Below are 59,741 nucleotides of genomic sequence, written 5' to 3'. Positions count from 1 at the left end.
TAACACAGATTATTATTATAAAGATCAGACGATTACCCACCGTCAGCAGAGGGAAAATATGACTGCTAACAACTTCATATTTTTCCCGCCTGCTGACTGCCCGTAATATTTCAATGTGATTCTGATCTTTTAAAATGTTGTTTTTGTATAATGTAGTATTACAAAAGGAAATAACAATAATAGAAAATAAAAATGCCCCCAAAATTAACTAATACACATATTGCAAGTTTGAATCACCAACGGGAACGAGCTGCCGTTTACTATAATAAACAATAAAATGGATACATAACATGTCATAAAAGACAATAACATATTTTTATGTTAAAAATGCCCACACTCAAACCATCATCTGTAATGTGACCCAATTTAGCCAAGCAGTCAATCAGCTGACTCACAGATGTATGGCTGTTGCTCTGTGCTGTGTGTATGCCATGATGTCACATCGGGAGGGAGTGCAGCCACACAGTTATATAGCACGGCCTCCACACACATCCACACCTACGCTCTTCATTTTTCTTATTTTATAGTTTTATATTATAGTATTTTCTTTATTTGTAAGCCACAGTAAAGTACTGTATTGTATTGTAATAATTTTTCCACAACTTTTATAGTTTCATTATGAGTAAAAATATATGAGGCTATCGAGTTGGCCAATGGCCATGTAGTTAGCCAAGGCCTTGTCTATAAATGCCTCCACACATATACACACTCATGCTCTGCATTTTTCTTGTTTTATATTATATTTTCTTTATTTCTATGCCATATTAAAGTCGTGTAATGATTTTTACTCAACTTTTATAGTTCCATTACTTTTTTTTTTGCGGGGATTAGCCCACCCGGGCACAGGTCACTGACCCACCTCGGGGCCTGGGGGGCGAAAATGTATAATAATAATAATATTTAATAATAATAATTAGTTCATAGTAAATAAATTTTACACTAAAAAATAAAATAATAGTAACAACAACAACACTATTAATAATAATAATAATAATAATAATAATAATAAAGAACTATCGTATAAAGAAATACAAAAATGAAAAAAAAATCAAGTGAGAAACGATATATGAATGTTGTGTTGTCAGTGGTAAGAAAAACAATTGAGGCCCTGCAAATGTGTAAATGAGGCATAAAGTCAGATCAGCAACCTGGGACTTGGTCACAATTTTCGTGATGCCATATGGCAGCAGGGTCTACCATTAGACAACACATTATGCTTCCAATATCTTCCCAGGTGGTAGTACAGGTTGTACCCCTCTAGTCCGGCATTCTGTGGTCCGGAACGATTTTAGTTTGCCCATGGAGAAAAATAATTTGAGTCTGGTACTTTTGATGTTTGGCTAAATTTTACCTTATTTACCCTACCATTTTGGCGAATTACTACCTGTAATAAAGCAACATCCTAATAAACCAACGAAAATAACACAAATAAAGTTAAATAAAACTAAAACAACACAGAAAAAGTTTTTATGTTCTACAGCTTCAGCTAGAGTTGAACCTGATGACTTGGCAACTTCGTCATCCTAGTGAAAACACACACAACAACATTGGCTGTCCTTATTTTTTCAACTTTACCAACACTGGTGGGTAGAATTTTTTTTTTAATTTCAGAAACATTAATTACAATATATATGAACAGTAAGTAAGTGTTGCTTTCATATTCTTATGTAGAGTAATGACGACATAGTCACATGTGCGCACTTACATACTACCAGTCTCACTTTTTTCTTTACCATTAATGGTTAGCTACTTATATTGTTCCATTTATTAACTTTAAATAAGATTACTTAAAACGACCATATTAATTTTTTACATTAATTTTACTACAGCTACAACCAGGGTCTTATTTTCTTCAGTTTTATATGTAGAACCAGTCAGTCACTGGTTTTAAACATTAACGAAACAATTCTCCTCGTGTTTAATATTCTACGATATTAATGAATTGTATTGTTCATTTTGCACACATACATTAATTCAATCAAAAGACATTCAGTAATAAACAATAATGAATCTTTTTGTACATAAGAGAAATGACGCTTGTTATTAACGACAGTAATCGCCTGAACGCTATTGGATTCAAACCCATTTAAATTGAAGCCATTGGCCGAATTTTAAATTGTGTAGTTTTTTTTTTTTTCCAAATAAAAACGTCAAATTAAAAACTCGCAAAATTTGAGAACCTACTGTACATCATTTAACCCTTCAATATGTCTTCAAAGAGACCACAAAGCAGTGAAAGTGGTGCTAGTGCTTCCAAGCCTAAGCACAAGTCACTATCTATCCAGGAAAAGGGTGAATTTCCATGGTCCGGCACCGGTCAGGTCCCGAGGTTGCTGGACTAGAGGTACAACCTGTACCTCCATTTGATAGGTGCCTACTACCTACCAGTAGAGGCATATCCTGATAAACGATGCATATAAGGACTGAAAAGTCATTGGTTAGTGAATCAATGGTTATCGAAGCAATTAATTCCATAAGAATATAGCAGATTCAGGGTTTGGGGCTTCTCCCCCAAAATAATCAATCCCATCTACCCTTGGTATATATCTTTAGTGCAAACTGTTAAGCAAGAAAATAAAGCAGACATATAAAGCAAGCATAATAAGCATTAAATAAAGATAAATTAAGACTTGTTATATACTTGTGTTGAGGATGGTAGTGATGGTGTAGAGTGGCAAGTTCAAGTCTCTACCAATCTTTGCTGGTCCATCAATACCCTTATTATGCCTTATCACAGCACATCAAGCTGTCCATAAGAGAACAACAAGTCAAGCACATGGTAAGTGTAAACAAATGCTGAGAGTTAGGAATGGTTCAGAGGCAGTGCACAGAGCCCTCTTGTGGCAAGGATTTGTACCATTCTGCCACCCGCCAAATTCAAAATGGCTTTCCCACTCTTCATCTGATCATTGGATCTCTAGGTATCAACAAAACTTGCAGGTATTTCCCCCCTATGTAATCGTTGGTTATCTTGATTGGCGTTATTGGGACGTCGGTTTGCGGGCTACTCTGGTAACAATATACATGGCGGCTGGAGTGGCAAGTCGACAACATCCAAAGCCCACCGTCTACACACATCGTTCAGTTCCTAATACATACCTGTGTTCATTTTTCTTAATTGATAATTTTATATTATATTTTCTTTATTTATAAGCCACATTAGAATACTGTAATTTACCAGTGTGTCCATTACACTTTTGGAATATCATTATTATCTGGCATATCAACTTACCTCGCATTGTACAGCATTACATTTATTTATTATTGTATTATGCACTTTATTATTACTCTTTGTGCATTTATAAAAACACTTGTTTGCACAGTAATTACAAATAGATTATTTTATGTGGCAGCCAAGGCATGGTAACTGAGTATGTTTTTTGGGTTGGAATATTAAGGAATAATATAAACAAACGGAACAAAATGAACTAATAATTAAACACAAAAATTCTGAAATTGTCGAATAATATCAAAATACCTCAGTGACTGTATAGCAGAAATTATATATATAAACATTTATTTAAAAAAAAAAACATGATAATGGCAATGCCTATAGCCTTACATGTGTCACTACACTACCTTATGCAACCAACTCTCCCCCCCTTCCACCCCTTCCTCCACTTGGGCACCCAGGACAGTTGTCATTAATCCCATTTTCACTTATTTAGGCTCATTTGTCACTAGTGAGTGCAGAAGATTTGTAAATATTGTACAATAGCATTTTAAAGTGGCGGTGACACTAAGAAATGAAAGCTACTAAAAAAAAAAAAATACTAAATGTATCTTTTGAAGGGTGACCTTAAGAAGTCTGAACTCTCATATGGTTTTGCTTATAAAGGTAAAAAAAGGATATATTTTTTCAATTTTTGCAGATGAGGATGATTGTGATGAGTAGCAATATTCCATCTGATGGTGAGGCTGAGAATGTCTCTGCAGAGGATGCTATGGATTTGGAAGGGGCAAAGGATGTGCTCTCTCCTGAGGTAAGATTTATTTTCATCTTTTATGTCTTTTACTTCTGTGTAGTAAATGTTATTGAATTTTGGAACAAGCTTTAGTAAGTAAGGCTATAATATACAGTATGTAGTAGCTGAGTAGAACCATTTCAATGTTCCATGATTAATTCAAATTTCTGCATACACTTAAAGACCCTAGTTGTTGAAATGCAGTAATAACATAATTAAACTGGTTATCTTTGTACACTTCATATAAGCAGTGTTATCTCCATCCCTCCTTCGTTTCGCTTTTTTTGGACTTTTGCATTTTTTGGACTGGGGTCTGCCCCAATTAGTCCAATTTATCAAGGATCTACTGCTGTGCTTTTCATCAAGAGTTGCTTGATTTGAGTAGCATTGACATAGTATCTGGTGATGCAGACAGTGATGGGGAGGAAATGAATAATGTCAAGTTTGTTGAGGTGGCCAGCTTTAGGACATTGATACAGAAAATGTTGCTCACTCCCCCTCCTCACCCCGTCCGTTACCCCCTCCACGAGGTCGGGGTTGCTGTGGTGGCTGTGGACAGAGAGGTCCATGTGCATGACAGCCACAACAGTACGCGATGGGTGACTGCACAAATTTTATGCCTAAAATATCAGTTTTCAACTGTAAATAGAAAATAAAAAAATAAAAAATTTTGCAAATAATATGCCTGTGGAGGGTCAGGCTGGTCTTAAATCACCTGGGGCACAAGGGTTAATAATATTTGAAAAACTTAGTGACTTTCATTTTTACTTGGCAAAATCTTTGATTTCTGCAAATCCGTTGCTTGGTTTAGATTATAGGTGTGTGTTTTTGTAACCCCTACATACCACAAAATGTGAACCTATCTTTGCCAAATCTTCTCAGCTCTGGATAGGTGATAACGGGTTTAGTAGGTTTTGGGCAAAATTAGTCAAAGTCAAGGTCATTAAAAATCAGGATTTCACCATATAAAGGGCCGAGGTTATATATTTTCCCCCTTGCCATTTAATGCAATTTCAGACCAGTTCTTCAGTTAGCTCAGAGATAACAAATCATTTGGTGAATTACACTTAATCCCTTCACTACAGGGATGCCATTTTTTATATTTTATTTGACAGAGGTCAGATTTTATTCACCTCAGAGGGTAACCCATACACAAAGGGTTATCAGACTATCTTTATTAACCCCTTCACTGTGGGAATGCCACTTTTGATATACAGTATTTTATTTGGCTAACAAAAGACAATTTATTCAGCTCAGAGGGGAACTCGTACAAAGGAGGCTAATTATGTTTATACAACCCCTTCCAGTATGGTGTAAGCAAAGGCAAAACCCTCACATGAAGGAACTGTGTGGATCAATCAGAACTTTTTTCTTTGTGCCCCCAGATGTGGGAGATCCTCCTATGGGGAGCTAACCTGATAGTGTGTTTAGACTGGGACTGAGAAGTATGAAAGTCTTGACAACCCAATTTTGGTTGCACCAAAAGCTGGGAGAGTCATGCATTCTGCTGACATGGCACTCATAATTTATTGTCTCCAACTTTAAATGGTTAACTGTTACGTCTTAAGATCCTTTTTAGAATTAAGATGAAATTAACCAAACCAATGCCTGAATTACAGAGTATCCATGATGCCCAAGAGATAGCTTGGGGCTTACAGCTCAGGGCTTATGGCAATGAATTTTACCACCTAGTGAAAGGTGTTAGCCATAATTACTAGGACCCAGATTCACTAACACTGCTGAGATACGAGTTCATAACTGCTGGGAGATCTGAAGTCCATGTGAATTAGAAGGGTGATTCACAAATGGTTCGAAACTTAGCTTTGATCCTCGTACGAACTCTAGCATTTTTTCATATATTGCAGACTGGTGGAAGTGGTGTGTATGTTTAAATTTTCTCCGCCAATCACTGTAACTGATATGGGTCTCCGGGTTAGAACGAGTTCCGGCTCCTGAGGACGCTAAGTCGGAACACATACCCTATAGTAGTACAGGGTGTCGATAAATGAGTACCCTGATTAAAACATGAGAGCAAACTGTTTTAGGATAATCATGGAACACCCTGTATATCATAGCCTAAGTCCTTTTATACATCTCGAATCATTTAATTTAAGAGAAAGGAAGAAATTTAATGACAAAATACGGGAAACTAAAAATTAAAGGTTAACGCTTACATTGAAACAGGCTGGCTTGCATGGTATGGGCATTTGTAGGAGTGACAGAGGCTTATTGGGATGAAACTGTTGATGGTGTAGATGTTAATAGGATTGGTTCTAAAAAAATCTAGTGAGGTAGAGGGAACTGGTTCTGTAGATGTTGCGGAGGTTGATGGGACTGGTTCTGTGGGTGTTGCAGAGGTTGACAGGACTGGTTCAGAGATGTTGCAGAGGTTGATGGGACTGGTTCTGTAGATGTTGCAGAGGTTGATGGGACTGGTTTTGGCTGCCTTTCGACTTTCTTTGAAAACTTTTCAAGGGATGGTTGAACTGAAACTTTCTTATTTTCATCATAAATCTCTCTGTAGTATCATAGACATTCAGTAATACCTTTATGAATCTTGCTGTGTTGGGATCTTGCTGTTCAAATTTAAACGATCCTTCTTCAATAAGCCTGAAACCTTCTGCCATTTCTTTTGTAATGAATCGCTTTGGTTCTGGAGTTTCAGCTTCCTCTACATCCCCTGACAAAATTTACTTCTCCAGTTTAATCAGGTCCTCATTGGTTAATTCTTCAGCATGACACTCAAAGAACTCTGTAACATCACCCTCATGAAGATTAAGCTGGAGTTGGTTCCCAAAGTCTACCACTGTCTGTGTTACTTCCCCAACATCGTCTTCAAAGCCCCTGAAATCAGGGACAAACTGTGGGCAGAGGTTTTCCAATCATCATTCATGTTGGTTTGTTTTACCTGCATCAAACTGCAATGTTTTTTTCACAGCATCATAAATGTTGTAGGACTTCCAAAATTCTTTTAAAGTCCTGCCCTCTTTTTGTTCTGTTGCCCTGATAGCTTGAGCAAATGTCCTTCTCAGGTAATATGCTTTAAATGAAGCAAAAACTCCCTGGTCCATCGGTTGTAAAATAGATGTTGTGTTTGAAGGTAGGAACACAACCTTAATGTTTGGATGAACATCGTCTATAAATGCTGGATGGCCAGGTGCATTGTTAAGTAATAAATCTTGAAGGGTATTGACTTTGAAGCACAATACCGCTCCATTTCAGGCACAAAATGATATAGGTACAGTGACCCCTCGGTTAACGAACCAACCGTTCCAGAAGGTCGCTGTTAACTGAAACCATTGTTTCAATGGGTTTTTGGGTAATTGGTTCCAGCCAAAAAATTTTAAATTCAACAAAAATGGTAGAAAGTTCACTTACTTTGAGAGTATGTAGAAGGCCCTGGATGTGATGATGATGATGGAAATTAGAATGGGGATGGAGAGAAGGAAGAAGAGAAGGCATTGGGGTGAAGAGAAGTCACTCCCATGGCACCATTTCACCCATAAAATTTTAGTTCTCTTGGTGTATTTCAAGATTATTTTCTTTAAATCAACACTGCACTGCATTATATATTGTCAATATGTAAACTATATTTCAAAATGACCAATAATTTGCTTAAACACAGAAAAAACGCTTTTAGTTGAAGAGAGTCTCAAGCAAGATGTTACCTCCAGTGAAAACAGAGAGAGACTAACAACGCCTGTCTGTGTGTGTTAAGAGGCTGATGGCACGCATTAAACTAGTCACTTTACCTTCAATTATGTTCAATAGTTAAAATGACTAAAAATTTAATATTAAACTTTTAAAATTATTGAATAGTATAAACTTCTTGATATTTACTAAAATAGTAAGGAATTTAAGCCCCAGAACCGATTAATGTATTGGCGGACGATACTAAAGCTGGTTGTTCCAGTCGAAAGTAAAACATGTTGAGGTCGGTTCAGAAGAAATTCGTTAACCGAATTGAAGATCCTTATGGAAGGCAGTTCATTAACCGAAATTTCGTTAACCGAGGCGTCAGTTAAACGAGGGGTCACTGTACCGGTCTTCAAAAAGGGCCAATGTCACCCAAGCCTTCTTATTAGATTTCCAGATAACTGGAAGTAATGCCTTGAAAACATCCTTCAAAGCTGTAGGATTTTCTGACTAGTAGACAAGCAAAGGTTTTAGTTTGTAGCTCCCAGTACTAAGGTCGACGTCTCCTTGGCAGCTTTATGCCATTGAGCATCTGTATATAATATAATCCCCTCTTACTACCACTACGATATCAAACCATGACAAACCAATTGATGCATCATCTCCTCACCACTTACCACAATCTCCCCCTACACCACCAGCTCCATGATCCACCACTACCTCTTATTATCACCACCTCAATCATAACTTTAGTAATGCTTTAGTCAGAGCAGATCAGCACAACATCCACCTGCCTCTCTCACTCATTCTATGACTGTCCTTCATGATACAATATTGTACAATAAAAAATACTGTATTGCCAAACAAGTAAATAAAGGCCAAATGAATGTTTAACACAGTCACCCTTTGAATACACTCCCTGCTTCACCCTAGTAACAGAGACCAGCTGGCAGGTACCTCCACCGACACCCTAGCAACGCTCCCCCACCTCTGCTACACTCTGCCCTCCTCCTCCCTCACTGAGCCAGCTAACTCGTATGCAAAGAAATGTATATTCCCTTTATGTGTTTGCCCTTAGGACAATTCTTTCTTTTACTTTTCTCACAATATGTATGTAGGACGGTGTGTGCATGTAACTAGGTAAAATTAATGAAGAAATTTACATATATCTACCTGAAAATATGAATTTAAAAACAACCATAACACCTCACAGCTTGGCCTAGTGGTTACAGTGATGAGTCTAACCTAACTACACTGCCATGATTAATCACTATTAAGCATTATTCTATCAGTAAGCGCTAATAGTAACAGTAAATCCAATGAAATATGGCAAGGGACGAGGAGAGTTACAACTGCAGGCGTACGTTGCCAGGCGTATGTTTGGGAGAAGTACATATCTTGTATTTTAGTCTAATTTGAAAACAGTGACGAGCTCAGTGATAAACAAATTATATAAACCAGGCATTTTCCTTTAATAACATAACAAGAAACACTGTATCATTACTAGAGTGAATGAAATAATATTCCCACACACACAACAATTGACAGCTCTGTGTGTGCACCTTTATGCTTGATATGTTTTATCCTCAGTATTTTGATTTGTTGCAATTATTTTGTCACAGAGCTTAGTACAGTATATTATTCTATCACCAAGCTTAGTACAGTATATTATTGTCACCAAGCTTAAAACATGATATATTATTCTATCACCAAGTTTATTTCAGTATATTATTCTATCACCAAGCTTAGTACAGTATATTATTCTATCACCAAGCTTAGTACAGTATATTATTCTATCACCAAGCTTAATACAGTATATTATTCTATCACCAAGCTTAGTACAGTATATTATTCTATCACCAAACTTAATACAGTATATTATTCTATCACCAAGCTTAGTACTGTATATTATTCTATCACCAATCTTAGTACAGTATATTATTCTATCACCAATCTTAGTACAGTATATTATTCTATCACCAAGAATGCAGTTTATTATTGTCACCAAGCTTAGTACAGTATATTCTATCACCAAGCTTAGTACAGTATATTATTGTCACCAAGCTTAGTACAGTATATTATTCTATCACCAAGCTTAGTACAGTCTATTATTGTCACCAAGCTTAGTACAGTATATTATTCTATCACCAAGCTTAGTACAGTATATTATTGTCACCAAGCTTAGTACAGTATATTATTCTATCACCAAGCTTAGTACAGTCTATTATTGTCACCAAGCTTAGTACAGTATATTATTGTCACCAAGCTTAGTACAGTATATTATTCTATGCCCAAACTTAATACAGTACAGTATATTATTCTGTCACCAAGCTTAGTACAGTATATTATTCTGTCCCAAGCTTAGTACAGTATATTATTGTCACCAAGCTTAGTACAGTATATTATTCTATCACCAAGCTTAGTACAGTATATTATTCCAATCGCTTAGTACAGTATATTATTCTATCACCAAGCTGTATACAGTATATTATTCTATCACCAAGCTTAGTACAGTATATTATTGTCACTAAGCTTAGTACAGTATATATTCTATCAAAGCTTAGTACAGTATTATTGTCACCAAGCTTAGTACAGTATATTATTGTCACTAAGCTTAGTACAGTATATTATTCTATCACCAAACTTAATACAGTACAGTATATTATTCTGTCACCAAGCTTAGTACAGTATATTATTCTGTCACCAAGCTTAGTACAGTATATTATTCTGTCACCAAGCTTAGTACAGTATATTATTGTCACCAAGCTTAGTACAGTATATTATTCTAGCATCACCGCTTAGTACAGTATATTATTCTATGAATAAGCTTATAAAGATATTATTCTTACCAGCTTAGTACAGTATATTATTCTATCACCGCTTAGTACAGTATATTATTCTGTCACCAAGCTTAGTACAGTATATTATTCTATCACCAAGCTTGTTACAGTATATTATTTTATCACCAAGCTTATTACAGTATATTATTCTATCACCAAGCTTATTACAGTACAGAATATTATTCTATCACTAAGCTTATTACAGTACAGTATATTATTCTATCACCAAGCTTATTACAGTACAGTATATTATTCTATCACCAAGCTTATTACAGTACAGAATATTATTCTATCACTAAGCTTATTACAGTACAGTATATTATTCTATCACCGCTTAGTACAGTATATTATTCTATGACCGCTTAGTACAGTCTATTATTGTCACCGCTTAGTACAGTATATTATTCTATCACCAAGCTTAGCAGTATATTATTGTCACAGCTTAGTACAGTATATTATTCATCAAGCTTAGTACAGTCTATTATTGTCACCGTTTAGTATACAGTATATTATTGTCACCAAGCTTAGTACAGTATATTATTCTATCACTAAGCTTAGTACAGTATATTATTGTCACTAAGCTTAGTACAGTATATTATTCTATCACAAACTTAATACAGTACAGTATATTATTCTGTCACCAAGCTTAGAACAGTATATTATTCTGCCACCAAGCTTAGTACATATATTATTGTCACCAAGCTTAGTACAGTATATTATTCTATCACCAAGCTTAGTACAGTATATTATTCAATCACCAAGCTTAGTACAGTATATTATTGTCACCAAGCTTAGTACAGTATATTATTCTATCACCAAGCTTGTTACAGTATATTATTTTATCACCAAGCTTATTACAGTATATTATTCTATCACGCTTATTACAGTACAGAATATTATTCTATCACTGCTTATTACAGTACAGTATATTATTCTATCACAGCTTATTACATAACAGTATATTATTCTATCACCAAGCTTATTACAGTACAGTATATTATCTATCACCAAGCTTTATTCCAGTAATATATATTATCTCATCAAGTTTATTACAGTATATTATTCTATCACCAAGCTTATTGCAGTATATTATTCTATCACCAAGCTTATTACGGTACAGAATATTATTCTATCACTAAGCTTATTACAGTACAGTATATTATTCTATCACCAAGCTTATTACAGTACAGTATATTATTCTATCACCAAGCTTATTACAGTACAGTATATTATTCTATCACCAAGCTTATTACAGTATATTATTCTATCACCAAGCTTAGTACAGTATATTATTCTATCACCAAGCTTAGTACAGTATATTATTCTCTCAACGAGCTTAGTACAGGAACACATCCCCCCTTTATAATATTAATTTATATGGGAAAAATGGTTTTGATGAATGTAATTCACCTAACAAAAGCAATTTAGTGGAACCTAGCCTGTAGTGTCATCAACTGCATACTGGACACTACCACTAAGGAAAACTCAACGCTATTAACACAGACGATGCATTGGGAGTCGTGGGACCACATGAGATGACCTTTTCACTCGACCAATATCTAGCCAGAGTATATCCCTACATGGGAATCTGCAGCACCATAACAGTAGGTGGTCATCAATTTGTAGAGGGTCTAAAGGATCCCTGAACATCCTACTGATGCTTGAAGTATGTCTGGCAGCTCTGTCTCTTTTGATATAGATTCTATAGAATTTTTTTTTTTTTTTTGTCCCGTGAGGGGGCTAGTTTATTGAGCACCTCACATCCTGTGCAAGGTGAAGCGCAAAAGCGTTTACAGCACCCAGCTGAGAAGCATGCGTAGTTTATGCTTGCCTTCATGCATTATAGGCAAAAGCCTGAGGGGCCATGGGTTTTGTCAGCAAGTTACATAAAGTGACAGAATGATGATGGTTCCCGTTACAATTCATCTGTTTATGGCAAAACGTGGCAGGTCCCTAATAATGTCAAGTGACAGGCCTGTCTCGAGGAGGGATATCTGGTTAGGGAGGGAAGAGGTGTTGGTAATGGATTGTATAGTAGAGAAAAATTTGGGTTACGTGACCTTATTTCCACCTTACGAGACCTTCGGAGCCACCATTAGTTAGAAGAAAAAGTCAGCCGTTTTAAATCGAGTAGCGGACTTTACAACTCTTTAGTGCATAACCACCACAGGAGATATTTCCTCCTTAAGCACTAATGAAGTTCATAACCCTTTAGTAAATCTTGGCCCAGTACAGTATTATCAAGTTTATTCTGTGATCATCTAATAAGATGAATTCACTTAACACTATAAAAATTGTAGGCACAGAACCTTTTCAAAAGGATTATCTATGTATTTTACCTATTAACAGTTTCTAAGTGCAATACGTTTTAATAAAGGTAGAGTTTCAGTATAATTTGGACATGTATAATTTTTTATTTTACTAATTTTGTGGTATTGTTACATTTTCATCTTAATCAGGTGGAATGATGACATGACATAAACATGTTTGCCATTGGTGCACCAATTGTCAGTTTTTTCTAAAACTACTAATCTGATCAATAATATTTAGTAACTTTTGTTGACAAAGTCCAAATGGACCATGTAATGTTGGCATGGACTGACATAAACACACTGCACTAATTTTGCTATGAATTGGACTTTACGAATTCTATAGTTTTCTCTCAATGACTAACCACAGACCAGGCAGGTTCAAGATTGTCCAGATTATTGAGGGTTTGTTGTACATAATTGGACATATTCTTTGGGGATCCACAAATAAAAATCACAATTATATTAACCAGTTCAATTTACAATGTCATTACTATATAGTTTCTTTATCATTCATGATTATTTGCAGTGGCACTTGATATAATTAGTTATTTCCTTTCAGGTCCATGAAGGCATCACTCATTTCAAATTATTCCAGAAAGCTCTAAATAAGGTCCAGTATCCTGAGGAAAATGTTATTCAGTTTCTTCAGCCTTTGAATTATGGCCCATCTTTAGTGAACAAGTAAGATTTGTATGACAACTTTTGTAATCTTGTACAGTATTTGTACAAATGAAAAATTATTCAGGTGGATAATGTTTTCTGTAAATAATGAATGCATTGTAGCAGAGACAGCAGAATTTTCCTGAAAGTTGGAGGGCCAGAATTTAATCTATTCCATTGGCAGTGGTCAATGCCATTACTGTGAGCAAGCTTAGTACAGGGTGATCCAGGAATATCAAAGGGGGGAGTCAAGAAGAACCTTCTGGGTGGGGAATATGGCGAGCATAGCAAGCCTACCCAGCCTACCCCATAATTTTTTTTTTTTTTTTTTTTTTTTTTGTGTGTGTGTGTGTGTGTGACTAATATCATGGACATTTTGAGGCCATTTTAAAGCCATGTGCACATGATATTAGGAGATATTCTGGGGTCAATAGTACAGTAATTACTTTTTACTCTAAAAAAAATGAGTATAATTCTGCATTAAAAAAACAGATTATAATTTTCTGTTGAAAGTTCAGACCCCCCCTTGGATCTGCCCCTGTAGTGGTCTGTGATACCTTGAAAATATATGAATCCACCCACACACAATACATCCATATGTTACTACTGTACTAATCACCAACCTTATCCCACTAAAAAATTTAAAATGGAAATATATGCTTTTAAAATAAAGGTAAACATTGATATTAATAGTAATTTATCTACACTTTGAAGTAAATTCAGTTTGTAAGGACTTTGGAGATAGTGAAGGATGGTGGTGATGGCCAGGATGAGGTGCAGGTAAATGAATGAAGGTTAAAATGACATCATTGTATAAGGGAAGAGTTTATATGAAGAATGTTTGACTATAGAAGGATTAATAAGCTTTAGGAAGTCAATATTGAATTCCACATTTTATACATATATTTCTCTTACAGATTCTCTGCTTTACGGATACGAGGTTTACTCTGTGTTCAAAACATGGCCAGTTTATTGGAACTTAGTGACATAGGAGGTACAGAACTCATGTATTCCACATGGTGGGACCTTGGCAGCATGGTGTTCCAGAATGCTTGTACAGGTGACCAACATAGATTATTATATATTTTTATTTTTTTAATTTTAATAACTTTTCAGTGACAGAAAATTTATTTGGGTAATTAAGTTGTTCTCTTTTGGATGAACCTGTGATATAATACAGTATTTTCTCGACTTAACGATCTAATTCGAGTCAACTCTGTTCGTTAAATTGAAATTGCCTCTAAATCAATCTTTCCATTATATTTGCTTTAGATACCGAACTATTTCACTAAATTGAGCGTGATTCCACTGTTGTTCACTGCTACCTCTCGGCCAACTAACTACACTGGAGCACCTTAGCTTACGCCTTATTCAAGACATCTTCAGAGGCAACTAAATTTACAGGGACAGAGAGCCTTATATACATTGGGTGACCTTACATAACACCAGGTCAGGTCAATAACATGGAATCCACTAATCCTCCACTGCAAACAAAAGAAGAGCTTATAAAAGAATGGGCCCCACCAACTTTATTTACATCCACCTCAAATGCTTTCAAAGCATTTGAGGTGGATGTAACCTTAGGCCAGAGTTATTATTCTTTATTTAATACCTCAACACTACAACATCACACACACAACATCTAGAGTTTAAATTCTTTTGTGTGAGACACTGAGTTGGAGGGAGGCAGGCTGGCACTTCGCTTTTCACCAATGATTTTATTTGCCTATATTCATTATCATATTCTTGTGATGTTTTATCATTAGGAATGACAGAGGCAGGGGTGGGATTGGGAGACGAACATTTTTCAGGGGTCGCGGTCAGTTTTCCCCCCCCCAAGGGTCTCCATCCTTCCTCCACCACCAGTCTCCTCCTCACTCCATCACACAGTTGCAAATATGTTACAATATTCTCTATGTACAGAACTAAACAAACAATTTATTTGAAATACTCTGTAACATTCAATCCCATAATATCCTGACCACTGGGATTAGTTATACAGGCTTTTACTTGTGAAAAAGCCATAATTTTTAGCAAAACATGACTGTGCTGTAATATATAAATTATACTCAAATGTAAGAAGTTAATTACTAACAATTTTATGATGAGTGCAAGCTATGGGATATTTATACTCAAAATAATCACTACAGGTATCTTGCAAGGATTCCAGCAATGTAAATTATATTCTGCAATGTAAATTATATTCTGCTAAGTTAAGTTTGTGACAGTTTATAAGAGAAAGACTTTAAGCCTAAAAAAGTTCATCCTGTAAAATCCTTATCACCGCCATCTCGCTTCCCCTGCTGACTGGGAGGAGAGGGAAGGAGAGGAGGGTGTTCACACCCAGCAAGGGAGATTAGGTGTCAGTGGAGGGGGGGGTCAGGGACTCAGGATTATACAAGACAGGAGTTTTGTTTTTCACTTATATAATGTCACTGACTTGACTTAGCAGAATATAACTTGCATTGGTGGAATTTTTGTAAGCGGTTGGTGGTAGCAAGTTAAATATCAACTCTTGAGGAGCACTTGGCATCACTCATTTTCACTCCTTCTCTCTAATCACCCACACCTTTCTGCTTTCTCACTCCAAATTTTAAAATGTTATGTAATGTAATGTTGAAGGGATACAACTTTGCTCATTTACACTTATCACGATCTCCCTAAAAATACTTTAGGTTTCGTGTTTATTCAAGACATCTTCAGGTCATGAGACCCACTAATCCCCAACCCAAGAAAGGGTGACCTGACATTCCATCAGGTCAGTAATATGAGACCACTATTCCCCCACCCTACCTCCACCTGACATTGCATCAGGTCAGGTCAGTTACATGTGACCCACTAATCTCCCACAGCTCCATGGGAGTGGAAAATACCAGTCTTTGCTGTAACACTCAGCTTCATTCACATCTGTATCATATAGATTGTTAGTGTTTAAATATATTTATTTAACCAAACTTTTAGATAAACTATTCCCAGCACCCAGAAACGTTCTGGGGAAGTGGGCTAGTGTCCATCTGTGCAAGATGCCTAGTTTAGACACTCGGAAACTTTTCCCAGTAACTGGAAAAGATTCCGGGGATAAGGAATTTTTCCGAGTTTGAGAACATCGTCTGGTTGTTCTTAAATCTCTCATCCTTGGAAGTGTTCTGCACCAATTGTTCCAGCTAATGGGGATATCACTATATATATCCCACGAATAGCTTACAACTAATCACTGATATTGATTTTATTCTACCGTTTAAGATATTGTGAGTGTATGGTTGTTTTTACACATACAAACTGATGTAAGATTTTTTTATTATTTTTCAAACAGCAGCAAGTTGACTATCCCATTCATTTTTAGTAGGTTGTTAGTGAATAATTTGGATGTTCCACCATTGGCAAGTGTATCCAGTAGTGTATAGTGAATCCTTGTTATCTTTGGGATTTCATTTCAGAAGAATGATGTGGATACAAATAACTCTGGAAATATATGATTTTGGCCCATTGATTTTGAGAGTTGAGAGTCTTAGCTAACTCATTGAGTTTAGAATTTTGTGCTTCTGGACTATGTGCCAGGGGCATAGCTACATAAAGGCAGGGGTGAGACCTAAGGGGGCAGAAAAAACTTTTCAAGTGCATCAATTAACTACAAACCATTAAATTTTATAGGGTGGTAACATTGCTTCATTTTTGCCTTACTCATTCATGTAAACATTTGTTACTGATGGTTTTATGGTGTTACTACAGATAATGGACTTCTAGAGGCTGCAGCAGGTGCAATGAGAGCAATCATGGATCGGTTGAGCCAAGACAAGTGTGAAAAATTAGCTGCCATTACTCAGGCTGATTTGAAGGTTTGTAACCAACAGAGTTGGGCAGTAATGGATTTGAATATGTATTTAAGTAATTATTTAAATATGTATTGAAATACTGCATATAAATTATTTTTGGGGGGATATATTTTGTATATTATATTTATATTTTTTAATTACGTACAGTATACTGTATTGTACATATTTTGTAATACAGTAAAACAATGCTAAGGCAGACTAAGTGGGGGGGAAGGGGTGTCTGGGATAAGAGGTTGTCCACCTTAGAGCAAATGTTTCCCAAAAGACAGCCATTTTATACAAAAAATGAGTACAACACCAATGGATCCCATTTTTATGAAAGAAATACATATTTTTTTAATCAAAATTGATTTTAAAAAGTGATGCACATAAAGTAGTGTACACTTACAATTTTAGTTCAAGGATACCAAAAACTTTCTTAGGGGCCGGGTTTTTTTTTGCAATAATAATGCAAAAAATATAAATGGTACTTCAACCTACGGCGAATGTACTAAGTGTATGAAAACGATACAGATATAAAAATTACGGTACAGGAGCCCCCAAATTCACGGGGTTGGGTTCTCAAAATAACCGCAAATCGCCAAGTCTGCGAATAACATTTGTATACAAAGAAATGTATATTCCCTTTTATCTGTTTGCCCTCAGGACAATTATTTTTTTTTACTTCTTTTTACAATATGTATGTAGGATGATGTGCGCATGTAACTGCGTAAATATAAATGTAGGAAGCACGTATATCTACCCGAAGATACGAGATGAAAAACAACCATAACACCTCACAACTTGGCCCAGTAGCCTGGTGGTTACACTGACGAGTCTTACCTGGCTACAATGCCATGATTAATCACTATTAAGCACTGTTACATCATTAAACACTAATATAACAGTAAATCCAGTGAAATATGGCAGAGAAAGGGGGGAGTTACAACTGCAGACGACGGCAGAACTAGCGGTCACTCTCTCACTCCCAGTTGCCAGGTGTACGTATAGGAGAAATGCATATCTTGTAATCTAATTTGAGAAAGGTGATGGGCACAGTGATAAACAAATTATATAAACCAGGCATTTACCTATGATAACATAGTAAGAAACTTTGTATAATTACTAGAGTGAATGAAATAATATTCCCCAAAACAACAATTGATAACTCGGCACCTGTGTCCCGCGTGCTGACGCTTGTCCCTTGAAAGTTTGGCTCTGGCGGACGTATCCGAGGACAAATTTTGTAGGTATATATATTTTCAAGTACTATTGCAAAACAAAAATTTACATGAGAATTTAATTTTGTTTTCCTGTAACTGTTCTAAACTGTACTGTGTTATGCTCATTATGATTCATGTAATTATGGTGCCTTTCATTGGATTGACTTTGTTGCAGATAGGAAACCTCAAATGACATTAACAATAATAAACTCTGAAAATAGAATGTACAGTTCCGGAAATGTATTCCTACTCACCTTGTAGTAACCCGTGTCTCCAAACGGCCAACCAATATGACATTTAGCAAACCTCTCCACCAAGGAGGTATTTGTATACTATACATACACCTCTACACTAGCTTGCAGAGGCACTGTCCACACTGCTATGTAAAGTAATTTCATATTTACTGAAAGTACAGTACATAAATGTAACTGTAATCACTATTTATGTTTTAACACTGTGTTCGTGGCTGATTGTGTCCCAGTACAATAATGTACAGTACTGTACTGCACAACACAAATTGTATGTAAAAAACAGCTGGAAGCAAGGAAACAACCTTATACAATGGCAGCAGAATGTGAACTAAGCAAACGGGCTGGCCAAAAGTTACCCAAGCAGCGAGATCACCCACACGCCCGGCATGATGGAATCTCTCGGAACTCCGGGAAAATTTGTTCCTTTGCCTGGAATGGTGAGTGGATACAAAATTTTTCTGGAAAATGCAGATAATATCCTCGGAAACTCGTTTCCCTGCCTGGAATGGAGAGAGTTTTCCCGGAAGGCTCAAAATTCATTCCGGCTATTGGAGAGTTCCGGCACTGGAGATTCCGGCCAACGGGGAGATTACTATACCTGTCCATGTACAGTATATACAATTTGCACCAGCTGAAAAAAAAATAGCTAGTACATATCTAATGACATTAAACAAAAGCAATTAATGTTCACCAACCCACTAGTACTTTGTTATATTCCCCTTCCTCTTCATACACTCGTTAAGTCTTTTGGGACACTGTCTGCGAGGTTCTGGAGCATTTCTTGTTGCAAATTCCCCCACATTTGCCTAATAGAAGCTTAGAGTTTTGAACTGAAGTAGTGTCCACGTCACAGAGTCAGCACTACAATGGACTACAGTCTTTGAAATAGGGTACCTGACAGTCCTGTATCCACTCTTTCACAAGATGAGCATTATGTCAGGGAGATCCATCCTGCATGAGTAAGGCCCCATTCTTTTCAAATGGGTCAGGTAGCATGGTACACAAAGGTTCTAGATAATCAAATCTCATCATTACATTTTAGGTAACACAACCAACTCCCTCACCATACCATTAAAGATGATGGATGTTTAACAGTCTTTACTGAGTACTTTAGGAGGTGTGTTACTGCATGATACACACCCCCTCCACTGTCCCAATCACTGAGAAAGTTGCCTCAACGCTCCACAATACTGTTCACCAGGTCTGCTCATCCCACTCACTGTACTTTTTGTAGAAATCCATGTGTGCAGATGCGTGGTATGAAAATGTTGAAAGCCACTTTAGCCAGCATCTCTCTCTCTCTCTCTCTCTCTGAATTTTTTCTTGATTGTATATATGTACAGTATTGTATTGTACACCCCTATGTGTGTGTGTGTGTGTGTACACACAAAAACAAATGCAACCACTGTAAATAATACAGTAGGGTCGGGATATATAGCAATTTAAAGATTTTTTTTTATATCGCAACTCCCAAAATTATCTGCATTTTCTCAAACATAGAAATTCTAAAATACGGTACAGTAAAAGTAATAAATAATGCAAAATTAATAAAGTTACTGTGCACTTACCTTTAATGTAGGCAGCTGAGTGCACGCAGGGCCTCAATAATTTTTTAATTAAGCATGTAGACTACTATTGTACATTAATTGGATGAAGCAGAGGAGGAGACAGGGCTGGGTGGGTCATCAAGTTCACTTTCTTCAGACAGGCTAACATACTTGCTTGTTGAAGGTATTGGATCATCTTTAGGGAGTGCAGAGGCAGCAGTGGGGGACTTCTTAAAATGTATGTCCAATTTAGACTGCACAGTTTGCCTTTTCTTTTCATTGTAAATCTCCCTGTAGCAAGTCTCAACATTTTGATCCATTTCTTCAAACATTTGCATCCCCTTATTAATAGTAGCAAATGCCTCTGCCTTGTCCTTAAAAATTTTTGATATCGTCGAAAGAGAGAAGCCAAAGTCGCGTGAAATGGTTGCTACCGTTTTCCATTTTCATATTGTATTATTATTTTCATTTTCATCTTAAAAGTAATTGACTGTCTCCTTTTCTTATCAGCACCACGAGAACTCTCACTTTTACTCTTGCCAGTCATTTTAAAGGGAATTAGAAACAAAAATTTTGTCAGTACACAGCGCGATCATTAACAACAACGACGGCCAAACACCAACTGAGCTAGCTACAACATGGATGCTGTACACCACGAGGCGGCCCAGCCCATGCTGTCGTACAGGATGGAAACATTTCGGAACTAGAAAATACGTATTTTTAAAAATATTTTATATGACTACGGCGGTCGTATGTCCGGGTTGTCGTAAGTCAAGGAGTACCTGTATAGTGTATAGCGATAAATTTACTTATTTCGCAATGGAAATCGGGCAGTAAATATTTCAAATTTAACACCATGGCAAACAAATGCGTTATTTGCTCACCAGAGGCGCCACGCGGGCTGCTCACCCACGCATTCACACTCGCCCCGGTCACCAGCACAGTCTTTCTGAGTGAATGACGAGTTAGCAGCCGACTGCTGCAGCTTACAACGTCTAAGGTGAGTGTAAATGGGTTGCTAGTGACGTGAAAAGTGAAGTGAAGAGAATGGAAAGCTTAATAGAAAAGATTTAATACTGTAACTAATACTTTTGGTTTGTTTGTTTATGTAGGTGTGGGATTGTCAAGTGAGGGTGGCAGTGTGTCATCTGCAGTGAGGGTGGCAATGTGTCGCCTGCTGCCTATTCTAGTGTTCCCGGGATGGTGTGTCGGCTGTTGAGTCTGGTATTCATTGATATTGATAATGAAACAGCCTGTGTTTCCCAAATCTAGTGTTCATTGGTGCTTTAGTTAGTCAGAAAATGAACTCATTAAGTCAAGTTTAGTCATTTTTATTGGCCTCCAGAACCTAACCCTATTTTCCCCACTGATTACATGTAATTATATATCGCTATTCAGTATACAGTATAGCGAACATCATTGGACCTTATCTCGCAATATATCCCGACCTTGTTAGGGAAAAATCCTCTCACAAAAATATGTTGAGTCTACCCTAAAATCTTCTCCATGCTTTGTTATTAATAAAGTACAGAGTGGACTTGAGGGTAGACTCAACATTTTTAATAAATTTTCTTCTGATAACTGTATTTGTGAGAGGATTTTCCCATTATTATTTATTTGTATATGTTTTGTGTCTGTGTTCACACAGACACACATATATACAATACAGGTAAAAGAAATAATTGTCCTAAGGGCAAACACTTAAAGGGAATATACATTTCTTTGTACAAAAGTAAAAATGTACCCCGCTGGTCAGCAAATGTTATTCGTGGATTTGGCGAAGGCCATTTTGAAAACCTGACCCACGTGAATTTGAAGGGCATGTTGTACTATAAGTGTCACGTGTTTCGGTCACGGTCAGTTCATGTTGGTCAGTCGTGAAGTGTACAATGGTCTACTGTGCAAGCTTTTTCTCACATATTTTTCCATCATTGCCTGGGCCAAGCACCTACATGTGGTACTGTACTGTACTTAGAAATATTTTAATTTTGATTGGGGCAGATAATGTAAACATACAGTACCGTTGTTTATTTGTTCTTTTCCCTATTATTTTGAATTATAGAGTTTAGCTGTACTGTACAGTACACAAAACACCTGTGGTCCAAACTATTAGAAAAAAAAGCTTTTGTGATCAAATCGTGGTTTAGTTGACAGTGTTCTGTTGGAACTCTTTCCTCATGATTTTTTTTTTTTTTTTTTTTTCTTTTAAGAAGCTGGTATTCTTACTGAATTGCTTCCTTGAGGGTTGTTCTTTATTGGGGGGTCTACTCTTGTTTTCACAAACAAACCTTTAATCAAACTCACCCTGTCGAGTTTTATATTTCTTGCTCCAAAAGTAACAAATATGGAGTTGTATTATGAACACATTTCTTTAACTCTGTAAAAAAACAAAAACATATTCTTTAATTTTTCAGTTAATCTTTGAAGCTGGCATAACATGCACGATAGACAGTGTCAGAGCCAACCTCGCACGCATGGTAGGGACGCTGGGATGTCTTATTGTTACACAAAATACAGAAGAGTCCCTGAATTCTGGTGCAGTCTTTGATGTCCTAAATACTGCTACTGAGTATTTACTCAAGGTAGGTTTACAATACTTTTAGTAACTTTTCTGATTTAATAGTATTCGCTTTGTATAATTCATTCAGGACCAGCCAGTCTTAGGTGTAGCAGACTGGATTGCTGTGAAGGGCCTCAATCTTTCTCATGGGTCTGAAAACTTAAGCCCCGGAAGGATAAATTGCAAGTAATTTTAGTCTGATTAAGATTGATGTCAATTGAATCCTTTCCAATATACATTACATTTAAAGTTGGATGGCGGATTAGGCGGAAGAGGTGACTAACACAGGAACCCAACAACTACACCGGCGGATGAAGGCAATGCAAGATGGATAGACTACAAAGGTGAAATCAACACTGGCCATTACAACTCCTTCCCCAGTTGTTGCAGCTACCTTCACCACTGGATTAGGAAAGGCTGGAGAGCCAAGATGTGGTTGCAGCCTGCGCTTGTGCCTCACCACATAAATCAACTCACGTACAGCCATCATCCAGCTTATCATAATTTTTATCATCATCAGAACACCTAATCCCCCAAAAGTCCTATGGCATTAGACAAGGGGTGATGGTTTAAAGGCAAAGATGACTGCCAGGAGTCTCGAATCACAACTCTGCATGTGGGCAGCTTAGATAAGATGGTCGTTTATGCACTGGGATCTAAGCAGCAGTACAATCCATTCCTGTCTGTACGACTGAGCAACCCTTACCAGGAGCCACTGCTCGCCCCACATGGGAAGGGGCCTAGAAAGGGTACCCTAAACATAGCCTTCCTAAAAACACAACCTGACTGGGCAATTGCTCCCAGTAAGGTCATCCTAATGCTATCAAAAACATATCACAGATCAAAGCAAAAAAAACTATGTAACTTCTTGTGGTCGCTGCATGGAATGTCAGGACCCTTCTAAATACTGGCACAATTGAGCATCCTGAAAGAAGAACCGACCTTGTGGCAAAGGAGTTATGTATAACATCGACATAGCAGCCATTAGTGAGTCCTGGCTCTCAGACAAGGGTCGACTTACAGAGTGGGGATCTGGCAATACCATCTTTTGGAAAGGTAAGCCTGCTGTGGAGAGAAACCATGTTTATGGAGTTGGCTTTGCCATTTGCCAATCCATCCTACATAGGATAACTGTAATGCTTGTTAGGGTCAACTAATGCCTCATGGAGCTCCAAGTTCCACTCACATCATGCCTTCTTCATCAATGCATATGCCCCATCATTGGATGCAGAAGATGACATCAATGAGGCCTTTTATGCCAACCTTGACCAAGTGTTAGCCTCTATTCCCAGAGAAGATAAGGTTGTGCTCCTAGGTGACTTCAATGCCAGAGTTGGGAGATGCTGACTTATGGCATGGAACATAGGGAGAAACAGAGTGGGCAAGTGTGATTTCCAACAGCCTACTCCTCAATAAGTGTGCTGAACACAACCTCACTCTCACCAACACTGTTTAGGCAGGAGGACAAGTTCAAGGGTTTTTGGCAACATCCATGATCCAAACGATCGCAGGATGTCCTCATTACCCGAGCCATGCGTGGCTCAGACCCCTGTGACACAGATAATCAGAACCTGTGGGGGAGAAGGGGAATGACCGTGCTGATGCTGTGTCAAAACCAGCTGCTTCATGTCCTGTGGCACATCATTTTCCTTTACCTGCCTCTGATATAAAGCCAGCAATAAAAGCTGCCATCTGCTCAAGTTGGTAACGCAGGTGGGATACTGTTGGAGTAAACAAGCTCTGAGTATCCACCCTGCATTGGGTGCTTGGAGATATCAGGGAGTGTCACGCTGCCGGGACACTGCTTTGGCCTGCCTCCATATTGGCCACACATGACTGCTTTCTGGGTTTTTAATGGAGAAGGCGCCCCCTCCCCATTGTGATAACTGCATGGTTCCGTTGACTGATCAACACCTCATGGTGGAATGCTCCAGTCTCAGAGATCATTGTAGTAAGCACCTCTCCCAGTGTCGGGGAGGGGTGGATGGGTCTTACCTTCTCACTTTGATGCTGGGAGGGGGAGTGAGTAGTGTGGAGGATGTCCTCTCCTTTGTGGAAGAACCTATCCTACACAAGCTTTGAGGTTTGTCTATTAATTTTATTTATTTATTTTTTTAACTCAAATTCTATGTTTTTACATTGTTATTTATGTTTTTATCTTGTATTATTTGATTTTAGTCTTATAAGCCTTTATTTTAATTCATATACATGTGACCTTAGCTTTTGTGACGTCAGGGCTGTAATTACCACAATCACTCAATCAATCCTGGAGGAGAATATGTAGGAGAAGGAGGAAAATCCAAGATCTTAGAAACGCTTCCATCGTCAATATTTATAAGAACAAGGGAGACCGGTCAGACTGTGCCAACTATCGCGGGATCTCGCTGCTGTCCATAGATGGCAAGATTATCGCCCTAGTCCTCCTGAACAGACTTCTTCCGGAAGAAAATCCCAGAATCTCAATGTGCCTTTAGACATCATGTGGCACCGCTTACATTATCTTTGCTGCCCGCCAAATGCAAGAAAAGTGCAAAGAACAGTATCGGGACCTGTACATGGCCTTCATCGATCTTACCAAGGCCTTCGACTCAGTCAACAGGGAAGCACTCTGGCAGACCCTCAGTCATTTTGGTTGCCCACTAAAATTCATCGCCATTGTGAAGCAACTCCATGATGACATGAATGGCAGTGTCCTGCACAGTGGCACCCAGTCTGAGCTCTTCCTCATCCAAACTGGGGTAAAACAAGGATGTGTACTGGCACCAACTCTCTTTTTCCATTTTCTTGGCTGCCTTCCTTACTCGTTACAGTGCCAATTTAGCCGGCAGGTGGACATCCACTACCGGATGAAGGGACTTTTCAACATAAGACGACTCCAGACAGGAACAAAGGAGCCAGCCTCTTCCATCACTGAATTTCAGTATGCAGATGACCTCACCCTTGTCTCTCACACTGAACACGACCTACAGGAGATCCTGAACATCTACGCAGATATGCACACTTTGACCTTGAGATGAATGTACATAAGACTCAGATTCTCTTTCAGCCTGTCCCTGGTTCAGCCACACCTCCACAATCCATCCAGCTTAATGTTCCTACCCTCTCTAATGTTAGCCGCAAACATTCAGTATCTTTGGCTCCCAGTTGTCCACCACTGCAAACATTTATGAAGAGATTCAACATTGGATCAGTTGTGCCCAACCCCAGACTCCATACCTGTCTCTTCAGCAGTAGGGAGCTAAAATTATCTACAAAGCTATAATTATATTGATCAGTGGACCTTCCCAACCTGCTGTTTGGCAGCAAGACATGGGTCACATACAGGAGTCTATGTTTCCATCCTCCTAGTTCGCTGAAGATGAGAATAATTGCCAGTATTCTCGGTGACACCAACTGTAGGAGTATTGAGGCTACCATTATCCAAGAACAACTACGTTGGACTGGCCATTTTACCTGCATGGACAACAGTAGATTTCCAAAACAGCTACTTTACAGTCGCCTAACGAATAGTAAACGTAACGCCGGGCGGCAACAAAAAAGGTCTAAGGATAGTCTTAAGATAAGCCTAAAAAAGTGCCAAATCAACCCCCTCACTTGGGAAACGATCACTCCACACCATCACGCTTGGAGGAGCACCACACGAGGTGTCAATACTGTACTTTCAAGTGAGTCCGACTGCAAACTAAGGCTGCCGCCATCCTTCCTGCACTAGATGTAGCCCTCCACACGTACATCATCTGTGGATGGCCCTGCCGGTCCTATATCGGCTTCAGCAATCACCAAGCTCACCAATGAAGGTGCCATCTTTAATAAGTTGTATCATTGCATAATAGTTGGATGATTCCGAGTGACAGCAAAATAACAGTAGTAGTGTGTGTGTGAAGTAAAAACTTTTCTTCCAATGATTGCCATAAATATATCATTACAGGTAATAGTATATAGGATGATACCTGTAGTGATTATGATATTGCTGATTGCTCCTATAGCTATAGTGTTGCACAGTTGTTGTTGTTTTTAATAGCTCTGCAGTGTTGCCCCCCAGGATGGGCCTCAGTCTGTCTGTTTGAAAATGGTCACTATAAGCAAGGGTTGAATTAATCAAATTCACAGAGACATCAGTGATCCTTTCATTCTACCTCTGAAAATAGTTTGATGTTTGCAGTTGATAATGTAATTAATTACAATACTCAAATCTGTAATTATTTACTACTCCAATAACTAAATATGCCACACCTGGACAGTGGTAGTTTTACACTTTATAGAAGAAAATTCAAAATTTTTTCATAATAAAATATATTTACAACTAAAACTTTTTCATGTATCTGGCAATGTGGATCTCAGTCACATTAAAGTATCAATGATAATAGTCTCCAGGGGAGCTCCTACTTTTCCCATGTACATCCTAGTTTTCCAACATCCAAGTACCTTTTCAAAGGCTTGAGCAAATCATGAAGACTATGCAAGAACAAGCAATGATATTCAAGGTAAAACAGGAAAAAACACAATCACAACAAATTGTTCAGGAAGATTACCCACATTATGTCAAGGCCCTCTTCCTGCAGAAAATGGGCAGAAGGTTCTCTTTGAAATTAAGAAAATAAGGAGTATCCTTCATGCTACAGTGATAACTTGTGGCAGACAAATAATGTAAAGGGTAGCATCACAACCTTCTCAAATGGATTATCAATAGCTTTAATCTTTGAGAATTCTAACTTGGCACCACTATCAATAATGAATTCTTTCTGTACACTTTGCTTACAAAGGTAGTGTATCATAGACTCTTGTTCTTTTTTAGCTACCTCCTAATTTTATGATTGAGTCATCACAGTAAAATGATTGACAACATTGACAAATTTCATGATACAATACTTTACAATTATTTTCAGACATATTGCAGTGATTGAACCACTCAAATCCATGTGGCTTCACTTGAAAAGTCAGATCCAATGGAGGTAATGATGTGAGTAGGAATATGCAGCATTAATTTGGAATACAGGTAGATGCAAATATCATAAGATTTCCTTTAATCAGTTGAGCTTAGCAGTCAAAGGGTCAAACAGCATCTTGGCCCTATCTCAGAGGCGTCAAGTACAGGTAAGGCTATTTTGCAAGAGAAATGCATTATCTAATTTCAGTCATTCATCTTCAGTCTTCAACCATTAAATGGGATTTCAGGATTTGTATTTCCCTGTATTTTCGAACATAAAGAGCAATTTTATTTTTTAGGTTGGTGCCACTGATAAGGAGCTGTGGGTTTCTGCTGAGGCCTTGGATGTTATTATTGATCTCTATTCTGATGACAAAAATCAAGCTTCCACCATGTACACTTGGTGGACAGATTAAAGGGGATCCAGCCACATTTCAAATCAAAGGTATGTATTTTATAAAGTACTGGACAGTTAAGTATCTGTTAACTGAAAAGTATGGGACCAAGAAGCTTCCATAAAATGGATAATAATATAAAGTGAAAATTATCATGAACATCTGTCCGCTGAAAGTACTATATTTATCTTATGTACAAAGAGTAGCTCCTTCGACACTCAAACCATCTTCTGTGTGATGTGACACAGTTCAGCCAGGCAATCACCCAGCTGACTTACATCAGGGGGAGGAGAGCGAGAGCCCACTGCCTCCACACACAAACGTTCACTTACCAAACATATACACCCATGCTCTTCATTTTTATTATTTCAGGGTTTTATATTTTATTTTATTTATTTATTTTTCAATCGAGCACGGACGAGTGATAAACACACTAAGCTCAGAGATATGTTGGGTGGGTTGGTTTGACTGGAGTATTGGGGAAAATGCTTTGATTGATTAATTATTTCCAACCTATTTATTTATACTGTACAGTGATCCCTCTGTTAACGAATTACCTCCCATAAGAATATTCAGTTCGGTTAACGAAATCCCACGAAATCGTGTCAACATGTTTTCTCCTGCTCACCAGCTGTAGTATTAGTCCGCCAATACAGTAATCGGTTTTACGGCTTAAATTCATACCATTTGAGTAAATATCAAGAAGGTTGTACTATTCAATAATTTTCCAAGTCTTATATTAAAATTTTCAGTCATTTTAACAATTATGTAACATAATTGAAGTAACAGGAACTGTTTTTAGCTACCAAACAGTCACTTGACTCACCCAGAATAGGCGTCAGTTTGTGTCTCTGCTCAGTGAGGAAGCATCTTGCTTGAGACTCTTGAACATAAACTATTTTTACATTTTTGCGTACAATTATTGGTCATTCTGAAATTTATTTTACATAATGACAATATATAGAGCAGTTTGTTTTAAAAGAAAATAATCTTGAATTACACCAAATGAACTTAAAATTTTATGGGTGAAATGATGGCATGAAGCATGGGGTAATTTTCTTCCACCCCACTGCCTTCTCTTCTCCTTCTCTTCCACCCCATCATTCCAACCCCCACTTTTAATTCCCATCATCATCATCATCAACCAGGAGGCCACACCTCAAAGTGTGTACTGCATTATTTTTAGTTTGTATGTTTCAGGAGCTGAACCATTGCTCAACCCCATTGAAACAATGGGTTTAAGCAATGACGACCTTCTGGAGCGAATTGTGTGTTAACCAGGAACCACTGTATTCTCTTCTGTGGGTTGATCCTGAGGAGAACCACGTCATTTTTATATATTACACATTCTTTTTAATTCTCAAGGCTGCTACCACCCAGACTTTTATTTAAAATATAACACCAACACTAAACCCTTCCAGTTAACTTGGTAGTGGACATGAGGGAATGAACGGTGATACACATATTATATTAATCATCTTAATCATTACAGTAAGACCTCAGATATCTGTAATCCCCCTTTCCCTCCTCCCCCCTTTCCCTCCTCCCCCATTCCTTCCTTCCTTCCCTCCCACGATCGCACACTAACCACCTGGGACTTTAGAAATGTTTTTATTATAGTTATATTTTTGACCATATGACAATAATTTTATTTTTATTTTGCACAATCTCTATGAACAATTGTGTGTAACACAGTGAAAGAAATAAAAAATATGTATAGCTGCTCAAATATGAGTTGAAAAATAACAATAACACAGCTTGCCTGGTATGAAGAAAAGTGACATCTAACTTGGCAATCTGCCAGGTCCACACATGTACAGTCTCGTTCAAGATTCTTCAAACACTACTGGAGACAGCTGGCAACTCATGGCCGTTTGTTTACTATAGTACGTAGTATAATATAATGCGAAACAACAAAGCCCAAAAATTAAATTAAGCAACGGATAACTAAGTAACCAATCACCGATTGCTTTTCCATTTATTCATAATTTTTACTACGCATTATATAGTAAACAAACAGCCTTGAGTTGCCAGCTGTGTCCAGCAGTGTTCGAAGAATCTTGAACGAGACTGTACGTTCGTGTAAGGAAAATTAAAATAAATCTTTGTTTTGTATATAAAAAAATTATTTATTTTGTATAAATTTATTGTTTCTTTGTCATTTTATATGTTATATGAGTTATTTAGACATTATTTAATCATTACAGCAGCAGGATATAAAACTTGTTTTGTCTCTTCAGCGGCTTAGGAAAGGAAACTTTTTCCCCATATGTTATTAATATCAGTATACGATAGATCATTTAGCGATGGTTTTTTGAGGTCCCTAACCCCATTGTACAGTAAACCCTTAAACTATGCGGGTTTAAACAAGCAGACCTTGCCCCTCCATGGATTGCACATTGGGTTGCATGGGGAGCAAGGGAGGTTGTGTACAAGCGTCTTAACAACTTCCACTACTGGCCACGAGAGTTCTCTACAGTGGCATGGAAGAGTTCCACTGCATCTTAGAGAGACAGAATTCACACTCATGTTCTTCATATTTCTTATTTAAAGTTTTATATTATATTTTCCATGTTTCTAAGCTACATTAGAGTATCGAAATTATTTTTTCACGGCTTTTATACTGTAGTAATATCTCCGTTGGCTGGAATCCCTCAAACCCGAAACTCTCCGATAGCAGGAATTGAAATTTTCTTGGAAAATCATTCCCAAAGTAGGAATTTTTCGGAAAATTCCGGCTTTGGGAACGATTTTCTGGAAAATTCTGAGACAGTTTTCCTGATACACGGAAAATTCGGGTTGGGAAGTTTTTCCGTTTTGAGAGATGAAAATCGGGCGCATTTTCTGGAAATTCCGAGAACATTTTTCCGTACCGGAAAATTCCAGGGATGAGGGTTTTTTCCAGCTTTGAGAGAGTTGTCTCGTTACCCAGCAATCTCTGCCCTGAACTGCTCTGCACCAATTGTTCCGGCTAATGGAGATACCTGTATCACTGTATTGTGAATGTGACATAGAGTGGAATTATTTTCGCATTCCCATTTCAGCTGTAAGTGATGGAAGTAAAGGAGAAAAATCTTTATAAATTTTCTCTTTAGGCAAAATTTTTTGCTCATTTGAAAGAATAGATACAGTGAAGATTTGAATTGAATTTTGAATTGAATTGAAACAGTTTATTTAGCCAGAAAAACACAGATACAGAGTGGATGATAATAATAGCAATATTAACATGGCTGAGCCAGTTGAGAACCTGTGCTCTCTTTTAGGCACCTGATATATACTATACATTTATCTCAAGGAAGTATTATGTAACATTTAGTAACATCTGGAATAGTACAATAGCATGCTGGTAATAAGAACATCTCATAATGTTACCACGGTTATCACTTCAATATTTATTTATTTATGTATTTTTTTTTACATTTATATTATAAGAATTATACGTCAGTTACAGTGGAATTGGAAAACATATATATAATGGGGAAGCAGTACAACATTGGTTGTATAGTATTAAGGTTGAACAACAGGACAGAGCTGTCAGGATTATGTCTACCATAGTTGGCAAATATATTTATTGCAATGGTAATTTCTTATCTATTTACATGATAATTTCCGGTTACTTGTTTTGATGGTACAATAAGAGCAGGTATATATAGTAGGTATTACAAGGAATATCAGTACTTCGACATTAGATGCTTTTTAAGAGATGATTTAAAGGAAGGGAGCGTAATCTTTGCTCTAATGGGTGTGGGTAAGTTGTTCCACACCATCACACCATTTAGTTTAGATTTTTTGTTTTAAGGAATGTGGGACTGTCATCTTTTCCTTTTGTAGTTGTGTCTTCTTTGCCTTGGCCTTAAACATTTTCGTGTTTGTCATAGAACTAATGCATGTGTGGAGTTGAAAGATTATAATTCATAGTCAGGTTTGGCTATGTATCTTTGTACAATGTTTTTCTTTGACATTTTTTAATTTTATAATTCTTTGTAACTCCCATGTCTTCAATTTTAATTGTGCATTGCCTAATAATTAATATATACAATGTTTATCATTACACTAGCATCAACAGGAGAAGAAGAAACTGGGTGACCACCGAGCTTTGGTCTTGACCGTAAGAGACAACCTTTTTGCTTTCATCAAGTACAAAGGTCCCAGAGCTGCCAAGCATAGAAAATCTTCTTAAAGCTGTTAAATAATGCTCTTATTTATTGAAAGTGGAATGGTTGAATTTGTTCTGAATAATGAACCTTAAATTGTACAGTACATATTTTAATTGGCAACAGAAAAGTAACCATGCAATGGAAGTTGTTTCCTTACAAATAATTTGTGTCAGATGTGACAGTAGAAATATTGTTTTAAGGGACTTGATACTCATTGAACAAGACTTGTTCAGGATATTCTTGGCAATATTTGTCCATTGTAAGCACAGTTTTACATCATTAGTTTGCTGCTAAATGAATTACGGTATGGTCAATCCACTATTCATTATTTCATCATTGAAATATTTTTGTAAGGTTATTCCCTGTGATATATATGTTTCATTAGATCATTGCATGAAGTGTCTTAAGTTACTCAATGAGAAACATGTTTAAAAGAACCGGGTAACACGTCGTAAATTGTCTTCTTGTGTTTTCTTATGTATGGAGGGAAGGGCAGTGTTCACAATGCTTATAATGTTCATTTAGTTTACCTTATTTTGCTTGTACAGCACTCTTTACTTTATTGTCTAATGCTTGGCTTGGGCACTTCATGTTCAACTTATGATGCCTACTGGTAGAAAACCCAGGAATCGCCTTTCATGGAAGTCATTTTACTCCATTCCTTCACTGCAAGAAAAAGGATTTCAGAGCTCCATGCTCTAAGGAGAGGCAATAGCTTCATCCATTTTAACCCTTCTAGCCTGTGTAGTTGGCCTGAAACTCTTGTGTAAGAATAATACTGTTTTTTTTTTCTTTTCTTTTTTTTAACTTGGTACTAGCATTAGTTTCCACGCTTGGAAAACTGAGGGTGGTTCTCGCCATTCACTTTTCATTAAAGGTAGTGTTTTGTTCTGACTGGAGAGTTGCATTTAGTTTTACTTTGTATTCATTGGTATTGAATAATAGTTCAGGGTGTGGAACAATAGAGCTTCTCTTGATTGACAAAATTATAAAATTCTTACAACCAGAAATCAGGTCTGTGAGGCTGATTCTTGGTGACAAGTTTTACAGGGGGCTTCTTAATTTATATTAGCATTTGAGTTTGTTTTCTTCGCTCCTTTTATCTGGGAAGCTTTGGATACATGAGTTGCCCAAGCCAGGTGTTACTTTATAGATGTAGGATTGATCTTGAAATCCCATTATACAACCAAGCCTGGATATGAGTTGTTACCTCCTCAACCCCAAAGGATAACATGGTGAGCTAGAACTGGGGAATGGCCAAGGAATTGATAGTGTACTGTATAATCAAAGTCAAATATGGGTTGCAAAACACTCATGCTAGCGAGACAGTAAGACTCATCATTCTCGGGCTTTAGGGTAATGATTGCAGAATCTTAGGGTCTCAACCCTTGGACTTAGAAGTAATTTAGTTGATAATACAAGAGTTGCCTAATCTATACGTTATAAAATGGGTATTTTAGGATTAGTCCTAAATTTTTATTTACTTAACATTGGCTATCATTTTACATAAAATCTATGTAGGCCATTAGATATTTTTCCCTGCAAAAAATTACATTATTTATTTTTAATGTATTGTATTGTGTTTATTAAGGTTATACTGTACAGAGAATTTAACATATATTGTGAAGAACTATCCAACCATATTCTTGATTACTAATTTACTAATAAAGGAATCATTGACAAGTTTTGGCTTATATATTTGTCCAATTTATATACTGTACATACTTTTTTGATTGATTACCAATAAATGTAAGTAGGTGTGTGAGGATGTAGCAACCTTACTACCTGCCATGGGCAATTAGCTCTTAAGGGAGTGGGGGTGATAAACCAACCCTCTAATTTTATTAAAAAAAAGAAACAAAAACTGTGGTGTGTGAATGTGCATGGGTGCATTCAGGTTAAGATGATTATATGTATTATGATCAAGAATGAAGCAAGTGGCTTTTGATTTACAGAGCTCACGTATCCGTATGAGAGCCGTACCTTGTTACACTTGGAAATATACTAGTGCAAGGGTGCTGCCAAAGCCCTTACTCTTCAACCTGGATGTCTGAGTTCTAAGAGAAAAGTGTGAGCAATTGATTTTCTTCCATATACTTGGGGAGGTACATTTGCCCCAATCAATTGCCCCAAAGAACCCATTTATATAATACTTCTGTTGATGAGACAGGGGCCATTACAATGTCATGACATCCAGAAATTTTCAATCAGTAATGGGTATTGCATCAGGCACCTACCAAACTCACTTTATTTTTGCTTTTATTTTTTGGGGGTGAAATAATATCAGAAATTAATTAATAAATACTAAAACAGTTTTTCATATGAGTATTGTAAGAACAAATCCAAAATTATTCTTGAAGTCAATTCAATTAACAAACAAATTTATATTCTTAAAAGAGAACTAAAGAAATTATTCATTATTCCTTAATTAAATATTTGGTGGGGAATTATTCAGAAATCTCTCGTATTCTGAGTAAGCGTCCTTGGGGTTTGTTCAGCGCCAGTATATACTGTATATAATATCTTTGTACCTTGGTTTTGGCCTTCCTGTTGAATAAGTGTGTACGTTCTGAAGAGTGTTCGATAAGGATTAGTCACCGGGTCTCCTGTTTTATGACTAAATTACAGTACACCTATTATGCTATCAGTGTCGGTTTACAGAGGAGATAAGTTTTAAAGATAAAACTAGCCTTATCGTGACTTCCTGTGTAGCGATTACCCTGTAGAGGTGGCAGTGATGATGTGTATGTCAGATGTCGTTCATAGCTGGGTGCTGCTATTCCGTCACGTTAGTTTACTGCAATATGTATCGTGGTAAGTAGTATATTAAACGCATAAAAAATTTCCCCAGGTATGATCCCCGAGCAAGGTGAAATTCTGGTTAACTTTCTTTAGCTATTTGCATCTGTCTACCCAAGAGCAATTGGAAATCATTTGGCCGATCGTGTTCAGGATATTAATTTGCCAGTTTAGATGACATGTTGTCCGGTCATCCTTGGTAATTCTTTGACACAAGGCCTTAAGCTTAGTTCCGGGTGTCGTTGTTGTGTTGGTGAGAGCTTTTACAACACAAAGAGTAACTATTATTATTATTTTATTTCTGGGATATATTACAAAATTTAGCACTACACGATACTTTCAAAACAATACCTTCAGTCCTGCTGCTTGCAATAAGGATAACTATGAAGTGAACAGTTTAACTCAGGGGTGGGCAATGTAGCCATTAAGCCACATTTATGCCAAATTATTTCTGTTGCTTGCCATTTTATGTTACAAATACAAGGCTTTACTTTGTGTTAATATAATACATTTGCATCTACATTAAGTGTGTGGCCCGCGAAGTGTGCCACCATTCATCAATGCCCCTCCATCAAAAATAATTGCCCACCCCTGGTTTAACTGGACTACTTTTCTTCGCGTTTGGTGATGGAATATTTTTCAAAATAGCCTACTTCAGTCGTCCTGAAGTACGTAAGTAAAGAATCCCTGAAGACAAACTTCATTGGTAAGAATCCAGGACAATGACAAAAATAGGAATTAGGTCAGTTCCTGAAATTAAAGTAGTGTCATGATAGTCCATTTCATGTGTTATAATTACTAGGTGCCATGACAGTTTGGTCCTTGTGGTAGAAATAGAAAGCACAATAGAGCTATTTCCTTGTGGCAGGAGCTCCAAGTTTTATGACACTGGAAGTATTGGGTGACATGGTAGAGGGGTGTTGGGGAGAGAGGACTGTTGTGGTGAGGCACACTGGGGCGCTAGGGAGGGGAAGGGAATGGGTGGGAAAGCAGAGGTGTGGAGAGAGCAGGAATGTAAGGAGGGATGGTGGGGGTGTGAGGAGGACAGTGGTTGTTTGAGGAGAGGGAGGTTTAGTTTAACAAATTTATTGACAAAGCTTGGAGTACAGTTTTCTTCTAGATAATTCAGTCCTGACACTGAGGTGGTATCACTTCTCACTGCCACCAGGACAGAGGGACAAAGATGGTTTAGGGGATGGGGAGGGATGAGGGGTATGATTGGGGAGTTGTTAGGGTGTTGTAGGGAGAGACTGTGGGCGTGTGGGAGGAAAAGGAGGCGTAGGGAGGATAAAGGGCGACAGTGGGAATGTTGGAGGAAGGAGAGAGTAAAGGTGTTAGGAAGGATAAGGGATGTGAATGCGTGGGACTTTGTTTCTAACTTGATAACTTGCCAAGATAAAGTAAACAGCATCACCGGACATGGCTAAGTAAACAAGACATAGCTATATGTAATAAACAGACCACTTGTGATCATTTTCTGTAAAAATTGCATTCGGAAAGTTCCACTCAATTTGGCAAGATTTTCAGACTCGTACTGGATACTTTAGTTACTTTACCGAAAGAATGGCCTCTATTCTGTTTTCGAGGTTTTTGTAAAGAAATGAATGATACAACTTGGTACGCCTAAAGATGGAGTAGTTTGGGCAGTCTTAATCCGCTCATCTACTGTTCGTATCTTTGTCTTAATCATATCTGAATTTAATTTTGGAGATATGTTGAAGTTTACAATATATATATATATATATATATATATATATATATATATATATATATATATATATATATATATATATATATATATATATATATATATATATATATATATATATATATATATATATATATATATATATATATATATATATATATATATATATATATATATATATATATATATATAAAATAAGTGTTCCAAAAACTTTTTAAACGTAAATATAAGTAATTATAATTTTATTTAATTGGCTGCGCATTAAAGAATGTAGATAATTTATTACAATTCCTTAAGAATGATATAATAATTATGTAATATGTAACGATAAAAAGAAGGGTGGGGTGTAATTGGAAAAAAAATGTAAAGTGTACCAGTACCTGTATATAGGTCTATGTGATCATGAGAGTAGCAAGATAATTGTATTACTACAATGTAATTATTTTATTTAAGAAACAAGTTTCTCTGCATCGCTTTTCATTACGTCCAAACACACGCGCGCACTAGAAGCCGAAACCTCCCCTCCACCTCTTAACAGGGTGACGCCTCCGTATGTGTAGCCTATTATTGATCCGTTGTATCGATCATCTCACTCTGTTCTGTAGGATTGTTGCCACCACATCCTGGTGTAAATGTGTTTGTCTCAACCAGTGTTATTATCAACGCTTTCTGGTATTTGTACGAGTAAAGTTACGGGTATTACTGACATCTTTGTGATATTGATGCTCTAGATACGTCAAAACAGTGAGGTCTAACCATTTTTCAGTAAGACAAAAGAATTCAAAGATTATTTTCAATTCCACATTTAATGGATACAAGTAATTTTAATACCTAATGTTTACTAACACCAGCGTATTATGAGTTAACTGACCAGGATTTAGGAGGGTGTATCGAGGCTGACAAACATCACCACCCCCAGCATCACTAACACAGGGGTAGAATAAATAATCTTTATCAGTTTTGGTTGGAAGGTTATCTGGGTTATCTTAAGTTCTGAGTGTACTGTTCATTCATTTTGGTGCTGGTCAAGCTGGTTGAAGATAAGATCAGAATACAGGTATCAACTAACGTTAGTGTTATAACGGGTAAGATGTTTAAAAATTTATTGTGTATAGTATCGCTAGTTTTCTTTTTTACATGAGAAAGTGCCTTTGTAGTGGTTATATCTGAAATGAAATATATATTTCTGTGAGCTATTGTTTTTGTACGTTATGGAAGATACTGTCTGTCCATGATCAGCTAGATTATAAAAATACAATACTAATTATGTAAGGCTTATTATAGATCAGTGCTTTGACAGTATTACACCCTGTACAGGGTAGGTAAATCAACCTTATCAATCAACCTAGTTTTGTTAATGATGTCCCAGTGATGTGAAAAAGCTGCGTTACTTAGATAAAGAATCCCGAACTTAAAATATAGTGAACAAATTTCGGCTCAGTTTGCGTTCTTAAGATTATTCTAAATTATGTTGGCAGGTCCACAGTGCAACCATTTGATCTCTGCACCTGCTAGATGGCGCAGTGACTATTTCAGGTTAATTGAATTTGCTTTTATATTGACAGACATGCCATTATAAGTCAAGAATGAGTAATCGTTAACAGTTTACAGTCACCTTTATCGCTCACGTATAACTTCACCATTTTCATAATCCTGTACTGTATTCAAATTCTCTACGGTATCTAATTCGTAATACGGATTTAAATGTGTTCTATGTAGCTTGGGATCTTTATTTTGATAGTGTGTTCCAAGTAATGATTGTTATCAGCGGGTATTTGATTACAGCATGAAAATTTGTTTTTCATATTCTGTACTATATGTATGTTTTCAGACCCTGTGTATTTCCAAGCTAGGGGGAGTTTTCTGGTAACATGTTCAAATAAATTAGTTACCAGATGTTTCCAGATAATTATCAATATGTACATAGGGTTTTACCAAACATGAGTATGAATAATTCAAAACATCAAATAAGTATTTCCAGTGATGTACGTGAACGTAGGTTTTCACATAATGTGTTTATCGCCATAGAAGGTACTCAAAATTGGGAAGCTCAGGAAACAAGTTGGTGGTGGTGCGGCCTTGTAGTGAGTGGTGGGATTCTGGGAGGGTGTTGGGGTCAGAGGGTGCAATGACGGCCGTGTGGATGTCAGTGGGGGACATGACGTCCTGGGCACCCACGCCAAGTCTAGCTCCCTCGCATTTATTATGCTGCTTCCTCCTCCCTCTCAATTATCTCATTTCATAGACACTTATACTTCTTTTTGATGGCGCTAATTCCTTATATCTAGATTCACTGTTTGATTTTTTTTTTCTTTTACAATAAATCCCGTATTTATGTACGCCTCTGGGCAACACAACCTTAGGCGTGTGTGTGTGTGTGTGTGTAATACAGTGGTATCCTGGGAGAGCATCTTGAACCCGTATGTGGTCAAAACGAATGTAGGACGTTTGGGCCACAGGACATTTAGGTTATGGACGTTTGGGCCACGACCACGATCCCCAGACGTTTGGGTCACGTTGGGGCCATGGGTCAAACAAAGTAAATAACATCATTATCATATGCGAAATATTACATTTCATTTTATATCATCACAATTTACCATAAAATAATATAAAATATACTTTACATTCAATTGGGCTAACCTAATCTTACTTCATAAGAAGAATAAATACAGCAATGTATACAGCCTTAACATCAACCTAGAGAAGTCGACTTGTGAAAGGGACCTAGGGGTACTTGTAAGCCCGGACCTACGGCCTAGAAAACAGTGCGTTAATGTTCGAAATAAGGCAGACAGAGTATTGGGTTTTATATCTAGAAGTGTAAGTAATAAGAGTGCAGAGGTCTTATTGCAACTATATCTTGCCTAGTCAGGCCGCACCTCGATTATGCGGTTCAGTTCTGGTGCTCTTATTATAGAATGGATATCAATTCACTAGAGTCGGTGCAGCAAAGAATGACGAAAATGATTCCAGGACTTAGAAACCTTCCATATCAGGATAGGTTAAAGAAAGCCATGCATAGGCCAACCGGCCTATTGCAGACTCCTTATTTTCTTATGTTCTTATAACCGGGTTGCTCCGCCCCCCAGGCCCCCCGACAAAAAAAAGACTATTTATTTTAGCAAACCTAACCTAACCATTATTAGGCGTCATAAAATCGCATGGCCCCAAACGTCCTCCTTATATACAGATCGTGGCCCAAACGCCCGGGGGTCATGGCCCATGGTTCAAACGTCCCGGTCAAAACACTCGCGTGAAGGAATTATCCCACTGTCGCAAATAAGGAGCGGTAAATCTCCATACAGGAAGGTCATTTACTTTATCATTTCTACTTGCTACTCGTTTCTATTATTCGAAGTTTTCCTGGAATTTGTATCAAAGGCTTAGGTTTTACCTTTAATTGTTGTTGCTTCTATATAAAAGAATTTCAGTGTACCTCTTTTGATTCGTGTTATCACTTTGTTATTGATCTTTATATTGTGAGTGTTTTCATTCGCTGAATCTCACTACATACGTAGTTAGCCATTTAACAAATACAATAATGCACATAGAATAAACCATACTATACTGTAGGTAAACTGGTAGAGGATGGATCACTGCAAAACACTCATCAACCTCATCAGACATAAAGACTAACCTAACCTAAACCCACAGCAGCCATTTTTAATCATTTTATGTATGAATTAAAAATTTTTTATATAATTACTTTTTAATTTGCATGTGCTTCGATAATAATTCAGCATCGAATCATGATCATAAGTGTACAGTGGAGCCTACTGGTGACGGGAATATATTTTCTTACACTTACTGTAAAGTAAGAACCTGAGAATGGAAGAAACTGCAGCGGGACTATTGGCCCATACTACTGTAGACAGCCCTGTTTACTAAACCCGACCTATATCGTTCATTTGTCTATAATATCGTTATTTGAAGCTTCCCGGTGAGCTCGTGTTAATGACAGTGCTGTGTAATTTGTTCCAATCTACCACAACTTTATTCCCAAACTAGTATTTACCTGTCTCGCGCCTAGATCTAAATTTGTCCAATTTAAAATCATTACTACGAGTTCGCTCCTGGTTAAATCACCTCTCTTTAACTCCGACTTCCATTTATACACCTCGATCATATCGCTCCACACTCGACATCTCTCGAGGAAGTGCAGATTCAGGTGTTTTAATAATTGTTTCCTACTGAAGGTTACTATGCCTGGGATTAGCCTTGGCATCTTCCTCTGAATGCCCTCAAGGGATTCCTTAACCATTCTGTCGTAAGGTGACCAGAACTGAACCTCATAATTCAAGTGAGGTCTCACATAAACGCGAGATGCATTTTAAGGATAACCTCGATAGTCTTGTAACTAATATTAATATATTAGCTTTGTTTCGAGTATATACACATTGTTGTCTTGGCTTAAGGTTCTTACTTATCATTACCCCTAAATCTTTCTCATATTCGGATTTCTCTATATAAACGTTCATCTGACAGCTGATTTCCCCATTTACGTTTCTTGGGCTAAGTACATTACATATTTCCACAATAAATTTCACCTGCCATTTTTCAGACCATGAGAAAAGTTTTTTTTTAGGTTTTCCTGTTGTTTTTGGAGTCCTCGTCATACTTAATTGCACGCCCTATTTTAGTGTCCTCAGCAAATTTATTTATGTTGCTGCCTACGTCTTTATGTAAGTCGCTAATGTATATACAGTATTGGGCTCAGAAATCGAAATGCGACCACAACGCATTGTGGCTGTTTTCAAAATAACCAGAAAGCGAAATTTTGCACTTGGATTTTACCCTAACCTACCCAATCCAAACTAGCCTAACCAAACCTAACCCAATCCAAACTAACCTCACCTAAGCCAATCCAAACTAACCTAACCTAACCTACAGCAAAAACTCACTTTGGTTATTTTGAAAACAATCACAACGCGTTGTGGTCGCTTTTCGTTTTCTGAGCCTAACATATGTAATAAATGGTAAGGTCTAAGTACTGAGCCTTGGGGTACACCACTAGCGACGTTGGCCCAATCGGGTTTAGTACCATAAATGTTGACTCGCTGTTTCCTGTCCTTTAATCACGCCCTAGTCCAATTTAGAATATCCCCTCCAATTCCATGTACTTCCACTTTACGTATGAGTCTTTCGTGAAGGACACTGTTCGAAATCTTTTCTAAAGTCAAGGTAAACCACATCATAATCGTGTCTGTCATCAATAAAGGGGATATAGATAAAGTTCTTATAATATCCGAGCAGGATAAGACTCGGAGCAACGGATTTAAGTTGGATAAGTTTAGGTTTAGGAGGGAGATAGGAAGAAACTGGTTTACAAATAGGGTGGTGGACGAGTGGAACAAGCTTAGCAACTTTGTAGTAAGTGCTGGAACTCTGGAAAGTTTCAAAAGGAGGCTAGATAGATTCATGGATGATAGAGAGTGGTAGTAACTCTCGACAGGAGCTGCCATGCACAGGCCAACCGGCCTATTGCAGACTCCTTATTTTCTTATGTTCTTTATCTATATCCCCTTTATTGATTCCTTTCACCCACTTGAATACTTCTATCATATCTTCCCGCACCTTCGTCTTTCTAGGGAATGCAAGTTAAGTTTCTTTAACCTATCCTGATATGGAAGGTTTCTAAGTCCCGGAATCATTTTCGTCATTCTTCGCTGCACCGACTCTAGTGAATTGATATCCATTCTATAATAAGGGCACCAGAACTGAACCGCATAATCGAGGTGCTGCCTGACTAGCGCAAGATATAGTTGCAATAAGACCTCTGCACTCTTATTACTTGCACTTCTAGATATAAAACTCAAAACCCTGTTTGCCTTATTTCGAACATTAACGCACTGTTTTCTAGGCCGTAGGTCCGGGCTTACAAGTACCACTAGGTCTCTTTCACAAGTCAACTTCTCTAGGTTGATGTTGTTAAGGCTGTATACATTGTCAGTATTTGTTCTTCCAATATTAAGTACGCTGCACTTGCTGGTGTTGAATTTCATTTGCCATTTGTCAGACCACCCCTGCAGTTTGTTTAGATCCTCCTGTAATGCATTTGCATCCTGCCCTGAATTAATCTGCCGCCCTATTTTGGTGTCATCCGCGAACTTGCTTATGTCACTGCTGATCCCAGTATCTAGATCGTTTATGTAGATTATGAACAAGAGTGGGCCTAGTACTGACCCCTGGGGAACCCCACTGGTTACACGGCCCCACTCAAATTTAACACCATCTACGCTGACCCTCTGCGTTCTATCGGTGAGCCATGATTTTATCCAATTTAAAACTTTCCCTTCGATACCATGAGCCTTAATTTTTCTCAGAAGCCTCTGATGCGGTACTCTCAAATGCTTTGCTAAAGTCTAAGTAAATAACATCGTAATTTTCGTCATTATCTACTACCTCGAAGACTTTCCTAAAAAACGTCAGCAGATTTGTTAGACAAGATTTTCCCTTTGTAAACCCATGTTGCGAGTCGTAGATTAATTTGCTTTTCTCTAGATGCGATCGGATGCTATCTGCTATAATTGACTCAAGAAATTTCCCCACTACTGACGTCAAACTGATCGGCCGGTACTTACTGCACACTTGTTTACATTCCCTTTGTATGAAAATTATACTCCTAAAAGTTTATACATTCCAACCTATTTAATAAAAATTTCCGTCTATATTGAATTTATTATGATTAACTCAGCATATAAATCTACGTTTTTCTTTATTAATCACAACATTCAGTGCCTTAGGTGTCTGTGGTATTACATCAAGATCTCTCTGAACCTTACGGCACCTATTACTACGTCGCAGTTAACCGATAAGTCGACCGTTGCCATCTCATACATACATTAAGAAGTAACGGTAGTAGTCAGGTCAGGGTGGACCAGCAAACCCAGAGGTAGTCAGGTCAGAGAGGAGGCAGAGGGAGAGTGGGAGCCAAGCATTACGGCCCACGTGGTGAACTATCTTTGTCTCACACCCAAGGTCTATATAGCCCGCACCCTTAGTCCCTTTCCATTGCCGGTTACGGGGGCTGGGGGGAGGAATGAGGAACATAGCCATAAGAAAGATAATTATTTAGATAATCAGCAAGAAAAAAGGAGGATGAAGTGGCAAATGGCGGGAGGTATCTAGTAAACAAGACGTCAGCTAACATACACAAAAAGACTTTAAGAGACTTTTCAATGGATTACTTCCCACTTGGACGATCGCCTGTTTTATGCGATTTAACGTAACATAACGTAATCATTCAACTAAGATGGTAAAAATGTAGTGGATAAAAAGTGAGGGGCGATATGATCGAGGTGTATAAATGGAAGTCAGGGCTGAACAAGGGGACATTACAAAGGGACTCAATGATGCGTTATATTAGTCACATTAGTACTATTAATTTTTATAATTTCCATCACGAGTGTGGCAACATCTCCCTAACTAGTACGCCCCTCCCCCTGTCACACCTTTGGTGTTTGTCTTTCTGTTCAAAGTTTTTGCTATATATCACAATATATGGTATTGTTTATTAGTTTGTTAACGTAACTTCAGCAAAAGTAAGAAAGATGGAATACAGAATCTCAAAGCTGTATATTTAGCTTTTGGCTGTGGTCATGCTTGTGAGGCAAGTGATGGGTGGGTGGTGACTGGGTAGGCGGCTGCTAGGTCCCTTCCCGCGCTGGCTGGTTGGCAGTGAAGAGGGGGTTAGCCAGGAACATTACTCGCGAAAACAGAGACCTCCGTCCCTGAACTCCCTTTAGCAACCGTACCCACCTACTGGCTATATATATATATATATATATATATATATATATATATATATATATATATATATATATATATATATATATATATATATATATATATATATATATATACAGTATATATTTCTATATATATATTGTGGAAGGGGATTTTTTATTCAACTGAATTACTTATTTTTCCTGTTGTAAACTGTTAAATGAATTATTTTTTATTAAGCGGGACACGGGAGTTGTGCCAGACTTGTGGAAACAGGCAAATGTAGCACCCATATTCAAAAAGGGAGAGAGAGCATCAGCGTCAAATTACCGGCCGATCAGTTTGACGTCAGTACTGAGGAAATTTCTTGAATCAATTATAGCAGATAGCATCCGATCGCATTTAGAGAAAAGCAAATTAATCTACGACTCTCAACATGGGTTTACAAAGGAAAAATCTTGTCTAAAAATCTGCTGATGTTTTTTTAGGAAAATCTTCGAGGTAGTAGATAATGACGAAAATTACGATGTTATTTACTTGGACTTTAGGAAAGCATTTGACAGAGTACCGCATCAGAGGCTTCTGAGAAAAATTAAGGCTCATGGTATCGAGGGGAAAGTTTTAAATTGGATAAAATCATGGCTCACCGATAGAACGCAGAGGGTCAGCGTAGATGGTGTTAAATTTGAGTGGGGCCGTGTAACCAGTGGGGTTCCCCAGGGGTCAGTACTAGGCCCACTCTTGTTCACAATCTACATATACGATCTAGATACTGGGATCAGCAGTGACTTAAGCAAGTTTGCGGATGACACCAAAATAGGGCGGCAGATTAATTCAGGGCAGGATGCAAATGCATTACAGGAGGATCTAAATAAACTGCAGGGGTGGTCTGAAAAATGGCAAATGAAATTCAACACCAGCAAGTGCAGCGTACTTAATATTGGAAAAACAAATACTGTCAATGTATACAGCCTTAACAACATCAACCTAGAGAAGTCGACTTGAGAAAGAGACCTAGGGGTACTTGTAAGCCCGGACCTACGGCCTAGAAAACAGTGCGTTAATGTTCGAAATAAGGCAAACAAAGTATTGGGTTTTATATCTAGAAGTGTAAGTAATAAGAGTGCAGAGGTCTTATTGCAACTATATCTTGCGCTAGTCAGACAGCACCTCGATTATGCGGTTCTGTTCTGGTGCCCCTATTATAGAATGGATATCAATTCACTAGAGTCGGTGCAGTGAAGAATGACGAAAATGATTCCGGGACTTAGAAACCTTCCATATCAGGATAGGTTAAAGAAACTAAACTTGCATTCCCTAGAAAGACGAAGAGTGCGGGGAGATATGACAGAAGTATTCAAGTGGGTGAAAGGAATCACTAAAGGGGATATAGATAAAGTGCTTATAATATCCGAGCAGGATAGGACTCGGAACAACGGATTCAAGTTGGATAAGTTTAGGTTTAGGAGGGAGATAGGAAGGAACTGATTTACAAATAGGGTGGTGGACGAGTGGAACAAGCTTAGCAACTTTGTAGTAAGTGCTGGAACGCTGGAAAGTTTCAAAGGGAGGCTGAATAGATTCATGGATGATAGAGAGTGGTAGTAACTCTCGACAGGAGCTGCCATGCACAGGCCAACCGGCCTATTGCAGACTCCTTATTTTCTTATATTCTTATGTAAGTAACTCACCCTACGAATAGCTCTGACAATGATTCACTTGTGACCTGAAGGAGGCCCAGCGGGTGCTGCTGAAGAGAGTGCTGGACTATGTCTCCTGTGGGAGTCTCTGCTAGCTGGGGACGCGGTGCTGGGGAGGGAAGTCTCCCTCCCGACCTCTTTGTTTTTATAGATTTGTAGGAATATTACCTACGCGGACCTTAAGCGAAAATGCTGGTCCACCCACTGCTGGGATCCAGCATTTTAGCTTAAGGTCCGCGTGATGTGCAAGTAATCGCCCGTGGAAGGGGCTGCAGGGCCTTTATACTGTCATTTAAGTTGGATAAGTTTAGGTCTAGGAGGGAGATATGAAGGAAGTGGTTCACAAATAGGGTGGTGGACGAGTGGAACAAGCTTAGCAACTTTGTAGAAAGTGCTGGAACGCTGGAAAGTCTTAAAAGGAGGCTAGATAGATTCATGGATGATAGAGAGTGGTAGTAACTCTCGATAGGAGCTGCCATGCACAGGACAACCGGCCTATTGCAGGAGGGAGATAGGAAGGAACTGGTTCACAAATAGGGTGGTGGACGAGTGGAACAAGCTTAGCAACTTTGTAGTAAGTGCTGGAACGCTGGAAAGTTTCAAAGGGACGCTGGATAGATACATGGATGATAGAGATTGGTAGTAACTCTCGACAGGAGCTGCCATGCACAGGCCAACCGGCCTATTGCAGACTCCTTATTTTCTTGTTCTTATCCTTATTTTTTTTATGTTCTTATATTCTTATTGGAGGAGAGCCGGCAGATGACCTCTCCTAATTAACACTAAACTGGTTAGATCTGGACGGCTGTGTTTGTCCAGGTGCGTGGTCATGTCGCCGGTCGGTAATGCTTTCTAATTATTACCACCCGTGTATGTGTTGGCTGGGTGCGGTTTCTTTAACACCACGGTCATGTCGCCAGGTTAAGCTAATCGCGTGGCGGTGAGGACTCTGGGTCAATGTGACTGACCTCTCCTGGGTCAGGTCTGGACAGCTGTTTGCCCGTGTGTGGTTGTAACACGGTCATATCGCCGGGTTAACTCAAGTACCTTGTCTGTGACCTCTCCCGGGTCAGGTCCTACTGTCACCGTAGGGTTCCCCCCACACACTCATCATTCTGTCACTTTATGTAACTTGCTGACAAAATCCATGACCCTTCAGGCTTTTACGCCCTTAATGCATGAGTCATAAAGGCAAGCATGAACTCCGCATGCTTCCCTGATGGGCTCTGTAAACGCTTCTGCGCTTCATCTTGTACAGGATGTAAGGGGTGCCCAGTAAACTAGCCCCCTCGTGGGCAATCTAAAAAAATCTAATCTGTGTCAACCTATGTGGGTTACCAAGTGGGCATCTACTTACTGTTATGTGTTGTTCTTCTCTGGACTGTAAGCTGTGGTCTGATAAACAATCATTACCTTACTGTATCATGTTGTCCTTATTAATGTACTGTTGACCATGTTACTGTATTATATTGTCCTTGTTACTGTATCATATTATCCTTGTTTTGTATCATGTTGTCATTCTTGCCGTATTATGTTGTCCTTGTTACTGTATCATGTTATCCTTGTTTTAGTATCATGTTGTCATTCTTGCCGTATCATGTTGTCCTTCTTACTGTAACACGTTGTCCATGTTACTGTATCATATCCTTGTTTTGTATCATGTTGTCATTCTTGCCGTATCATGTTATCCTTGTTACTGTGTCACGTTGTCCTTGTTACTGTATCACGTTCTTGTTATTATCGCATGTTGTCCTTGTTACTGTATCATGTTGTCCTTGTTACTGTATCATGTTATCCTTGTTACTGTATCACGTTCTTGTTACTGTATCATGTTGTCCTTGTTACTGTATCATGTTATCCTTGTTAATGTTCTGTTCTTGTTGCTGTATCATGTTGTCCTTGTTACTGTACTGTTGTTCCTGCTAGTGCACCATGTTGTTCTTGTTGCTGTATCATGTTGTCCTTGTTACTGTACTGTTGTTCCTGCTAGTGCACCATGTTGTTCTTGTTGCTGTATCATGTTGTCCTCGTTACTGTACTGTTGTTCCTGCTAGTGCACCATGTTGTTCTTGTTGCTGTATCATGTTGTCCTTGTTACTGTACTGTTGTTCCTGCTAGTGCACCATGTTGTTCTTGTTACTGTATCGATGCTCATGTTACAGTATTATGTTCTTGTTACTGTATCATGTAGTCCTTTTTACTGTATTATATTGAATTATATTGTACTGTTCTTGTTACTCTATAATCGTCTTTGTTACTCTATTGTTTCCTTGTTATTGTATTGTTCTCCTTGTTTATTGTTTTCCGTGTTTTCTTTAATTTTCCTTGATTCTGTAGCATTTTCCTCCGCTCTCTTATTCTCCATGTCTGTACTGTTTTCATTGTCCTTTGCTTTTTTTTATTGCTACACGGTTGTTCTTGCTTTTCTCTGTTGTTACACTTTTTTATCTTTTATTTAAAATTTTACAATTTACATATATGCATAAATATTACATATTAATATATTTGCCCGTGAAATATTTGGATGAATTCTCTTAAAATACACTTGATCATCCATTTATTATAATATATTCTGCTTTTAACGAAGGTTTTGTCTGTAGCGTTCCTCATACCTAATATATATATATATATATATATATATATATATATATATATATATATATATATATATATATATATATATATATATATATATATATCTTCAAGACATCAGCCTCTGAAGATGTCTTGAATAAAGACGAGCTGGTGCCCGTTGTTTCCATTTTCCTGTGTGATATATATATATATATATATATATATCATGTAAATAATATTCACATCTTCAGAGGCAACTGAAGATATGAATAAAGACGAAATAGGTACCTGTTGTTTCCATTTTCCCGTGTATATATATATATATATATATATATATATATATATATATATATATATATATATATATATATATATATATATATATATATATATATATATATATATATATATATATAGAGAGAGAGAGAGAGAGAGAGAGAGAGAGAGAGAGAGAGAGAGAGAGAGAGAGAGAGAGAGAGAGAGAGTGTGAGTTCCTCGCGGTGTTGTATGTGAGCAACTAAGTGTCTGACTACAAACGCTCGGCACATAACGGATGGTGGTTCTCCTCTCACGTCCCATACCAGACCACCCTCCCCTCTCATACCAGGCCACCCTCCCCTCCCATACCAGGCCACCTTCACCTACCATATCTGGCCACCCTCCCCTCCAAGATCCGCTGGCTGTTCCCTACCAGCCCCGGTTTCTCCTCGAAGACCTGTTGGCCACCATTCCCAGCCACTCTTTCCTTTCATACTTGGCAACTCTCCTCCCCGAATAACAAAACAACATTTAAATACCACGCGCGAATGAGTGTGCGTGGGGAGTGATGGTGGTCTATGAAATACATAAAGAGGTGTGTTTTACTTTACAGAGACAGGTTCAGGATAATCAACGTGATGGCTCGCCAGCGGAGCAGTTCCGGTCACATGACATACTGAACAATAAGGGATATCAGTAAAGGCATATTTCACCTTCCTGTTTCTACGTGAAATATTGCATCAATGTCCGTCAAACTTTCAATCGTCATTAATGAGAACCTGTAGACTACCTTTATAAAAACCTGACCTCAAGGACCAAAATCTTAATGTGAATATCTACTTTTTTCAGTGTTCTTATTATAAAAGATAACTGTCAATATCCTTGACAAAAATTTTAATAAAATTAAATATCAGAGAACAAAAACGCGATAGTTTACAGGATTTCATTAACCCATACTGATGTTTTGGTGAATATCGATAAACATTTGTTGTAGGATCAGAAAGGTGAATGAATGCTGACGCTATTGATTTACCTGCGTTTTTCCAAGGTTATATTCCCGGAGCTGCTCAACTCTTGATCTACTGCATATTAGGCGACCTTGGTGGCTCTGTAGGCCTACCAACAATACTTGACGACTTATTTTCAATAATTTTCATGTAACGAGACATCAATCAATACTGCTATTCTTAGATAGAAGAATTATCGGGTCTTATTAAAAATTTGGACTGTTCCAAATTTTTTAAACATGCATTAAAGATACAGTTTTTCGTGCTGATTTTAAATGTGAAACTCGTTTTTCGGAAATGTTTTATTTGTGGCTTACAGGTCTATGAATCAGAAGTGCTCGCCAATCATGCTTAACAAATGCATTACAGGAGGATCTAAATAAACTGCAGGGGTGGTCTGAAAAATGGCAAATGAAATTCAACACCAGCAAGTGCAGCGTACTTAATATTGGAAGAACATATACTGACAATGTATACAGCCTTAACAACATCAACCTTGAGAAGTCGACTTGTGAAAGAGACCTAGGGGTACTTGTAAGCCCGGACCTACGGCCTAGAAAACAGTGCGTTAATGTTCGAAATAAGGCAAACAGAGTATTGGGTTTTATATCTAGAAGTGTAAGTAATAAGAGTGCAGAGGTCTTATTGCAACTATATCTTGTGCTAGTCAGGCCGCACCTCGATTATGCGGTTCAGTTCTGGTGCCCTTATTATAGAATGGATATCAATTCACTAGAGTCGGTGCAGCGAAGAATGACGAAAATGATTCCGGGACTAAGAAACCTTCCATATCAGGATAGGTTAAAGAAACTTAACTTGCATTCCCTAGAAAGACGAAGAGTGCGGGGAGATATGATGGAAGTATTTAAGTGGGTGAAAGGAATCAATAAAGGGGATATAGATAAAGTTCTTATAATATCCGAGCAGGATAGGACTCGGAGCAACGGATTTAAGTTGGATAAGTTTAGGTTTAGGAGGGAGATCGGAAGAAACTGGTTCACAAATAGGGTGGTGGACGAGTGGAACAAGCTTAGCAACTTTGTAGTAAGTGCTGGAACTCTGGAAAGTTTCAAAAGGAGGCTAGATAGATTCATGGATGATAGAGAGTGGTAGTAACTCTCGACAGGAGCTGCCATGCACAGGCCAACCGGCCTATTGCAGACTCCTTATTTTCTTATGTTCTTATAAGCTCGTACAAATTTTGCCCTTTGTTACGTGATATTATGTTGTCTAGCACTCAGGATGGATGGAAGGAAACTGTAGGTGGTGGTTTTCTTATATAAAATATATTATATACAAGACAGTCTGGTGCTGGAGATGCCGTGCGGCGAGAAGCTTGCTCAAGAGACACGTTCAGTGAGTAGCGTGCTTGAGGAGGTATCTGTGCAGGAGTTTAGTTAGAGGAGATGTTGCGTGTTGCTGTCCTCCAGGGTGAATGAGAGCTGGACAGCGAGGAGATTGCTTGGAGGTGGTGTTGCGTGTTCAGGAACGTAGGGCAGAATGAATCTCAAACGGAACGGAACGGAGTCATTAGTTATGAGGTGAAAGATTATCAGGGGTTGAAAAAAAATGGTGAAACTGAAATACAGTAGGAGTAGAAAGAATCTGGGCTCAACCAGATCGCTTCATCTTTCCTATTAGTGTTTTATCTTTGTTCTGCTCCCTTGGGTCGTCAGACATAAGAACATAAGAATGGAGGAAACTGCAGCGGGCCTATTGGCCCATACTGGGCAGTCCCGTTTACACCCAACCCCTATTGGTTTATTTATATAGTGCTGCTTATTATTATTTTTATTTATTTATTTATTTTTTTATTTATTTTTTTACAGTATATATACTGCGATGGAGTTAGTGAGCCCGCCCAGGTCCTTGTGTAACTGGGAGGGTAGTCACATTTTTTTTTACTCCGATGGAGTTAATGAGCTCGCCCAGGTCCTTGTGTAGCTGGGAGGGTAGTCATTTTTTTTTTTTTGCTAAGGTGTTAGTTAAGTGTTAGTTGTGTTAGTCGAAAGGTACACTGTATGGAGAGGCCTGCCAGGTTCTTAGTGGAGCTGGTAGGTCACTCTCATCTTTTATTTTCTCTATTAATGTTTTATGTGTATATTCGGGCAGGAGGTGGTTCAACTTCTTCCACACCTATGAGGACTTAATACACGAGGAAGACGAACAACAAGACCCAAGCACGAACGAATGGACACTCCAAGAGAGCAAGAAGAGGAGGAGAGTTAGAAGAAAATCTACATCAAGCTAAGAAGAATACCAAGACATTTCCTCCACACAAGACCACAACACACACAATCTAGCCGACCAAGCACTGAGAATCCATGGCCCAACCCAACACGCACCTGACGCTTGACCTGACGCTAGCCTGGCTCAGTCCTGTCGCCTCCTGGCCGCGTCCGGGCGAGTTGCTGCTGCCTCCAACTTACACTCCCTCACGCAAGCGGTGTTTAGCCACTGCACCTATTCTCTCCTCCTAAAATTCACTTCAATCCTCCCTTTATTCTTCCCCTGAACCTCCTTCCTCCCTGTCATGTCATGTGGTGGTTCAATTACTTTCTTCCTGGCTGATGTAGCTGGGAGGGTAGTCACATTATTATTATTATTTTTTTTTTCGATGGAGTTAGTGAGCCCGCCCAGGTCCTTGTGTAGCTGGGAGGGTAGTCACATTTTAATGGAGAGACTGCGAGCTTATATACACAGCAGCCGGAAGTAAACCTGTGGAAACTCGCTGGTTTCTTGACTCCGTTGCTAGGGAAGACGTATCAGGTGGCGACCCCCGTGTAGCTAGGATACTGTAGCATTGGAATGTGGATGTAGTTGTAGGGGAGAGGTCCACTACAACCCATCCAACATTTGGAGATGAGTACTGGCTTGTTTGTTAGGTTATGTCAAAACACTGTTCCTGCAAACAAGAGCCAATAAAATGTTAAATATTTATTTCCACAAAAAATGAGTTGCATACTTTGAATCAGCATAAAAAACTGTACCAGTGACAAATTTTTCAACCAAATTTAACAGTCCAATTTTTTAATAAGATTTGAAATATCTTAGAGCAGAATGTCCAAAATAATCAGCCTCTGAAATAAATTGTACTCCACTGCTACATAACCGTCTGAACGTTGGGGGAGGGGGGGGGGGCAGCATGCTAGTGTATGAAGTAGTATTTAAAAAGTGGCCTAAATATTAGTATATTTTATAACTCATTACTCAATTATTTATATTACCAAGCTCGTAAAATGAACCACGTTTTACTCCCTTAAAAATATGCTTTGTATAATATATATTTTCTTCGTGACAGAATCTGTAACATAATTTTAATTATCAATATTATTGATATTATCTATGTTAATGGCAGCTAAATCACATTTCGTTTCTATAGCAAGACCCAAGTTATCAATGTCAGAACAGCTGTTTAAGGCACCATCAACATGCATGGATTTACTGTAATGAGATGATACATATGTTACTCGATTGGTGAATAATTATTATTATTATTAGCGCACCAGCCAGGGTGGAGATGTATTCTATAGAGTCGCCATCTTATTGCCGGTTAGGTGAAGTTAAAATATTAAATGGGCGATCCGAGAATACATTTGTACCGAAAATGGATATGGAGTGACATCGTGACGTGCCATATAATACTGTTTTTAGTCCTTGGGCAAAACTAACCTAACCTGCGCTAACCAGCCCAGCTAAACTAGACGTACACTTGCTAACAGAGCTCGGGCTGTGCGTTTTTCACGTATTTTGCTTGTCAGGAATTACGCAATTGTACAGGAAGTATCTGCGAGTTACATCCAATCGATTTATTTCCAGTTCTCAAATAAAATACCAAATATGACGTCAGTTACTACAGTTATCTATTTTATTTTGAATATTTTTATTACAGTCGCCCAGTTCCTGAAATGCCTCATAATTTATCATACAGTATATGCCAAGGGTTCCATGAGGTAAATGTTAACCTCTGGGTAGGGTGGTTTATTAAACAAAACTGTATCGGCAAGCAAAAATCGTTTCACTTCTACAGTATAGCTGAGTATTTTCCACTTACCTCCTATAACAAGCTGACTTTAAGATTGGTTATATCTGGATGATATATTCTCCGCCATTCCGTCAGCACTCACTCTTGGTGCCATTGTTACTATTAACATGATATACTTTTAATATTTTTCTTTGTACTAAGATACATGTGTGTTCTTAGATGAATGTAAAGATACTTGGAAATGTGACCTGTTGAGGCATTTTTCATGGTATTGATACACCTTGACATCACACATTTACAACGGCAGTTAAATACACCCCGGCATCATACTTTCATCCACTCAGACAATAGCATACACTTACAATAGTTTGATACACCAGACGACACTAGAGTTTGATACACCAATATAATACTCCAGTACACACATGACTTTGATGCACCTAGACAACATTACACACATATGAGTTTGATACACCCAAGTTCTCTTCTATAGGCCTTGGATACACCCAGACAACACTCCAAACACGTAAGAGCTTGATACACCCAGCCAACACTACATATATAAGTTTGATACACCCAAACAACACTCCACATATGAGATTCCTACGCCCAGACAACACTCCACATATGAGTTTCCTACGCCCAGACAACACTCCACATGAGTTTCCTACGCCCAGACAACACTCCACATATGAGTTTCCTACGCCCAGACAACACTCCACATATGAGTTTCCTACGCCCAGACAACACTCCACATATGAGTTTCCTACGCCCAGACAACACTCCACATATGAGTTTCCTACGCCCAGACAACACTCCACATATGAGTTTCCTACGCCCCGACAACACTCCACATATGAGTTTCCTACGCCCCGACAACACTCCACATATGAGTTTCCTACGCCCAGACAACACTCCACATATGAGTTTCCTACGCCCAGACAACACTCCACATATGAGTTTCCTACGCCCAGACAACACTTCAAACATATATGAGTTTGATACACCCAGACAATACTACACATGTGAGCTTGATACTCCCAGACAACCTACACACGTGAGTTTGATGCACCCATACAAAACTACACATACTGTATGAGTTTGATACACCCAGACAACACTACACACACCCAGACAATATTACGCACGTACATCCCTAATCTGATATACAACACACTGCCCATAACCATTACACCGATATAGTAATGTCATTCTTATTGGCATCTTTATAAACATAAATAGTCTGGTAACGTTTGAGGAAACTCTACTTGTATACATATTCCCACGTTACATGGTGGCGGCGGTGAGGGATGGAGGGGGGGAAGGAGGGTGAGAGCGTCGCCTCACCACCCCAAGGTTCCTCAATCCTCAGTCCTCCCGGACACTCACCCGCCTCCCGAGACAGAGGAAGGGGAGAATAGCATTTAGGAAACAGGACATGCCTGAAAATCAGTCTATAAGAAAAAAAAATGTCCTCCCATTACTAATTGTCAGTCTCAAGAATTTTAGACCACACATTTTTTAAAATGAGCATGATTTAAAAATCAGCACCATATATTTGTTACCTTTGTACTTCCATTTATAACTATTTTTAAAGATCCACCTATGTACAGTCGGCGTTGAGGAAAATTAGTTTTCTCATGTTGAATTTCATCTCATACTTTTAATGTGGAGAATATGTTTGCTTATGATCTAAGACTTAGCTAACCAAGTCGTTTGACTGCCTTGTCAAAATTTGGAGTTTGGCCAAATGCACGTGAAATGCGCACTGTCCTTTTTAAAATGATAACATATTTATAGTGACTAAGTAAAGGCATCATGCACCGCCATATATCTTGCACAAATAGCAACAGGTTAAAGACGGACCCTGTAATAATGGAGTAATTATGAAAGGGAAACACACTTTCAAGTTATACATAGGAGCATTCGATTATGTATATACATATATGAGTAATATTACAAAGATACACTGAGGTTGACTTGTAGCTTGTCGAGAATTGTGGGGCCTACGAACAGCGTACTTTAGCGACCGCGCGGTGCGGTAGGGCCTCCCTGAAGTTCCTGGCAGCTGTAGGATGGCCCGCGTTTTGCCTGCTACTGTGCCAAAGTCTTTTATGGATATATAGATAGTTTTTCTTGAATTATAGTTTAAAATATAAAACTTGTATATGAACAAATAATAAAAGATTTTTTGGGTCACTTAATATATATTTTTCTAAATGCTGAGATAAATATTTGATATACAAAAACTAAAGCAGTAGTTTGGCAAGGGCGCATGACGTATTTCAAATAACTCCTCCTATTGGGTGGAGCTAACGCGTTGCCATAGAAACGCTGCGTTTTTATTGGTCGATACTAATGCATTGTGGGAGAACAATTGTGCGCGGGAAACCCGGTGATTCAACGACTCTCAGTCTCTTGCCTGACAAACGCGGAGCTAAGTGGACCTGTGCTCTATCTCTCTCAGTCGAATATTATTTTTTTTAACGTGATACCACCACCCAATTCATTCAGAATGGCTGATACTGCTCCTAATGTTGTGTAAGTATATAGAGAGTTGTGTTAAGTGTCCATAGCAGTGATAAAGAAAACTAAAATGAGGATGACGCCGGTCCCCACGTCCCAAGTGCTTGTACACCAGCCAGTGAATTAACTCGTGAAAGATTATTTTTTTTCAGTGTATTTATTTAAGTACAGTGTTTAATTTTTAGTAATTGATCACAAGTGAAAACTAAAGTGCCCACAGTAACGGTGCTGTGATCTGTAGGGTACCCATAGAAATAGTGTTATTGAACGTACATATTCTCCAGTTTCAGGTAAGGTGTTAGATAAAGTGAATAAATTTATTTGGTTGTGCTGTATTATTAGATAATTAGTGTGAAATTGTTTGGCGGGAAATGAAGTCGCCCAATGCCACGACTTAAATAAATATCTACAGGAAAGTAGAACAAAGGCGTCGGTTTGGCGGGACTTAAATTTTACATTTTACGGTACTGTACCCCAGCATCCTTTGTTACATGTTTCATCACATTTCCATATTCTGTAAAGTTTCCCTGTTGTGTGATAGGGTTTGTCTTGTAATTTACGAGGTCGATTTAAAAGCGACATACAGTATAGTTCAATAACTCCTCTCGTCTTTTACACCTCGTTAGGCTTATTGACAATCATGGTATTTAATCATTCTGCCTGTATTCTGCTGATAATTTTTGTTTTTCTTGAATAATGAGCGATATTGCCTACAAGGTCACTACTAATGCCTTTCGGCTGGCCCATTTTGAATTGTCCTCATTCGACTTGGACTGATTTACAGTCTCATGGAATTAGCATATTCGTGCATATTATTGGAATAATCTTATTTCAATGCTTGTCGTTATTACTGTCTCAGGTTTGAAATGTGAACGCAAGCCTTACTAGTTGGGTTGTTAAACACCACTAGACTGTGGCTTATTAGATCATATGAGCTAATAATGACGCGTGATTTTGATTCCGTGTGTATTATTTTTTGTAACCTAAAATGGCGGTGATCGCTGTAACTTGGATAGAAGATGAGATTGAGGTGAAGTGTAATTAGTACCAAGGGTTGTCAAGTAAGCGGATGATTGGAGGGCAAGTGGCATTAAGATTACTGAACTTAGGTGTAAAATTATGGTAGTACAGTAATTAACGTATAGCTCTTGCCCATTGAGTCCTCAAATTATGGTGACTTGAGCGTCTTAAATTATTTCGCTTAAGGTTTGAAAATTAGGTTTTTTACCGTGGATGACAATCTGTTGTATGGAAACGCCTGGTGTTCTGTTGAGTTAGGCCTTTGTGGAGAAGCTATGCTGGGGGGTCAGGAGGGCAGACAATCACCGGGGTCCTAATCCCCTAGCCAAAGGTGCCCACTCTGTCAGGACGCTGTAGCTGTAACCACGTGCATCAACATTTCCTCAAACTATAATGTGCTCAGGCGCTCCCCGGAAATATGACTGATCTTGCGCTGAAATATTACCTTTAATAATTTTTTATAGGGCTACGTTATCTACGGCCAGAATGAAGAATTTTCCATGATTACAGTAACCATTTATCCACGTGTAGGGCATGCCCATCGGAGTAGTAATAGCTGCAAGTGAGGAGCATGTGACTTAGGGCTCTAGTAAGTGAAAATTTGTTTGATTTCTGAAGATACAAAGTTTTAATCTTGTAAGGTCTAACATTTCACGGTTTTCTGTAAATGAATAAGTCTCTTAAGACTACGTAAGGACCTCTGTAGGATAAGGCAACTGGCGGTGTATCAGGCAGGCAGGCGGGCGGGCAAACCCTTGTCCCGAGCTATCCTGTGTTCCTCCCTGGCGGCTGGCTACAGGGGTTTTGACCGCATGGCGCGTTCGTTCGTCACGATGGTGCTGCCGTTACACCATTTTTTTGCCGCCCATGAACCTCGGGGCCTAATATACCGGATATCAGAGCTTGTGGGAATATGATTTTTGAGGCTATGGGAACCTTAGCGTAACAAATTAGTTAGATGCATATAATATACAGTATATGCTGTTAACCATTAGGTGGCAACACAAATTTACGAAACCAAAACTGCTGCTATAGCGTGCGGTCTACGAAGATAAAGTATTTACACAAGCGTGCGGTCTACAACTGATTTTCTTTATACATATAGACTGCGGTGGTATCAAAATTATCTGATTTATTATTTTTAGGTTAACTAAATCAGCTCAGTGCAACTTCGTCAGGAAACGTAGACCGCGCGTCAGTTCACGTCCTTGTAGACCACACACTATAGTTGGTAACATCAAACCTGTACGGTACAGGTTTGGTGTTACCAAGTACTGCAGGTACAGACTGTACCTGCAGTACAAGTACATGGCACACTACACATTGCTTGCACATGTCACCATACACCATGTACACCTCTCCCAATGTGCACACTGTATACATACAAAATGCCCACTTGCATGTACCACCCCATTGCACACACCATCCCCTCTATATCCTACATGCACATTGCTATACACTACTCTACCCTTGTTCATAATCTACACCACTCTTGTTCATAATCTACATAAACGATTTAGATACTGGGATCAGGAGTGACATAAGCAAGTTTGCGGATGACACATAAGAACATAACATAAAACGTAAGAACTTAAGAATGGAGGAAACTGCAGCGGGCCTATTGGCCCATACTGGGCAGTCCAGTTTACACCCAACCCATATTGCTCATATAAGCATCCAACCTATGTTTGAAGCTATCCAGCGTATTCGAGTTAATGATGATATTTGGTATCTTGTTCCATTCATCCACTACTGTTTCCAAACCAGTGTTTATCTATTACAAAGGTACTCAAACTATCCAACCAGGAGCGAACTCGTAACAATGGTTTTAAATTAGACAAATTTAGATTTAGGCGGGAAATAGGTAAACACTGGTTTGGAAACAGAGCAGTGGATGAATGGAACAAGTTACCAAATATCATCATTAACTCGAATACGCTGAATAGCGTCAAACATAGGTTGGATGCTTATATGAGCAATAGGGGTTGGGTGTAAACGGGACTGCCCAGTATGGGCCAATAGGCCCGCTGCAGTTTCCTCCATTCTTATGTTCTTATGTTCTTATAGGTTGGATGCTTATACTGTATGAGCAATAGGGGTTGAGTGTAAACGGGACTTCCCAGTATGGGCCGATAGGCCCGCTGCAGTTTC

The 59,741-nt window shown here is 38.3% G+C and overlaps 2 protein-coding genes across 2 annotated transcripts in view; both read left to right on the top strand.

The window, feature by feature from the left end:
- The first annotated feature begins 3,851 nt into the window (after positions 1 to 3,851).
- Positions 3,852 to 33,249, top strand: LOC121877311. The gene is made up of 7 exons (XM_042382996.1): positions 3,852 to 3,983; positions 13,313 to 13,434; positions 14,331 to 14,473; positions 17,143 to 17,249; positions 22,661 to 22,828; positions 28,033 to 28,178; positions 32,186 to 33,249. The coding sequence occupies exons 1-6, from the start codon at positions 3,873 to 3,875 to the stop codon at positions 28,147 to 28,149; spliced, it is 768 nt and encodes a 255-aa protein (XP_042238930.1). The 5' UTR covers positions 3,852 to 3,872; the 3' UTR covers positions 28,150 to 28,178; positions 32,186 to 33,249.
- A 23,189-nt stretch (positions 33,250 to 56,438) lies between these two features.
- LOC121877295 (splicing factor U2af large subunit A-like) overlaps positions 56,439 to 59,741 on the top strand; it is a 9,116-nt gene continuing 5,813 nt past the window's right edge. Inside the window, exon 1 of the mRNA XM_042382973.1 lies at positions 56,439 to 56,585. Coding sequence (XP_042238907.1) covers positions 56,560 to 56,585 — 26 coding nt within the window. The 5' untranslated portion in view covers positions 56,439 to 56,559. The remainder of the gene's footprint in view (positions 56,586 to 59,741) is intronic.

The sequence above is a fragment of the Homarus americanus genome, unplaced genomic scaffold, assembly GCF_018991925.1.
Source record: "Homarus americanus isolate GMGI-L3 unplaced genomic scaffold, GMGI_Hamer_2.0 scaffold367, whole genome shotgun sequence".
In the NCBI taxonomy this organism is placed as follows: Eukaryota; Metazoa; Arthropoda; class Malacostraca; order Decapoda; family Nephropidae; genus Homarus; species Homarus americanus.
The sequence above is the reverse complement of the archived record's forward strand: the minus strand, read 5'-3'. Positions and strand labels throughout refer to the sequence as shown.

Coding starts and splice junctions, on each gene's coding strand:
- LOC121877311 (XM_042382996.1), top strand. CDS start 3,873: ATGAGGATGATTGTGATGAGTAGCAATATTCCATCTGATGGTGAGGCT. Junction 3,984..13,312: donor AGGATGTGCTCTCTCCTGAG/GTAAGATTTATT, acceptor ATTTCCTTTCAG/GTCCATGAAGGCATCACTCA. Junction 17,250..22,660: donor TTACTCAGGCTGATTTGAAG/GTTTGTAACCAA, acceptor TTAATTTTTCAG/TTAATCTTTGAAGCTGGCAT.